This window comes from Procambarus clarkii, chromosome 68 (genome assembly GCF_040958095.1).
Source record: "Procambarus clarkii isolate CNS0578487 chromosome 68, FALCON_Pclarkii_2.0, whole genome shotgun sequence".
Lineage (NCBI taxonomy): Eukaryota > Metazoa > Arthropoda > Malacostraca > Decapoda > Cambaridae > Procambarus > Procambarus clarkii.
In genome coordinates this window covers 6,364,427-6,424,383 of record NC_091217.1, presented here as the reverse complement: position 1 = coordinate 6,424,383, position 59,957 = coordinate 6,364,427, and the positions used below count along the sequence as shown (strand labels likewise).

Genomic DNA, 59,957 nt, shown 5'->3' with positions numbered 1-59,957 from the left:
GAGGACAGAAGAAAATGTATATATGCTGGTTAGCATTGTAAATGTGTGGCCACGTCTGTGGTAGAAAATAATAAAAAAAAAAAAAAAAAAACTTGTTTTGTTACAACAGAAAACGGGTATCTAAATTTTGAGAGGCGAGTCCACCATTGTGGGTCGGGAATCCACAGTTAGCAAAAGTTAACTGCGCCTCGGGGGGGGGGGGGGGGTGTTGAGGTGGTGGTAGTTGTGGTGGCGGCCATGGTCGTGGTTTTTGGTGATAGTAGGGGTGTGTATGGTAGTTAGGGGGGTTGGTAGTGGTAGATTTTGTGTTTATATAATGGGGCGAAGGGGGAAGTTTTTGGTGGTAGTGGTTGTGGAATTAGGTAAGGTGGTAGTGGTAGATACGGTAGTTTTGGTTGCTGTGGTGGTCGTTACATTAGTCGTAATAGCTGTGATGGCAGTTGTGCTGGTGATGACCCAGTACTCACAGTATAAATGCAATGCATAGAGAAGAAGAGACTATAAACAGACATAAACACAACCAAAACAACTCATACACTGAAGGATTCGAACGGGTGAAAAAAGGTGTGGCTGATGGATGCATCACCTTCACAAACACGAGCTCATTTAATTCCCAGTTGGCTCTGATGCCACCTGAACCGCGATCACCCAAATGGCAAAACTGTCAGGGGGGGAACACACAAAAACATGTCTCTTGTATTCAATTTAGGATCATATCTTGTTTTAATGGAAATATCAATGTAACTTTTATAGGGCCTATAGCGACAAGTTTAGGGGATGGCTTTTGAATAGTATGTTCTTGTCTATCTCACTCTGAATCACAATATCCTCATCTTGTTTCATTGTAAATTATTGGTTGTGGACCTCCCATACCCATCCTGTGGGTGGTAGTGGGCTCCATACCCATCCTAAGGGTGGTAGTGGATCCCATACCCATCATGGGAAAGGTTAGCGACCCCAAACCCATCCTGTAGGGGTTAGGGGAAAAGGTTAGTCACATAATGGGCTCAGGAGCTAAACAAATAGCCGATATGATACATATGCAGCCAAACTTGTGTGTGGAGGCCATGTGTGTCGACAGGTGTGGAAACACGAAACATATAGGCCAAGCTAAGTTGCCTAACAAGCCAAGTTTTCCTGATATTACAAATTTCTCCACCTATTTTTCTTATGGTATTATAAGTCTTTCCATTATATTATATACATTTTCTAGTTAAAACTATCATAAAAATGTTATCAAACCTAACCTACCTATCCTATCCTACTGACGCGAATTCCAACTCGCCCATGTTGGGGACGCACCCAGCAGCAATTACTCTGATAAATCTAGTGAAGCTAATCCCAAGTGTCTGGCCTCCAGCCTCGAATAGACACAGACTGACATACAGACAAAAGACATTTCCATTGATATATATAAATGTAACCAAATTATTGGTTGAGAAAACGTTCTGAAACCCCACTAAGGCATAATGAAGCAGCACTCAGACAGGTAAACATTCTTAAGGGACTCCAATCCCTTTAATATTAAGTAGTGTGTGTATCTTTGTATTTATTGGTTTCCTGGTAAGATACTCATTGTAAGATGTTCCTGTATGATATCGAGAAGTGAATGGAATATAGAGGAGGAAAGTTCAAGCGACAAATAACTTGCAAAAAGAGCTGATTACAGTTTTATGCCGAGCTGAGTGCAGGACCGAGTTTGATCTCGCATGGCAATCAAAATTTAACTCGTTAGTAAATGGCACATTAAACATTTGTGAAGGAATCAATAATTGATGCTGGGGGCTAGAGCTGCAGTTGGCACTCACAGCAGCTTGCATTGACTGATCCTGATGATGATACGGCTGCTTCTCATTCTCTTGTTTTATCTCTTACATCTGCTTCTGCTGCTGCGACACCTGTAGGTTTTCTGGCTGCGTCTGCTTTGTCTGCTGCTGTTCTTCAAACTGTGTCACCACCGTGGTTTACTTGGGGTGTTTAGCCTTAAGTGATTAAGTCGTATTCGCACGTATTATATTCTGGTATTTTACATGTTTTAATTTACGAATTTGTAAGTGCAACTTTCTATTGGTCACTGCCACACAAGGGCAAGGATGGGTTCATAAGTGATGCCGCTTAAAAATAAACCAAAAATTGTTCTTCATTCTTTAAAATGGACAAGCAAATTTAGGATAAATTGTTAGGATGTCGTCCAGAACACCTGAGTCAATGAAATAGTTACACACTTGGTGGTACAATAAGCCAGGAGGTCTAAAAAATTTTCCGGTTTCACATTCAACAATATAGTGTTCTAGTGAATGCATTAAAGGTTTATCACAGAGTTTACAAGCTGAATATTCTGGTGGTGGCTCAGCCTCACTGACCTGCCAGATGGGCCTAAAGCCAAGGCGAATTACCACAATGACTACATCACACTGGGACTTGGGACTTGTAGGACTTGTAGAACTTGTAGGACTTGTGGGACTGGGACTTGATGGACTTGTCCGGGACTTGATGTGACAAAACTGAAGCTCAGAGAAGATATGGCCTTGGATACTAAAGGAGGCAGCGACAACGCAATACAGTTCCCTTGCTCTTGTATCTTCTCTCCGGAAAAACGAAAAAGCTTGGAGACTGCTGGAAATAGATCATGTGATGCGAATACGCAAGAAGTTCAGCACAAGAAGTGCTAAACTACACACAAATATCACTAATGATCATCCCCGTGCAAGTTACTAGAGTCATAACCAGAAAAGCAGGTTAGTTGAAGGTAAACACTCGATTACCAGAAAGCATTTTATATTCTCCCAAACAAAAGACTCTTACTCAAGCTTGAGAAGCCGACTGGTGTACTTGTAAGAATGATAAGGTTGTTGAGAGAGTATGCGTGTCTAATGAAGGGTTCAAAAGGTTAGAGCTGAGGTATCAGTGTGGAGAGAGAGATTACGAGTGGATTACGTTAAGGATCAGTGTTAGGGCTCCTTCCTGTTATCTAGTATATAACAGCGCCCTAACACAGGAAATAAACTTGTTTGTGTCATTGTTCGCGAATGGTGTAAAACTAATGCGATCATTCAGGACAGCGGGAGGGGGGAGGGGGGAGATTGTGATAACCTGCAAAAGGATATTGAGACACCTCAAAATAAGTCTTAATAATGGTTACTGGAATTTAACTCAGGCGTCGTGTCCTCTTGATAATCTAATTCCGTAGTGATCTAGTTCACAGCTCTTCTGCTTCCAGTGATGCTAGTGTTTATTTTCTTTCCTTCTCCTCTTCAATGCTTTTTTTTAACAGGCCGGACGCTTAACGACAGACGTGAAGAACACCTTTTGTGTTCTTGGTGTTCTCCTTCATGTCGTGAAGAACACCTTGTGTTCTTGATGTCCTCCTTCATGTCGTGCACTGGAGTCATACGGTGACTCCAAACATCGCATTACTTGATTATTTTGGTCTACAATAATCTGTCCTGCCTCTAATCTCTTGTTAAATCGGATCTCATGGTCAATATGCCCAACATGAACCTTGAACCAGACGTGTTACTGCTCAGTATGACCTTTCACGGTGCATAGTAACTGTTCAGTATGACCTTTCACGGTGCATAGTTACTGTTCAATATGACCTTTCACGGTGCATAGTTACTGTTCAATATGACCTTTCACAGTGCATAGTTACTGTTCTAAACATGTTTAGCATGATAGCGATGTGACTTAGCTCTCTGCTTCTCTGTGCACTCTTGTCTCTTCCTCTTCGTATCTCTTTCTGTTCTCCGTTCCTCTGTTTTATTATATTTACTTTGTTTTATTTTCATCTCATAGGGCCTATATATATATATATATATATATATATATATATATATATATATATATATATATATATATATGTATATATATATATATATATATATATATATATATATATACAAACACCTCTCCACTCACCTAATATCTCCATGTTTACTAGTTCATCATAGCCATCATCTGTTATCATCCCCACGGCTCTGATTCTCGAAAAAAAAAATGCCATTTTAATCTACAATTGTTCCTTGCTGTGCGTCTGGGTGAAGCATGTGAGGGGAACGTAATTTACTCCCAGTGCCAGGCTCCAGCACGCGACCGACTACCAACCTTTATCTATTTGCACCGCCAGGGTAACACACGCTTTAATTATGGAAGCTTTTGTCAGTGTTTCTGTGAATGCTGATTGATGCGAGGCCACTGCTTCCTTTGGTAGGAACAATGATTTTCTTTTTCCATAATAACACAGTATTTATACTAATGGGTGGAATGTTTTATTTTCAACTGTTTGCCTCTGCGATAATTTATTGAGAGTAAACATACATATATATATATATATATATATATATATATATATATATATATATATATATATATATATATATATATATATATATATATATAAACTCGACCACAGTATCGTGGATATAAACATCTCCTTTGTCCTTTGATAAAAGACAAAGGCAAGCAGGAATAGATGCAACAGAACTAGGAACGAATACATAGATATAAAGAGAGTATCGGAAAGAAGTTATGAGAACTATATTGCTATCAAAGAAAAAAAATTAAATTACTACAGTCATACAAGAAGGAAAATGCCGGTGAACGACCAAGTGACAAGACTTAAAAAAACAGAGGGGGGGCATATACAGAAAGTGACAAGGAAATCTGTGAGGCACTGAATGCCAGTTTCCATGGAGTGTTCACAACCGAGCCTGGGCAGCTGCCATTGTTACAATATGAGATGACCCAAGATGAGAGACTAACGGATATGGAAGTGACAGCAGAGGAGGTAATGAAAGAGCTGATAACACTGGATGCAACTAAAGTAGTTGGACCAGACAACGTATCACCGTGGATAATAAAAGAGGCAGCGCAAGCCCTCAGCGTGCCTCTGACAAGGATCTTTAATTACTTACGAAGGTAGAGTTGCCCAGTTCTTGAAAGAAGGCAAATGTGGTAAAAAAAATTCAAGAAAAGAGATAGAGGAGAGGCACTTAACTACAGACCAGTATTACTAACAAGCATCCCCTGAAATGTACTAGATCGGGTCAAGAATAATCAGGTTAAGACTGGTTACACACTCAGAATTAGGTACATAAACACCAACATGGGTTCAGGGAAGGGAAATCATGCCTAACAAACCTGGATATCTGTGGTAAAATAACAAGAATAAGGCAGGACAGGGAAGGATGGGCAGATTGCATATTTCTGGATTGCCCAAAAGCTTTTGATACAGTACCGCACAGGAGATTACTGTACAAGTTTGAGAGGCAGGCGGGAATGAGCAGAAAATCCTTAGCATGGGTAAGGAATTGCCTAACAGGTAATAACAGGTCTAACAGAGAGTAACAGTAAGGTATGAGAAGTCGGACTGGCGAACAGTAACGAGCGGAGTACCTCAAGGATTGGTGCTGGGACCAGTTCTATTTCTAATATTCGTAAACGACATGTAGACAGGAGTCGAGTCATATATGTCGATGTTTACGGAATGACGCGAAACTAATGAGACGAGTTGAACAAGTTGTAGAGTTGGACTTGAACAGGTTGCGAAGATGGATGTAGAATTGGCTACTGGAGTTCAACACAAGCAAGTGTAAAGTTATGGAAATGGGAGTAGGAGACGGCAGCGTCCTCTACGCTAGCAAAAGTTAGAACATCATTCAGAAACCTAAGGAAGGAGGCATTTAGGGCGCTTTACGCTGCCAATGTGAGACCAAATGTTAGAGTATGCGGTCCCATCATGGAGTCCCCACCTGAAGAAACATATAAGGAAACTGGAAAAGGTTCAGACGTTTGCGACGAGGCTCGTCCCAGCGTTACGTGGGATGGGATATGAAGAGGGCCTGAAGGAACTGATCCTGACGAAGCTAGAAAAAAGGAGGGAGAAGGGGAGGGGGGGAATGATAGAAACATAAAATACTTGGGGAATTCACAGAGTGAAAATAGACGAAATGTTCATACGGAATACTAACAGAACTAGGAAACATGGATGGAAGTTGGAAACACAGATGAGTCACAGAGATGTTAGGAAGTTTTAGCGTGATAGTAGATTAAAAATGGAATGAACTAAAGAAGTAGGTTATAGAAGCAAACTTTATCTATAATTTGTAAAGCAGATATGACAGTAGTAGGACAAGAGTCGTTGCTTTAAACAACCGGCGGCTGGAAAGGCGGGATCCAAGAGCCAATGCTCGATTCTGCGGGCACAAATAGGTGGGGTTCGCGTGCTGCTGGACCGAGAAGACAGACGACTGTAAAAGTCTTGAGTTACTGAGCCAGAGACGAAAAATGACATGATTAATTATAAATCCAGTTAGCTTATGCCCAGCTGACGCCAAAACCGGTGCAATATATAATGAAGAATGATGATGGAAGACAATACCGAAGTGATATATTAATTTCACTGAATTATTAGGAATTTCTCATGTTTATAACAATATTAAAATATATATACACACATAAACACATACGTTCCTTTAGGTACATAAAGCAACCCGTACCCGGGCACTGCGGGTACCCTATCGTGTATACGGGTCGACCCGAGCACTGCCGGGTACCCTATCGTGTATACGGGTCGACCTGAGCACTGCCGGGTACCCTATCGTGTATACGGGTCGACCTGAGCACTGCCGGGTACACCATCATGTATATATATATAAATGATTAAGCCACAAGATTAAACAGCAACATTTTAATATATGTAGACGATAAAAAAAAGTAGTTCGGAAAATAAATTTAGAAGCAGACACAAAATCGGCCCAAAAAACTATCTAGATTAACTTAGAAATAAACGAAAGAGTGTTGTATGTAGTCTAATGCTTAACAATGTAGGGATCGCTGGATTGTTTCAAGTGTAGGCTAAACAAATATATGTGAACGAGTTTGGGTGGATATAAATAGGATGTGTTGGTTAATAAGTGTTTCTGCAACTTGGTTTATTATTATTCTCTTATGTTTTTATGAGTGTCATACAGGCACTTTTGAACCCATATATACAATTGGGAACAAGAGGAAAGAATTAGTGATAATGTATAAACCCCCTATGACCCTGCCCGTATGACCGGGCCGCAGGGACACTAAAGCCCCGAAATCATCTCAAGATAACCCTACCTAACAGCAGGAGGTCCAGAGAGGCTTCTTTCAATGATCACAAAAACAGAGGTCTAGATTGATGACAAACTACAGTGAAGAATGTTAAATTGAGTACACACACCACACAAAAGTACTTTCCGCCCAGAAAAAAATGAAGCAAAGAGCACGGAGTTCGATGTCAGCGAGAGAACTCGTTGTTGCTATTGCCTCGTACAAGCTCACTCGCCGCTCAGCCTTGATGAGTAGCGGACACGCTCATCGGCGCTCCCAGGCACCTCTTGACAATTTTGTAATTTTGATAAAACTTCAGCCTAAAGTTTTATAGAACACAAAAGACACCAACCCTTTAACACCCCTTCCTCTGTCTCTCTCTCTCTCTCTCTCTCTCTCTCTCTCTCTCTCTCTCTCTCTCTCTCTCTCTCTCTCTCTCTCTCTCTCTCTCTCTCTCTCTCTCTCTCTCTCTCTCTCTCTCTCTCTCTTTAACTAAGACTAGGGTTCATAAGGGCTGTCAAATAAGAGCTGTTATCCTACCTCAGCTTTTCTGACGCCTGCTCCTCGAGACTCATTATTTCATGAGAATGTACTTTGAAACTATCACATAAGAACTATCATATGTAAGGAACCTGGTGAAACTGCAAGCAAGAGCTGTAATCCTTCCTCAGCTCATCTGAAACCTACTCCTAGAGGCCCATTTGTATCATGAGCCTGTTATATACATCAGTAGGAATAACCTTTATTCATTAACAACATTAGGTAACAATCATATAAGGAAGAGGATGAGCCTGTAGCCAACTGTGTGCCAGAGCCTTCATGTGATCAGTTGACCTGATCTCCCGTGTATCAACCTGTTGAGCGAACCAGTTCCAGATGCCAGTCAGTCTAGGAGTTAATGAACGCTGATGAAGTGATGTTCTTGAGGAAGGCACTTCCAGCATGAGACTATTGAAGGTGCTACGCCTACTGGTAGGAAGTTGGGCCAGGTGCGGAACTTTGACGCTGTTGGCTTTGTACATAACAGTAAGACCACCACCGTCACGACGGTGTTGCAGGCTCCGATGTTCAGACTGTTCCCACCAGACTTGGTCAAGACTAGAGATGAGCCTTCTTGCATGGCTCTCCTCTTCGTCCAACAGTGTGATGAATGATGGGGGGGCAGGCGATCCAGGAAAGGGGTCTAGATGTGAGCTAACTTGTGCTTCATATAAGATTTTGCAGCCCTTGCTGTCAAGAAGATGTGAAATGCGCCGTAGGGTTGTTAAGTTTCCTGGCTGCCTTTTGAGCTAGGTTTAGCACGTGGGTCTTCATTGGCATTGAAAAGTCGAACTTCATTCCCAAGATGTCAATCTCTCTCTCTCTCTCTCTCTCTCTCTCTCTCTCTCTCTCTCTCTCTCTCTCTCTCTCTCTCTCTCTCTCTCTCTCTCTCTCTCTCTCTCTCTCTCTCTGCAGTATGAGCGACTCTGACAGTGACGAGAGAATGGGAGACGCATGTTTCACCGCTCGCTCGAGTCTCCTTTGTTCCGCCAGGATTAATACAGAAATGGATGTGAATTTTCTGTATTTCGCGAATAAACTTGACTACGGAGCGGGGAGTTCTTTATTACGTTTGCCGGCGGTCTCAGGTATGATATTGGAAATATCAAATGGAAACACATATAGACTTTTTAAGGTCTGGGCGAAAAGAAAGCTACGATGTGAATTCAATTTTCCATGAAGGTTTTTAGGCCAATGTTTATATGATTTTGGAGCAGCATTATGGAGCGTTGGAATATTTTAGTTCACGTTTCCGGCCCCACACACGAGCTCACCTCATCTGCATTCACAGGTAGTGGATTGAAAGGTACTTTTGAAGGATTTAAACTTATTATTCCTATTTCAGAGGGCAAGGAAGTGATGGTATGCACCTTAAACAATAGTTCCTGGTACAACACAACTGGAAATGCACAACACTTCCTGATCAGTATGCAACACAGTCTTTCTTTGCAAGCACCCAGCACCGCCTCACCACCACCACCATCACCACCCAGCACTGACTCACCACCACCACCATCACCACCACCACCACCCAGCACTGACTCACCACCACCACCATCACCACCACCACCACCCAGCACTGACTCACCACCACCACCATCACCACCACTACCACTCAGCACTACCTCAATCACCAATAGCTAGTCATTTGCTCCAGTCTCTCCAATTAGCCCGTCCTCCTAAGGTTTCCCAACGTCCAGAAAACGGTCAATTTAAAGTGTCCTCTCCTAACCTACCAGAGGACCCAAAACAGAAAACGGGACAGTACGTCACTTTCGCGAGCCGCTTCCATTTTCTAGTATGACGATGTTTGGCCATTATGTATCGCATACGATCGAAAAGCGACGTTCTTTGTAAGAAGATAGGTTGCTCCAATAGAGCACTCCACCCAATACTTCACTGATCAACTTATATTTTAAGAATCTGAAGCAAGATTAGTTCAAGGTTAGTATCACTGAAATCTGTGTTGGCTTAAAACAATTTTCAGAGTTGGGTAGAGCCTTAGCAAGCTAAGCTTGGAGCCTGATTACATATTATGTCATGAAATTAAACCAATTATTAGCCTTGACATGCGTAGTCGTTGACGATTTCAATTATTCTCGCGTTACCAGTAGTTACTAGTAATTATCTAGTGACCAGAAAACAGGTCTCATTGAATTAAAAAATTTCAGGATACCTATACCCATTACGCCTGCATCCCTCCTGATCTGTCTGCTGCTGCTCTCGTCTGCCAGGTCAGCAGGTATTCCCTCCCCTCCAGCAGACGCCTCCTCCTCGTCCTATCGTCTGCTCAAGCTTTACTAATATCAGTTCCCCTGCTTTATATTTTCCCACACATGTTCCTCACTCATTACCACTTCATTTTTATTCAACACATTCCCCTGAACCTGTGTAACGCCTGCTCCCACACATTCCCTTTTCCTCCCCTCCACCCTACTCCCTGTATATATGCATTGTATACATTGTATACACTCTTTACTGTGTATACAGTGACTGTGTGTGTGTATACACTGATGGCCACGCTTGTGGTGGAAATTAAACTGAAATAAAATAAACCTCCACCCTTATCTCCTACACCCACAATCCCTTTACCCCCCCCCCCATCCCCCTTGGCGCCTCGCCCACCCTTCCTCGACGCCTCGCCCACCCTTCCTCGACGCCTCGCCCACCCTCCCTCGACGCCTCGCCCACCCTTCCTCGACGCTTTGCCCACCCTTCCTCGACCCCTCGCCCACCCTCCCTCGACCCCTCGCCCACCCTCCCTCAACGCCTCGCCCACCCTCCCTCGACGCCTCGCCCACCCTCCCTCCAGGTTACACCATCAGGACAGTGCCAGACTCACCTCGGATTGTGATTTACAGTGTAATAAGCTGGCACCGTCTGATACGTCAGTTATCAGACGGTGCACTTATGCACTCACATTCCACTCACGGGGAAGGTGAGTCCACTGCCAGGCTGGCGTAGTGTCTGGCGTTCCTGTAGTGCTTGCTTAAAGTGCATTGTTGTGTGCCTGAAGGAACGTACAGTGTGGGGCCTAGAGGGATTTGTGCTTTACCTCCTGATTTTGTCTCATAACTTTCGGGTATGCTTGTGTGCGTATTCACCTAGTTGTGCTTTGCGGAGGCTGAGCTCTGGCTCTTTCGACCCGCCTCTCAACTGTCAGTCAACGGATTTTTTTTACCACAGTAACACCACAGCCCCCAGACCAGTAACACCACAACCCCCAGTAACACCACAGCTTCCAGTAACACCATAGCTTCCAGTAACACCACAGCCCCCAGACCACTAACACCACAACCCCCAGTAACACCACAGCCCCCAGTAACACCACAGCCCCCAGACCACTAACACCACAGCCCTCAATAACACCACAGCCTCCAGTAACACCATAGCTTCCAGTAACACCACAGCCCCCAGACCACTAACACCACAACCCCCAGTAACACCACAACCCCCAGTAACACCACAGCCCCCAGACCACTAACACCACAGCCCTCAGTAACACCACAGCCCCCAGACCACTAACACCACAGCCCTCAGTAACACCACAACCTCCAGACCAGTAACACCACAGTCCCCAGTAACACCACAACCCCCAGTAACACCACCCCAACACCGCCCCCCCCCCACAGTCTGCCTCACCAACTCGCCCCATCTCCATCTTCCCTCCCCCCTCCCCTCGGAAACACTGTCATGAAATATTAGTTCCTCTGTTATTTATAGGTCTGCTTGTTGTGACGTCACAACGCAAGGGTCGAGGGGTTTGGGTGGGGAAGGACATTTGGCCCCCACAACAAGGAGGGAAGTGGTGATCCTGGCTATAATAGAGGGAGTGTAGAGGGGGCGGAGACCCCGGCCTCGCTGGAGGGAGGGGGCCAGTGAGATCTGTTTTACTTAACTGTGGTTTATGGCAAAACTTGTGCACCTTTATTATGGGATAAAGGTGGGTTTGGGCCCACCGCTGGCCTGCAGATTTATCGATGATAATTGAGTTTATGAGACTGTGGCGGCCCAGGCATTTGTTAGGGTTACTTCTCCTCCCTCCAGTGTCACTTTCCTTCCTTGTCATTTTCCTCCCTTGACACTTTCCTCCCGTGACACTTTCCTCCCGTGACACTTTCCTCCCTTGACACTTTCCTCCCGTGACACTTTCCTCCCATGTCACTTTCCTCCCTTGTCACTTTCCTCCTTTGACACTTTCCTCCCGTGACACTTTCCTCCCTTGACACTTCTCCCTTGTAAACCTTCTTAAAGGTTCAGAGTGCACAATCCTCTCTTGTGCACTCTCTTGTGAACCCTTCCTTTTGTCTTCATTTTCCTCCTATCTACTCCTCTTCATGATTCGCTGTTAACTCTCTTTCGTTTTGGTCCATCTCCCTGACCCCTGAACCCTTTCCACTTCCTCTTCCCCCTCCCTCTTCCCTTCTCCCTCTTCCCTTCTCCCTCTTCCCTTCTCCCTCTTCCCTTCTCCTCCATTCCACCATGGCGTCTCCTCCGGCATGGAGGGAGGTGCGGCAGTCTGGTGACTAATGGTGGATGTGATTCAATAAGACACAGAGTGTCTATTGGGATTACCTCAATGAACACAAATAGATTACTTCATCTATTTCTATCATATCACTAAAATTTCCAGCAGCAATTGATGGACGACCCTCGCTCAGTCATCCATCTTATCCAGCCGGGATATCCCGGATGTGGTAGTGTTTTGATGGGAGAGAAGGAGATGAATGATGGAAGAATGAGAAAGATGATAATGAGGAGGAAGAATGTAAAGAATAAGAAAAATAAAGGAGTCAATAAAGACTGCTAATTATGTGCTAATTTCATGTGTCTCAGTTGTTCAGATAATCAGTAAGGAGCAGAAGGCCTTATTCTCTATTGTGAATAAGAGTCAACAAAAATCTTTTATGAATTTGGTTATCTTATCTTGAGAGGTTATCTTGAGATAATTTCGGGGCTTTTAGTGTCCCCGCGGCCCGGTCCTCGACCAGGCCTCCACCCCCAGGAAGCAGCCCGTGACAGCTGACTAACACCCAGGTACCTATTTTACTGCTAGGTAACAGGAGCATAGGGTGAAAGAAACTCTGCCCATTGTTTCTCGCCGCCGCCTGGGATCGAACCAAGGACCACAGGATCACAAGTCCAGCGTGCTGTCCGCTCGGCCGACCGGCTCCCTGGTGACTACAGAATAAATACAATATTTAGTACAGGGTCACATAGAGTTCCAAAGTAATTCGAACAGAAAATAAAGCATTTGAAACAAACTATGGTTGTTTGTTTATTAAAATGTTTAAATAATGAAAGGTGAACATTGGCGAGACGTTGTTGTTCAACTGTGTTCACATTTATGCACGGTATTACTTTGGAATATGTTATTTTTAAGCTGTTCCATTAGTTCATTACTCGCTTAATGAAAGAGGCTTTTTCTTCTAAGGAGTAAAATAATTTTCCTATAATTTTTCAAACCATTGTTGTGTGTTTTTCTGGGTCAAGAGTATCATGTCCGTTGATAAGCCTTAATACTTGTATTAAGGCTTATCCACGTATTAAGTATTAAGGCTTAAGGCTTAATACTTGTATTAAATCACCTTTTATGCTTCCCCTTTTGAAACTTAATGAATTCCCTTGGAACGGATTTCATAGGATTTCTTAAAGTCTTGGTATCAGCTTTGTTCTTCGACACTGAATACCAACCAAGTTGTCAGTAGATCGTCTCAAGTATGGCATCTAAAACTGTACAATAGTCCAGAACAGAACGTACTAAAATAAAATTACAAAATGGTTCCTATCTCGAAGCGAAACTCAAATGATCTGCAAAGGAATCCTAGTAAATCCTAGTGTAATCTATCTCAATACACTGCCGACTTAAGACATCTGGCAGCTATCCCTCCCAGGCGTCTTTATTCTTTATTTTTATTAGCTCTTCGTGTTCACCTAATATCTTTCAGTTGAATTCTTTTCAAATTGTTAAGCCATTGTGTTAAACTGGTTTTAAGATTTCAATTTCTCAAAGCAATTAACTAAAGCAATTAGTCGACTTGCAGTCTCTGACGCTCAGTTGAGGAAACTGTGCCACCTATTGCGATGGTATCGGCAAATGTGTATATATATACATTATATATATAATATATGTATATATATATATGTATATATAATAAACACACACACATGGGGCCTCGCGGCTGAGTGGACAGCGCTTGGGGGTCGTAGTTCTATTAGCCCGGATTCGATTCCTGGCGGAGGCAGAAACAATTCGGCAGTTTCTTTCACCCTGATGCACCTGTTCACCTAGCAGTAAATAGGTACCGGGGAACTAGGGATCTGTGTGTGTGTGTTAAAATATATGTAGGAGATATAATAGAGAAAAAATAGATTGTCTAGTAAGGCGGGGTCCAAGAGCTAATAACTCGAGTCTGCCTTCACAAATAGAAAATACACACACACACACACACACACACACACACACACACACACACACACACACACACACACACACACACACACACAGAATGTGAGGTGGAACACTAGTATTTTAAAATATATCTCTGGCTTTTGCGTTTTTCATACAAGATGACTAATGAATGAGACATGTGAGCGGACCAGCGAAATAATCCAGGCTCGGTGGCAGGGCCCGCGGGAACACGCTCACGTGAGAAGGTCTTGTGCAGCACAAGCTGGCTATAGTGAAGCTGTGACTGACTCAAGCTGGCCAGTGAGGCTTCATAAACTCAAGCTGGCCAGTGAGGCCTCATGAACTCAAGCTGGCCAGTGAGGCCTCATGAACTCAAGCTGGCCAGTGAGGCCTCATGAACTCAAGCTGGCCAGTGAGGCCTCATAAACTCAAGCTGGCCAGTGAGGCTTCATAAACTCAAGCTGGCCAGTGAGGCCTCATAAACTCAAGCTGGCCAGTGAGGCCTCATGAACTCAAGCTGGCCAGTGAGGCTTCATAAACTCAAGCTGGCCAGTGAGGCTTCATAAACTCAAGCTGGCCAGTGAGGCCTCATGAACTCAAGCTGGCCAGTGAGGCTTCATAAACTCAAGCTGGCCAGTGAGGCCTCATGAACTCAAGCTGGCCAGTGAGGCTTCATAAACTTAAGCTGGCCAAGCAAATGAGACCTCATGTAACTCAAGCTGACTAAAGAGACTTCACTTAACTCAAGCCGGCTTGTGAGCGGGGCCACTAGCAACTCTGCTTACATTTGTTGGTAATAAAGAAATAAAGATTTTTTTCCAGTCCCGGTAACTCAGTACCAAATAATTTTGTGTGTTATAATAATAATAATAATAATAATAATAATAATAATAATAATAATAATAATAATAATAATAATTTTTATTTAGGCAAAGGTACATACATAAAGAGATTTTACAAAGTTTGTTGGCTTTATAGATAGAGCTAGTACATACAATGCCTAAAGCCACTATTACGCAAGTGGTTTTATGCTCAAAACACTTCTCCATTACCCTGACCACCCTCTGTTGGGGCCTCACAGCTGAATGGACAGCGCTAGGGATTCGTAGTCCTAAGGTTCCGGGTTCGATCCCCGGTGGAGGAGGAAACAAATGGGTAGAGTTTCTTTCACACGGATGCCCCTGTTCACCTAGCAGTAAATAGGTACCTGGGAGCTAGACAGCTGCTACGGGCTGCTTATTCCTGGGGATGTGTAACTAAAAGGGATGGTCAGCCTAACAGGGAAATATTTAGGATAAAGGAAAAGGGGTCAAGGTAATGGAGAAGTGGGCAGAGTAGGAAGAATGTGATCAGAGTTACAGAGAAGTGGTAATGAGTGGGTATCTTATCTTCAGGTTATCTTGAGATGATTTCGGGGCTTAGCGTCCCCGCGGCCCGGTCCTCGACCAGGCCTCCTTTTTGTTACACCCCCCTTCCCCCCAGTAAGCAGCCCGTAGCAGCTGTCTAACTCCCAGGTACTTATTTACTGCTAAGTAACAGGGGCATCAAGGTGAAAGAGACATTTTGCCCATTTGTCTCCGCCTCCACCGGGGATCGAACCCTATGTGTTCAAGCGTTTGGATTATCATCATTATATGTATTTTGACTATTATTATTTCTCGAGGAAACTAAATAAATGTGTCACCCCCGCACACAAATATTCAACATTATCTCTTTCATAACCCTGTCGAAGTTGCTCCTTCTTTCCCCCTGTCACCAACCACCCGGGCTCCAGAAATGGCCTCCCAGTCTGAGCAGTTGGGATTGTACTCAACCGCGAAGAAAGAACGGCTGAATTGACAATCAGATCGGGATTATAAGGGATAAAGTCCATTTCCGGAGCGGTCGCTTCACTGCTTTGCTTTCCACACAAGTCACACAACAATTTTCCAAACGTCGGCAGCTAATCTACTGTTCCCAGAAGCAGTTTGTTCATGGTAATCGGTATGTTTTTTTTAACACTGGCTTCAGCGTTTTTATTATATCATAAACGGAGTTCTTTTTGTTTTAACAAGTTTCCTGGCTTCGTTTTTTTTAATAATATATTAATATTTCGTTAGAATTGTATTTACAAATATATATTGAAAAATATAATTCATACAAGTTTCTTGTCTCGTTTAAGACATTATTTTGAATTTATATTAACATCATGTCTCCAAAGACTCATTAGAGAGAGAGAGAGAGAGAGAGAGAGAGAGAGAGAGAGAGAGAGAGAGAGAGAGAGAGAGAGAGAGAGAGCATAACACTATTGATCAATGAGTTTTATACAGGTATAACTGTATGAATCCCAGGTATAATAAGGTTGATAATAATAATAATAAGGGAAGGGAACTATCAAGGGAAAGCGCCAAGCTATTATGACTATATAGCACTTGGAAAGGGTCAGGATAAGGATTTGGGATGGGACGGGGGAAAGGAATGGTGCCCAACCCCTTGGACGGTCAGAGATTGAACGACGACCTGCACGAAGCGAGACCGTCGCTCTTCTGTCCAGCCCAAGTGGTTGGGAATAATAATAACAATGTGTATTCAGGTAAAAGTACATATATACAAAATAGTTACAAACAGAATGTTGGATTTCTAGATAAAGCTAGTCCATACTATGCCTGAAGCCGCTAGTACGCACAGCGTTTCTGACAAAATAATTAAATCAGTGGAAAATAAACAAAAAAAAGAGGTTGTAGTTCGGAAGTTAGATTAGTCTGTCGAGGAGGACATGAGAGCGGAACTGACGGCTCAGTGCACTCTGCGTTTACCTTGGGGTTATCTTATAGCGATCTGATGGCCTGTCTGTTGGCAGGTCTGTGTATATTGCCAGTCTTAATGGTCTAATATATACAACTCTCGCTGGCTGAGATAAGCTGGCGGCCATATTTCCGTCCACCGAGTGATACCATCCTCCCTCTCACTAGCCGGAAATAAACTCTGGATTTTTTGTTTCTCATTTTTATAAAAAAAATTTTTTTTTAGATTGAAGATCGCTTTTATGTTTTTTGTAATTTATTTATGGTATGTGAATTTAGTATTTGCTGTAGCATTTGGGTGTTGGTTTAGGATGTTGTGCATTGCCTGGGTGTTGTAGATTGTTATACTCATGAATCATCAGATTCATGAGTATATATTCACGAGATTCGTGAACATCTCATATATGCATGAGTATGTATGAGATGTTCAACACTGATGCTGCTGTAGGCTACGGGAAAATATTATCCTATAATGTCGAATGGTGCTGTCAGGCAGCACCATTCGACATGATACCATGATATCACCAGAAGATACCATGGCCAAGATTACCAACAGAATGCCGGCGGGGGGATGGGGAATTAGCCTCGGCTACCATCCTCTTTTGACCGGTCGTGTTTGTCGAGTGGTTAAGGGATCCTGTACATCAGATGCATTGCTTCTGGCAGTATGGGTTCGAGTCACTTCTGGGGTGTGAGTTTTCAGTTATTTATATATATATATATATATATATATATATATATATATATATATATATATATATATATATATATATATTAGTATATTTTGGTAGCAGTCTTTCCTGTAGACATATTTTATTAAATATGACCGAAAAAGTAAGATTAATAATTCTAACACGAATTTTCTCAATCTTTCGTACATTATGCTTCACTGTTGGAGGTAAATCAAAAATCACTTCTCCAAAATTCATTTTTATTTCTAGTCTGACGCGACACGGGCGCGTTTCGTAAAACTTATTACATTTTCAAAGACTTCACAAATACACAACTGATTAGAACTTGCATTTCCCTGATTTTATATCTACATTTGAGTGAGGTGGGAAGGGTGATGTGGCATTACATTTGAGTGAGGTGGGAAGGATGATGTGGCATTAGAGGATATTAATAGGGTATTAAAAGTATCAACACAAGACAGAACACGAAACAATGGATATTGAATAGAAGTGTTTGTAGAAAGCCTATTGGTCCATATTTCTTGATGCTTCTATATTGGAGCGGAGTCTTGAGGTGGGTAGAATATAGTTGTGCAATAATTGGCTGTTGATTGCTGGTGTTGACTTCTTGATGTGTAGTGCCTCGCAAACGTCAAGCCGCCTGCTATCGCTGTATCTATCGATGATTTCTGTGTTGTTTACTAGGATTTCTCTGGCGATGGTTTGGTTATGGGAAGAGATTATATGTTCCTTAATGGAGCCCTGTTGTTTATGCATCGTTAAACGCCTAGAAAGAGATGTTGTTGTCTTGCCTATATACTGGGTTTTTTGGAGCTTACAGTCCCCAAGTGGGCATTTGAAGGCATAGACGACGTTAGTCTCTTTTAAAGCGTTCTGTTTCGTGTCTGGAGAGTTTCTCATGAGTAGGCTGGCCGTTTTTCTGGTTTTATAGTAAATCGTCAGTTGTATCCTCTGATTTTTGTCTGTAGGGATAACGTTTCTATTAACAATATCTTTCAGGACCCTTTCCTCTGTTTTATGAGCTGTGGAAAAGAAGTTCCTGTAAAATAGTCTAATAGGGGGTATAGGTGTTGTGTTAGTTGTCTCTTCGGAGGTTGCATGGCTTTTCACTTTCCTTCTTATGATGTCTTCGATGAAACCATTGGAGAAGCCGTTATTGACTAGAACCTGCCTTACCCTACAGAGTTCTTCGTCGACTTGCTTCCATTCTGAGCTGTGGCTGAGAGCACGGTCGACGTATGCGTTAACAACACTCCTCTTGTACCTGTCAGGGCAGTCGCTGTTGGCATTTAGGCACATTCCTATGTTTGTTTCCTTTGTGTAGACTGCAGTGTGGAAACCTCCGCCCTTTTCCCTGACTGTTACATCTAGAAAAGGCAGCTTCCCATCCTTTTCCGTCTCGTAAGTGAAGGAGGCATTTGAGCAGAGTTCCGTGCTGCGTTTCACTTACGAGACGGAAAAGGATGGGAAGCTGCCTTTTCTAGATGTAACAGTCAGGGAAAAGGGCGGAGGTTTCCACACTGCAGTCTACACAAAGGAAACAAACATAGGAATGTGCCTAAATGCCAACAGCGACTGCCCTGACAGGTACAAGAGGAGTGTTGTTAACGCATACGTCGACCGTGCTCTCAGCCACAGCTCAGAATGGAAGCAAGTCGACGAAGAACTCTGTAGGGTAAGGCAGGTTCTAGTCAATAACGGCTTCTCCAATGGTTTCATCGAAGACATCATAAGAAGGAAAGTGAAAAGCCATGCAACCTCCGAAGAGACAACTAACACAACACCTATACCCCCTATTAGACTATTTTACAGGAACTTCTTTTCCACAGCTCATAAAACAGAGGAAAGGGTCCTGAAAGATATTGTTAATAGAAACGTTATCCCTACAGACAAAAATCAGAGGATACAACTGACGATTTACTATAAAACCAGAAAAACGGCCAGCCTACTCATGAGAAACTCTCCAGACACGAAACAGAACGCTTTAAAAGAGACTAACGTCGTCTATGCCTTCAAATGCCCACTTGGGGACTGTAAGCTCCAAAAAACCCAGTATATAGGCAAGACAACAACATCTCTTTCTAGGCGTTTAACGATGCATAAACAACAGGGCTCCATTAAGGAACATATAATCTCTTCCCATAACCAAACCATCGCCAGAGAAATCCTAGTAAACAACACAGAAATCATCGATAGATACAGCGATAGCAGGCGGCTTGACGTTTGCGAGGCACTACACATCAAGAAGTCAACACCAGCAATCAACAGCCAATTATTGCACAACTATATTCTACCCACCTCAAGACTCCGCTCCAATATAGAAGCATCAAGAAATATGGACCAATAGGCTTTCTACAAACACTTCTATTCAATATCCATTGTTTCGTGTTCTGTCTTGTGTTGATACTTTTAATACCCTATTAATATCCTCTAATGCCACATCATCCTTCCCACCTCACTCAAATGTAATGCCACATCACCCTTCCCACCTCACTCAAATGTAGATATAAAATCAGGGAAATGCAAGTTCTAATCAGTTGTGTATTTGTGAAGTCTTTGAAAATGTAATAAGTTTTACGAAACGCGCCCGTGTCGCGTCAGACTAGAAATAAAAATGAATTTTGGAGAAGTGATTTTTGATTTACCTCCAACAGTGAAGCATAATGTACGAAAGATTGAGAAAATTCGTGTTAGAATTATTAATCTTACTTTTTCGGTCATATTTAATAAAATATATATATATATATATATATATATATATATATATATATATATATATATATATATCGCAAGAATACTCACAAAAACATATGATTAAGTATCCACTAGGAAAATTAAAATTGCGAACGTTTTCGTTTCATTTTCCTAGGGGATACATAAGCATATACGTTATAATATACAGGCTAATATCATTGCGACAGCAAACATATCAAGCTGTGTATATACAAAGCAAAATACTGTATAGTATTCTGCATGACTGTAGAAATTACTGGAGCATATCTATCCACAAGCATAACGCATTATATTGTAGATTACCCACCAATGTGCAGTAGAAATCTGTTAAAATAAATTTAAGTCTTGAATTTATTAAAAAAAAACATGATAAAATTGTTTATTAATTGCAGTTACTAATATAATCAATAATGGCATATTACTACACTATTGTTAAGTACCAAATTATTATATTTGTTAACTTTACATCAGGTGTTACCAGCTCTAAGGTTTCCCGCTAAACATGGCACACTGCGCAGAATGCATTTGAATATATTCAGAAACATTAATTGACGTACTAACAGTTAATAAAGAAATATATTGTTTAAAATAGTTCAGCTTGGGTTTAAACATTTCTTTTCAGTGCATTATGCAATAACATAATTGTTGTTGGGATTGATATTTGATATATTGCCCGAACAAGGCATATATATATTATATCATATATTAGGTAGTTTACTCTTTATTTTCACAAAAATCTACTCTGTTTCTGCTTCTGTTTCTGTTTCTCTACTCTGTTTCAAAAATCTACTCTATTTCACAAAAAATCTACTCAGATCCAACCATGGTTTGGAAGCATTGTACCACATTGAGAGCTGAAGGATTATTTGGTTATTAAACTGCACATGTTTACAGTAACTGACCCAAAAAGAAAAAAGAAAAACGCCATATTCACCAAAATGTAAACAAAAAAATATAGATTCAAAGAGTTCCTAATTCCACTAATACTCATGGAAACAATTTTATACCACAGTAAGTTACGAGCCCACACGTAAATTATTTTTTAATCCCAAAATACTAACCTACACGAACTAACCAACTACCCTATTTGTTGTTGAATTATTGGATTGTAGCGTTTGTGTGGTGGGGGGGTGGTGGTAGTGAGGGAGTGGTGGGGGGGGGGTGGTAGTGAGGGAGTGATGGTGAGGGAGTGGTGATAGTGAAGGGTCTACGGGCTGAAACAATAGCATTTATAATTATACACACAATTCCAATGTTCATACATACTTCATATTGATGTGTTTGCAATGTTGATTGTATGGCATATATTTGTATGGTGTATTGAGCACAGTTTATAACGCTGCTCTTTTTTTTTTTTTAATTGGAAAGTTCACATGCAATATTTCCTTTTAATTTCGTTGCATTCAACATTCATGTGTTTTTGTTTCCAATTTGTTTTTGTTTTTAAACTTATATCGTTCACTTCAAGGAAATTTTATCCAGTTTGAAAGACTTTTAACTTTGTTTTGTGTGTGATCAGGACAAGGTTTTCCACTAGGTATTGAAATAGGTATTTTCCACTAGGTATTTTCCACCTGGAGGCCTCGTCGACGACCGGGCCGCGGGGACCCTAAGCCCCGGAAGCACCCCAAGGTAACCTCAAGGTAGGTATTTTCCACTAGGTATTTAGATATTTTCCGCTAGGTATTTAGGTATTTTTCCACTAGGTATGACCTCGGAATGGGGCAGAAAAGCTGTAGAAAAGGAGAACAGTTTGTCAAACAAATTTCTTAGCATAATCACGAGAACTGTCAATCATCAGCTGATTTGATGAGTGTCCAGCGTCTGAAACAGTATATTAGAATTCAATGAAATAGTAAAGGATAGTCAATATATGTAAAGTTCTGAATGAAGTACAGTGAAATTATGAGGATATAATTAGGGCTGTGGGGGGATATGTGGGCCTGCGGGCCGCTCCAAGCAACAGCCTGTTGGACCAAGCTCTCACAAGTGAAGACTGGCCCCCGGGCCAGGCTGGGGGAGAAGAACAACTCCCGAAACCTCATCCAGGTACAATCCAGGCACAGTACTGCAGTAGGCTTCAACACATGCAATCACTAATCACCCATTCACTGCTCGCTGAACAGAAGCTACAGTTAAAGATTGGGGTCAAGTAAATTCTCCCTGGCCAGGATATGAACCCTGGCCAAAGCTCTCGCTTATCGCCAGGCGTGTGTGTTACCACTTCGCCACGAGGACTGCCGTGGGTCGACATGTTGCATCGACAAGATGTATTGTTTCCAATATATTCTGGAAATGCAAAATGTTATTAAGGGGAGCTTGACGGAGATAAATATGTGAAAAGTATAGCAGGTGAGTATAACAAGGGCTAAATATATCAACACAAATTTGAGCATCAAATAATGAATATAAATATGATAACATTAAATCCAGAGAACTGGAAAATAATTGTTGCTGGGGAACATGTGGAAGATCATTGGTTTGTTTCTAGCTCACGTTGTACGTCTGTGTGTGGGGGAGAGAGTGAGAGAGAGAGAGAGAGAGAGAGAGAGAGAGAGAGAGAGAGAGAGAGAGAGAGAGAGAGAGAGAGAGAGAGAGAGAGAGAGAGAGAGAGAGACGTGAACCGGTAAAGACAAAGAGAAAGAATCCCAGGGTTAGCTACATTGCATTAAAACCCAACGCTACCGATGCTGTAATTTTTATTGAGAAAGTTATGTGTGCTTTGTACACGGTAATTACACCACTGAGGCCACTAAATCCTCTTTACTGCGGCCTAGGTGGCAGCGGCGTGCCGGCAGCCCTTCGTCTTCTGGACCACACGATTGACTCAAGGTGGTTGGGTCTATCAGGTGAGCATTATATCCCACTTTAACCCACATTTACCCCCAAAACAATACATACATGAATACATACATACATACTAACACTGCTACTATAACTACTACTACTCTATATACCTCAACTTTTTTCATAAATGGTTATACATTTATATTGCCTTTTTCTCCTTGAAAATTTAAGTACATTACTCATTTACACCAGAAAATAAAACAGATACAGATCATCATTATTATTAACTATATATCACAAAACGCTAATGACTTAACGCTTTATGATTAATAATTTCAAAAGTAATTTACTTTGGTCTTCCCCCTTGATAATTTTCCCTCAGGCTGCACACACTCATAATATATATATATATATATATATATATATATATATATATATATATATATATATATATATATATATATATATATATATATATATATATATATACGACTATATATATATATATATATATATATATATCAATACGACTATATATATATATATATATATATATATATATATATCATCGATCACCTCGCTGCCATCTCTTTTTGGATATAGTTAGATGATAATAAACTATCAATAACGAGGATCAAAATTAAATTAACATTAAAGATTCAATAAAAATAATAATGTTAATGAGAAAACCCACCAGGTCAGTGAGGTGGGCGCAAATCTACGACCTTTTGATGTAACTTTAATGTGGATTCTGTGTGTTAATGCTAATAATATTAACAATACGACTATAATATGTCATAAAGAGGAGCTGGCAGCAGTGACCAGGGTATGAAGGGCGTGTGTGTGTGGCTTCTAGATAACCTCCCACATTCCAAATCTTACAGGCTTCCCACTTCCCTCGACCGGAAAGAATGGAGAATGGCAGCATCATTATACGCACAAATACGACCCATAAAGCAATATCAAAGGCAATTTACTGTATGATAAGCCCGGACTGATAAAAACAATCGTATGGCATCACCAGGATTTATGTTTAGTAACATATACTCTAATCTCGGAGGCGGAGGTGATGATAGTTTGCTCTGGAGGACCCATGATCTCGTTCCCTTGGTTCGGCCAGCCATAACACCATCTTAGATTGTAGAGAATGTAAGGTTACCTGGGTACCCTTCTCTCTCTCTCTCTCTCTCTCTCTCTCTCTCTCTCTCTCTCTCTCTCTCTCTCTCTCTCTCTCTCTCTCTCTCTCTCTCTCTCTCTTCTCTCTCTCTCTCTCTCTCTCTCTCTCTCTCTCTCTCTCTCTCTCTCTCTCTCTCTCTCTCTCTCTCTCTCTCTCTCTCTCTCTCTCTCTCTCTTCTCTCTCTGTCTCTCTCTCTCTCTCTCTCTCTCTCTCTCTCTCTCTCTCTCTCTCTCTCTCTCTCTCTCTCTCTCTCTCTCTCTCTCTCTCTCTCTCTCTCTTCTCATAACATTGAAGGGGAATGTTATGTTCAGTTTTTGACATCTGCGAAAACAAAATCAAGCGTTACGAGTCATAAAACAGGAGTAAGGTGAGGAGAACGATCACCGGGGTTTCTACAAGCACCCCGAGGACAGTACAACACCATCACGCGAAGAGGGCAACGGGCCCACACCACCAGGTGAAGCGGGATATGTAGAGCTCGAGCAGCAACGGGACCTTATGGAGCACCATGTAAAGAGTGCAGAAAACAAGGAACTCAATGCTGATGGAGGTCAATATTGACCGCTGGAAATTATAACAAATCTAGTGGGCCAGCCATAGGCTTCGGGTCAGTGCAGGAATATCCCTGCAGAAAAAATAAAGTTTTCACTGAAAAAATATTGAAATTGCAAAAGTGAATGTGAAAAGAATCAGGAAGTCAACAGTAATAAGGATCTCGAGGTAGAAATATACAAGCCTTATTTCGAACATTTTTGCAAAGAGAATACTGGAGTTGAGAGCTGAAAGAGTTGGTAATAACGCCCAGAGCTCCTTCCCCCTCCCCTCGCCACATTCCACACAATCAACAGTTAATAATGACACTTCTGATATTATTCTTTAGCTGTAGTTTCCATGTTTTAGGCCATTTTGGTTATGCCGTCCAGTTTTGGGAACCATGTTATAAAATAGACATATTTCATTCGATCGACTGCTAAACATGGTGTCAGAGTTAATCGCATGAATTAGAAACCTCTTATCAAAAGAGGATTAATAAAACTTAACTTACATTCTCTAGAAATACGAAGAGTAATAAGGGATACGATTGAAATATAGAGATTAATGAAAGGGAATACCATGGAGAATATTATGTAAATGCTAAATATGTGAAGATGACGAATAAAGAATTTAAATTTAAGATCCGTTCCGAATCAGCAGAGCTGGTCAGAAAGGTATTTAACGTGTCAAACACCTCAAGAGCACCTTGAGTGCAACAACAACCAACAACAAAAATGACATGTAACACAAAAATGTTAAATCATGCAGTTAAATGACCAAAAAACACTTGACGTCAAATTTAAGTATGAAATTGATCAAAAGAATAACTGGAAATATTACACAAAGTGGTGCCTGGCTGGGGAGGGTTATGTCAAGATGAAGAGGGAATAATTCCTCTCACTCGGTATCAAGATCTCGTCAACAAGATTTTTATGAAGATGCGAGAACGCAGGAACAATAACGACAGTCACTTCTGCGAAGATAAGCCATAAACATAGTCATCTGACGTTAGCATGTAAATTTCTGCAAGATGAGCACTGCACCACTGGGTAACAGCCTCTGCAAGACTATAAAGGGAAGACATTACTAACACTACACCTACCCCAGGCGCTGTGGGTCATGGCTACACCTACCCCAGGCGCTGTGGGTCATGGCTACACCTACCCCAGGCGCTGTGGGTCATGGCTACACCTACCCCAGGCGCTGTGGGTCATGGCTACACCTACCCCAGGCGCTGTGGGTCAGGGCTACACCTACCCCAGGCACTGTGGGTCAGGGCTACACCTACTCCAGGCGCTGTGGGTCATGGCTACACCTACTCCAGGCGCTGTGGGTCATGGCTACACCTACCCCAGGCACTGTGGGTCAGGGCTACACCTACTCCAGGCGCTGTGGGTCATGGCTACACCTACTCCAGGCGCTGTGGGTCATGGCTACACCTACCCCAGGCGCTGTGGGTCATGGCTACACCTACTCCAGGCACTGTGGGTCAGGGCTACACCTACCCAGAGTCTGTGTCCGGGAAATAATCGAGGCCTATGACTGGAGACTGAGACGGGAGACGATAACTCCACCGACCAATTCGTCCTCCCAACAGTACGTCGCATTTTTAACGTAATATCTACCTTAGGCCCAACACTGGCGTACTGGAATATTAGACTGGCTTGCGAAATTGACATAACGTCCCGTTTTCTGTTCGTGGGTTCTCTGGTAGGTTAGGATAAGGCATTTTAGTGCGACAGTTTCTTGACAGTGGAAGTGTGTGGAACAAGAGGGAGATGAAGGAAGGAGTGGGAGAAGAGATAAATGTAAGGAGAGAGGAAGGGGAAGGAGATGAAAAGATGGGGAGGAGGAGGAAATAAAAAGGAAGAAAATAGGGAAGGATGCTTTTTTTCAAAATTACAGCCTCGCTCCTGCGCCAGGTAAGTCCACCACGGGCTCACCATAGCCCGTGCTACATGGAACGTTTTGTTCCCAGTAGCTGGATTTTAAACAACTGAGCATTCAGTGAGTACCTGAAAGTTTAATCGGAAGTCTTGCACAGTCTAATCAATTTAATCATTAACTTAGGCCTATTTCTGTATATTACAGCAAAAGAAAATTATAAATGGAATTATGTCAGGCTAACTATCAAGTTTTGGCCCATTAAACGATTTCTAAGAGCCCTACACCCTTCACTCTGACACATCTTTTCACTTTCGGAATAGATTCTCTGACTCATTCACACTTTCTGCATTTTCCTCTCCAACTGGCGTGATATTATCACTTCTATTAAATCTTCACCAAGTCTATAATTCTTTTTAATAATGCTGCTTCACCCACCACCAGCTCCGCTCCCAGAGCTCTTAACCCTCACCACGAGCACCAACAACACCACCACCACAACCACCTCCTCCAACAACACCACCACAACCACCTCCAACATCACCACCACCACCACAACCACCTCCAACACCAACACCACCACCACAACCACCTCCAACACCACCACCACCACAACCACCTCCAACATCACCACCACCACCACCACCTCCTCCAACACCACCACCACCACAACCACCTCCAACAACAACACCACCACCTCCTCCAACACCACCACCACAACCACCTCCAACACCACCACCACCACAACCACCTCCAACACCACCACCACCACAACCACCTCCAACACCACCACCACCACAACCACCTCCAACACCACCACCATCACAACCACCTCCAACAACACCACCACCACCACCACCACCTCCAACACCACCACCACCACCACAACCATCACTATTAACACCAACAATATCACCATCACCACTGCCCCCACCCCACGTCTCTACCACAATCATCGTTCCACCATTACCACCACTGTAATCACCACAACTCCAGCCTCTCCGGCTTCACTGTCTCTACAATTCTGATCCAAAAGTTCAGAAATGATATTATGATAAAATATTCCATAGTCTTCCTTCCCTTTTGAGCAGAACTCGAAGAAATCTTTTTTTCCCTCAGGACGCTCACTGTTGTCAACCTGTCCTCTCAGCTAATACGGCGTTATATGGTTCACCAACGTGATAAATGCAACATGCTATGAAACGTAGCGGCTCACAAAATCCTCGTTTTCTATGCACCAGTCAGGTTAAGGTCGGTGGCTTGAAGGTGTGCATTTCTGGTTGATTTGTGTGCTGTGGCAACTCCAGAGAATGGACTGCTACTGTAGAGACCCCCTCAATGACTGCTCCGTAGAGTTCTCTACACCAAGAACCCTCACAATAAGGAACTACTCCAGGAACTCTCACTGTTCCTTAAAACATCAGTACTCCAAGGAACTTCGCTACAAGAAGACACACTTCACCAGGAAAAATGAGCATCTTCAAAACAAAAAAGTCACTCCTGACTTTCTTTCTCTTTGATTTTTGGGCAGGACGATAGAGCGACGGTCTCGCTTCATGCAGGTCGGCGTTCAATCCCCGACCGTCCAAGTGTTTGGACACCATTCCTTCCCCCCCGTCACATCCCAAATCGTTATCCTGATCCCTTCCCAGTGCTATATAGTCGTAATAACTTGTCGCTTTCCCCTGATATGTCTCTTCCCTTCACTGCAAAAGCACTGATCGAATAACTCTCACTATTAGAAGAACTTTCGTTCCTTCAAAGAGCCTTGAATTGGACTGCAATACACTGAAGCAAATTATTATATATAATTCTCACACGAAATAGTGATCTCTGTCATAATTTATAAGAGAGAGTATTCTATGTCCGGTCAAATGAAAAAGGGCAGCAGGTACCAACGAAGCAGTGATAGTCACAGATACAGGCAGAACTAAGCTTATTTTGTCAGTCATTAGGCTACATAATGCGATTTCCACGGTTTGGGACATTCATTTAGCGCGAGGTCATTCGTAACTCCGTTAAGGCCAGGCTGGTGTCGTTTGGGTTCAAACGCCAGTGACAATTTGTTTGTAATGATTATACAGTGACGGTTTAAAGCTCCTAAACCAAACAAATCATTAGAATGTTTCGAGCCGTTAATATCTCACTTGGTGATATTATTTTTTTCTTTATATTGGTGTTACGGGCTGCTTCCTGGGAGTGTGGTTATCTTGAGAGGTTATCTTGAGATGATTTCGGGGCTTTTTAGTGTCCCCGCGGCCCGGTCCTCGACCAAGCCTCCACCCCCCAGGAAGCAGCCCGTGACAGCTGACTAACACCAAGGTACCTATTTTACTGCTAGGTAACAGGGGCATAGGGGTGAAAGAAACTCTGCCCATTGTTTCTCGTCGGCGCCTGGGATCGAACCCAGGACCACAGGATCACAAGTCCAGCGTGCTGTCCGCTCGGCCGACCGGCTCAGTACGTGTGTGTGGGGGGGGGGGACAAAATTAGTTAGCAGTTAGTAACAGTTGATTGATTGACAGTTGAGAGGCGGGCCGAGAGAGCAGAGCTCAACCTCTGCAAGCACAACTAAGTGAATACAACTAGGTGAATACACAGGTGCCTGAAGGTTGAGTGGACAGCACTCGGCATTCGTAGTCCTAAGGGTCCCGGTTCGATTTCCGGCGGAGGAGGAAACAAATGGGGGCAGTTTCCTTCACTCTGATGCATCTGTTCACCTAGCAGTAAATAGGTACCTGGGAGTTAGGCAGCTGCTACGGGCTGCTTCCTGGGGATGTGTGTGTGTGTGTGTGTGTGTGTGTGTGTGTGTGTGTGTGTGTGTGTGTGTGTGTGTGTGTGTGTGTGTGTGTGTGTGTGTGTGTGTTAGGGAGAAATATATGTAGTAGATATAATAGAATGAAAATAGTGGTAAGAAAAGCAGGGTCCAAGAGCTAATAGCTCGATTCATGCAGACACAAATGGTAAATACACACACCCACACAAAGGCCTTCAAACACGCAAGAAAGAGAAGCAAACACAAACATGACGCAGAGGACGCACAATAACTCTTCAGATGGCCAATGAAGCACGCAGCATTGCCTCCCCTCGGCCAGTCAGGCAGGTGATGCCATCAAAGCAGATCATGACCTAATCACCAGTAACAATCACACTCCAGTTGGGAAGAACAGCTGCGTGAACTGGGACTCTAGTTTGATATTTTACTCATAATTCTTTAGACCTCAGTAAAGACAGGGGTCTTAATTAATATATATAAATTAACTTGTAACAGATCCTGTACTTCTGATTTTATTTTTGTTCGTGTAATTTTTCACTTACTGTGAATTTAAGTCTAATTCTGGCCAAATTTTGATTTAATATTTCGATTCACGCGCAAAACGTATCCTCCATTATGACATGTTTTTGTCCATATATATTTTAGGTTTCTTTTTGAGGCTAATCTACACATATTCTGACTCAGTTTTTATATGACTCTGGTCTAAACTTTGTACAGAATCATTAATTATTGATTTAGACATGGAGAATGTCTGATTCTGAATTTGTTTTGCACTGAGGCTGACTGTGATTCCCTCTCATGACATAGAGACCAAGTACTCTGACACTTTACTAGGCACCAGTATTCTGACAATTACGCATCACCCCCGTTAATTCAAGGAATAGGACAGCAAATGATTTTATGAGGATCAAGCCAGCTTTGGTTAGCATAGGAAAACAATTTAATTTTGAGATGAAGGGAAACTATCAAACCTTGTTTTGCGTAACTCTTGCCTAATAGAACGTCGTATTTTGACGTATTCTCTACCTAAGACCAAAAATCGTCGCACTAGAAAATGGTGGCGGCTGGCGAAAGTGACGTACTGTCCCGTTTTCTATTTTTTGTCCTCTGGTAGGTTAGGATAAGGGCACACTGGGGCCATACCATTGTTTATTGGCGTGAGGGTCGACCATCATTAGACAACGTGGCGCCAGACTAGCATTGCAACGTATGTGTGTGGTTAGTCCAGCAGAGGCTGGAGTGGAGTTAAGCCATCTTTGGTTGGGTAGGGGCCTGACGCGTATTCGTTGCAATAAAGCAAGGCCAACGTTGGTTGGAATGGAGGGGGGGGGTGTCAGGCCAACGTTAGCTAGAGTGGGGTCAGGCCAACGTTGGCTGTAGTGGGGTCAGGCCAACGTTGGTTGGAGTAGGGGGTCAGGCCAACGTTAGCTAGAGTGGAATCAGGCCAACGTTGGCTGTAGTGGGGTCAGGCCAACGTTGGTTGGAGTAGGGGTCAGGCCAACGTTGGCTGTAGTGGGGTCAGGCCAACGTTGGCTGTAGTGGGGTCAGGCCAACGTTGGCTGTAGTGGGATCAGGCCAACGTTGGCTGTAGTGGGGTCAGGCCAACGTTGGTTGGAGTAGGGGTCAGGCCAACGTTAGCTAGAGTGGGATCAGGCCAACGTTGGCTGTAGTGGAGTCAGGCCAACGTTGGCTGTAGTGGGGTCAGGCCAACGTTGGCTGTAGTGGGATCAGGCCAACGTTGGCTGTAGTGGGGTCAGGCCAACGTTGGCTGTAGTGGGGTCAGGCCAACGTTGGCTGTAGTGGGATCAGGCCAACGTTGGCTGTAGTGGGATCAGGCCAACGTTGGCTGTAGTGGGATCAGGCCAACGTTGGCTGTAGTGGGGTCAGGCCAACGTTGGTTGGAGTAGGGGTCAAACCGGTCCTGCTTCTCCATCGGAATTTTACTCAAACGGAATTTGTTCAGGGGAATTTTTCGCTCTGGTTGGTCGGAGTCATTTGTTTCTGTCAGACTCAGTAAATGGCTGGTTTTACTGCAGTGTTTTCCTTTAAACCTCAGGGCGCGGCGGATGGCTTTACTCGCTTGTTTTACTGCTTGTCTCACCAAGAGTTGACGAACCTTTGTATCGAGTGTTTTAAATACCTGTTTACAAACGTGAATTTTTTTTCAAACTATAATGATTTTATTTAGTTCTCACTTTACTAATAATGTGAGTCCTCGTAAATGATGAGGAGTCTCGTGGCGAAGGGGTAACACCTTCGCCCTGACGTTTCGCGAGCGCTTTGGCCTGGGTTCGTAGCCTGGCCGGGGAGGATTGACTGGGCGCCAATCCTTAACTGCAGCCCCTGTTTACCCAACAGTAAAATGGGTACCTGGTTGTTAAACGATTTGGCGGGTCGTATTCCTGAGAAAATTAGAATTAAGAACCTGCCCGAAACGCTATGCCTGCTAGTGGCTGTACAAGATTGTAAGAACGCTTGAATATTTTTAACAGCAACATAAAGAACCTAACCTAGTCTCTCCTAGAAATCCTAGGCCCAATACACGCTATCTTACGCCTAATATAATTCATATAATGCTATATTAGACCCCCGGGAAAATACAGATAAAACCAGACTTAAGTATTCCAGTGTGACACACGTATAAAAAATATAATTCTTGTGTAGGAGGACAGGAAGCCAGGGTGTATTCATACACGTTAGACGTATGAATAACGCCTATCCTCCCCCCCCCCACCCATGGTGCCACATGTAATCAGCAGTTTGTTGCATCTTGCCACCTGCAAGCGGCCCTTGCAATCCTCGTGCCGTACCACGTGCAGAAATGATAGCACGAGAGCACCACTCCAGTTCTCGAACTTTGTCACGTGCACAAGTGCCAAGAACACAGCCATATACTCCAGTGGTGCAGCGTAGGAGCCAGCTGCCACACCACCTTTGCACAGCTGCCACACCACCTCTGCACAGCTGCCACACAAGTGTATTGGTGTAAGTGTGTGCTCGAGAGGGGCCCAGCCACTGTAAATACAGCACTTTGATATTGGAACTGCCAGTTGTTCATATTTTGTCTCTGCGCACAGATCCCCGTGTAATATCTGTCAGTCAAATCTCGCCCAATCAACACCTGCAGCAGGTGAGGGCCGAGATTCGAAAGACCAGTCTGTGAACACATGACTTAGATCTGTGGTAGTATTGTGGATCAACAGTCACTGTATGTGTATCTACACATACAGTGTATGCATGTATTTACACACGCTACACATTGACCTGCCAACTTCTCTCACCTCTTGACTGTCCCACTGGAAGAGCATTCTGGATTTATTGTGCATGCACATGTGTTAAACTGAGCATGGCACTTGAGCTCCTGTACCATACTTGTGCATATTGCCAGTGATTAGGAAACAGTTAATTGATTGGTTGTCTTGATAAGTGTTAAGTGAGGGTTTTCTTTCCAAGAGAACAATTAACGATCAGTTGGACATTCCAAGTTTCTCTGATGCAATTAGCTCTGACCGACACTGTTATAATTTAGCCCCAAGGGTACTAGCAAGTAAATTATTTAATCAACTTGTATTAGTTGATACTCTCGTGTTACCAGACTGCAAGAAATTGCTGCACACCCTTGCTCTTCAACACCTATGCAAGCCCTTAATTACATTAATTGTATAAATGCTATGCAGATCCTATAGAGACAACTTTTGCTTAGCTTGCATAAAGGGTTAAGAGGACTCTCAACACTAACGTGTATCTTGACTGTGGCAATTCAATTTCTTTCTTATGCACCCCATACCCATCCCGTGGGCGGTGGTGTAAAGGATTACAGAGGCACATAATCGGTTCAGGAACTGAACCCTCGAGTTCGTTTAGCTAAGCAAATAACAATCTTTTGATGCTCGAACAACTGTTTGAGACGGAGTCCCTCAACCCCTCCTCGACGAGTGTACCTAGGTCTTGTACTGTTGCTCTGGTCTTGTACCGTTGCTCTGGCCGTGTACCGTTGCCCAGGTCTTGTACCGTTGCTCAGGTCGTGTACCGTTGCCCAGGTCATGTTCCATTGCCCAGGTAATTGCTGGAGCTTAATAGCTTTTAGCGAGCCGGCTGCCATATGCAAATTGGTGACGATGCACGCAAAAGGCTGCCAGAAAAGAGTGATATCCCAGCCTGCTGGTGGCAACCTCTGTGTCACACTGTCTGCTGGACGCTCTGTGCTGCCGTTATACATGGCCTTCAGATCTAAATAGATCATAGCTTTTTTTTTACACTAGTGCTTTCAGGCCTTTGAGAGTGTGCCATTTCTTTACCAGACCTGAGTATTTGGAGCAATGTAATCTTAACAGATCTGGGGAGACTTGGCTCCCTCAAGAGCTTAATGTTGTCCTTGTTAAGCGAACAAGTTATGTATAATTGAAACTATGAGGTAAAGCACTTCAGATTAAACACTCCATGGGGTGAAGTATTCAGATATGAACATTCTAGCTTCCTGTTGCACAGTTAGTGGTCTTGTGTGTGCCTAGAGTCCTGTGGTACAGTTGTGGTCTGTGTCTGCTACCTCCTCAGAGTACAGTGGTTCGTGTCTCAAGTGCCCCGTGATACAGTGGTGGCTTGTACTCCCAAGGGGTGGCTTGTATCACTGGTGTCCCGAAGTACGGTGATTGTCTGTGCCCCGAAGTACAGTGATTGTCTGTGCCCCTGGTGCCCCGTGTTGTAATGGTCTGTATCCATGGCAACTCGTGGTACAGTGGTGGTTTGTACCCCGTGACACATGGGGTACAGTATTGGTCTGAGTCCCTGGCGCCCGGTGAGACACTGGTGGTCCGTGGCGATCTGGTACAGCGATGGTCTGTGCAACTGGGCCGCCTGATTGGCGACAGTTCTGATTTCCACCCTTGCTTCAAATTATTCATTCACAACGCTGTGAATTTTAGTTTACTGGAGAAGATTAAGAGTTTTCTATACAGTGGTATAGCAGCCGGTCCTCCTAAGCTTTCTGAACGTCAAGAAACTGTCGTAATAACGTGCCCTTATTCTAACCTATCAGAGGACCCAAAACAGAAAACGGGACAGTGCGTCAATTTCGCGAGCCGCTGCCATTTTCTAGTACGACGATTTTTGGGCTTAGGTAGAGTATACAACATGCGCCGTTCTATTGGAAGGACAGGCTGGGTATAGACAGTAGAACATTTGTCAACCAAGTTGTTAGTTCTCCCTGGTGTAGTAAGTGTGGGCACTTTACCATCAGCAACAGTGGGGGCCATGATGTCCCCCAATAATGTCTCTGTATGCTCTCACAAACTTGCCGAGAAGCAAAAAATGCGTCAAGTTGAGTCGCTGCGGTGTAAAGACAATATTTAAACCTTCTTACTGGATCTTGCTCTTGGAATATTAAGCTGGAGGTAAAGATCTGTTTACACTCAGGCTCCACACTTCTTTGATCTCTGGTCATGCACGGGGGAGCGACGCCCCCAAGGATGCCTCCCTCAGATTGCATGAAGATTTGGCAAGTTTGTCTTGCGTCTTATCTTCTCAGTAGTAATGGATCAAATGTCAATAAGACAATATTCAAGGTAGATCAAAGGATGTAAGTGTGCTTGTTAAGTTTTAGATTTTAACGTGTAATTATTTGACTGTATGTTATCCGTGATATGTTCTATGTTAGGTGTGGGTATGTCACTGATTTAACTACGGACTGTGTGTTATAATGTGACTATTGAATTATACAATTCAGTTCACTTTCTTTATTATGTACCCCATACCCATCCCGTGGTGGAATGGGTATGTGGTGGTAGTGGAATGGAAATACATATACATATCAGTGCTCTTTCTATATCACAAGTGATTCAACAAGAGACTCGTAACAGTCACTATACAAGGCACTTTACACCTACGGTGAGTCACACAGTTACTAGTCTTGCTGCACACCCACCCAACTGGGCGGCAGCTTTACAGTCATGTGCAGGCTGCACCTACAGTAAGCACATTTTGGATACTTCGCTAAGATTCCCGGCAATACATCATTATGAATGAAGTGCTTGCACATTTCTTGGACTCCATTGGTGGTGTTATCTCTGAATTCCGCGATTTTTTCACATTCCATTATATAATGACGTAAAGTATGCGAATAGTTCTGCTGAAAGAGTTTACATTTAGTCAAATCTACATCAGCTGATGTTACAAACTCCCAGAGATACTTGTAGCCGAGCCTAAGCCTAGCAATGGTAACATCTAGAAGTCTTCTAACCTTATTGGATGACCCATAGACGTGTGGTTCTTCCTGCATAATAGAATGATAATAGATGGCGCAACTGGTGTGAATTTCACTTTGCCTCAAGTCTACGAAATTTTGTTGATGTTCCCGGAATATTACTGCCCTCAGGCTGCTCAAAGGCAGTCCAAGATGGTAATCAATTCTCTCACTTTATGAGCAAAAGTTTTGGCTAACTCATCAATTCTATCATGCATTCGGAAACCAATATGAGAAGGAATCCACAGGAGACAAACTCTGACTCCACCATTGATTATTTCACCATATCTATGTCTAACCTTAGACACAAGCACGTCACAGTTATGTCTTGAGGAGCTGAGGGCAGTCAAGGATGACAAGGAGTCACTTACAATTAGCGTGTCAACTTTGGATTTATATACGCGCTCGAATGCAAGGATTATGGCAACCAATTCTGTTTGAAGAGTGGAGACCCAGTTATTAATACGCTCTCCACACTCATGGGAGAGAAGAAACCATCTCTCTGTTTACATCTGGTTACATAGTCGAGCAAAGTGCCATCATGTAGCTGCATCTTGCGAACAGGCCCCCCCCCCCTTCCATCTGGGTGGACGTCGGTTCAGGATCTTTGTTTTCTCTACTGAGATGACTTAGCCTAGTTCCCGACATGTGTGCAATACAGAACATTTTGGGTGTTGGTATATACATTGGTGTGGATCAGCATATCATCTGCATAGTTAATGATGTGTTCGCTGGGCCTCCTAGTTGCTGAGTTTAGGGGTGCATTGAACAGAGTAGGACTGAGGACACTTCCCTGTGAAGTGACCAGTTCAAAATCTCTCGTTACACTCCTATGCCCTTGAAACAGTACAGATGACTTCCTGTTGGATAGTATTATGCAACAACCTTTTTGTCAAGATATTTACTTCAAACATTCTTATGTAGGAAAACAATATTCATTCATATCGCTTGACTTGTTAAATACGTCCCTTATGCGCTGACTTATGCTCTTGATCTGAAAATTTGGCAATTTATAACAGTGTTCTGCACATTAATTTTTTTGTCTCTATATTAACTTTCGTTTTATACTCCCAGAATGTAAAATTAATCTGATTTTTCCTTGACAGCTTTTGAGACTAAGGCGCTTCAGATAAACTTGAATTCTTTGTCAAATTTCCCTTCCTTCTCACGCTCTGGGTTCGTCGCCTAACTATGCGTCGAGCTCACGACAGACAAAGAATAAAAGTTTTTAAGTTGAACATACCAAGAATTCTTGACAAAGGTTAAAGTTACGATTCCGGCTCCCGTGAATATCATCACACAAATTCTTGCATATCATACTCAGAGGAATTTACTTGCCTGGCCTGGGACAGGTATGAGGCTCGTCGTCTGCGTAGCCTCTCGTCCTCATAGCCTCTCGCCCACATAGCCTCTCGCCCTCATAGCCTCTCGCCCACATAGCCTCTCGCCCTCATAGCCTCACGCCCACATAGCCTCTCGCCCTCATAGCCTCTCGCCCACATAGCCTCTCGTCCTCATAGCCTCTCACCCACATAGCCTCTCGTCCTCATAGCCTCTCGCCCACATAGCCTCTCGTCCTCATAGCCTCTCGCCCACATAGCCTCTCGTCCTCATAGCCTCTCGCCCACATAGCCTCTCGTCCTCATAGCCTCTCGCCCGAACCCTCAACTTCTTTCATCCATTGTTTTTCTTATCTACGTCGCCTTCACAACACACGAGGAAATTTCGCATAAGAAAACAAAAACAAAATCATTATTTAGATCACTACACATCTAATTATAGACTAGGTCACCTCGTAAGGTACGCGCTATAGCCGACACAATGTGAATCCAACCTGTGACGTCCAGAACCCCATCTTCTAGTCGCTAAAATATACTATTATTGAAGGATACAATAAGCTTTTCGGAAATATTACGTATCCCGCCTATTGGCCAGCCTATTCAGAAATATTTCGTATCCCGACTCGCAAAGCAACACCTCTTTTTTGTTGTTATACTGGTGTTCGATAAAAGGAAGAACAGTATAACAAAATGTATATAATTGTGAAGAAAATTCCCCTTGAGAACGAGTATTGACACTGTGGTTTGGGGAGAGAGTGACGTCACGCGTAGTCCCGGCCAATATTTACCCGCGGATGGACAATACCACCCACTTTCCAGCAGTTTGTCCAATCAAGCAATATTTACTGTTCTCGGCTCATGCTGGCCTCTCACAATATTCAAAAGTCTCATTTTTTTCTGTTACTATGTTTATAGTTGTTTACTGTTATCTGTCCATGATAATTTTTGTAATTTTTTGTAATATTGTAAATGAGCTGCAAAGAGTGCGAATGAAGTTTACGAAGTTTAATGGAGTTCATTATGATTATTTTTAAGCACGATATTAAGTCAAAAGGAAGAATTCATTTTCTTCCTCCGGTTTCGCGGTCCTCTTGCCATCTATTGTTGTGTTTACTATTCTCTTTCACCATTTCTCCCTGCTTACCCTTTTTATGTCCTCTTGCCCTTCATGTCTACCTGCAGCATCATCACTCTCTGTCCCTGCATTACCTCTCCATTGCTCTAAATCCTCCCTCCCTCTCTCTGTATATCATCCTTGCCACTACATCTGTTCACAATCTCTCTCCATCGGAATACCCTCCTTCCGCACACATCTTTTCAGCCTCTCTTCCTTCTTGTACCCACGCAATCTCTTCCTTTCTCTGCGTTATGTCAACTTCCGACAATCTGAATAAGTTTATATAGCGTATATACCTTGCTAGAGCGAACGCAGGCATTTCGTCATAATCAATTCCTAGGCTGGAATTTATTACAAAATCTAAACATATTTCAAAGTGTTTTCTGTATGAAATGATGCCATTATATGCATCTTTTTTTCGATATAACGGACTTATGTTCAATTTACCCTTAAGCAATGTAGAGTCCTTCGCTGTCAAACAACGGTGTCCACTGGGATATGTTGGAGTTATGCCCATATTCTCGATTTATGTTGGTCCTGTTTGCTCTAATACATTTTTACATTTTGAATGTGTTTTATCTTGTTTAAGTATGTCAGTTCCTTTGCCCGTCGTCATTCTTTTTAACTTCCCGTCTCTTATCTTTTTTTTCCTCGTTGAGAATCTATTGTGGTTGCCTGAAGGTGTTCCTTGCCTCTCTCATTTCACCCAGTGCTTTTACTTGCCCTCTCTCTCCTTTAATACCCTCCCCCCGCCCCCTGTGTTAATTTACCAGAATAATGAAAAACAAACATACATTACATAATTGCTTCGCGAGCATGTTGATTCTGCAATATTTTCCCACGAACACAGCAGCGCGTGCCTCTGGATTTTAAATGACCAAGATTACAAGTAAATATATAATAGGTCCGTAAGAATAATATTTCAGTCGATGGTTAACTGTGAGGGGCTTTCCTAGAGCCGGAACGTGTGAATGATGATATTTACATCTGAGAACTTTGATCGCCAAGGGAGTAGGTTTTTGAGTAATAATTCAACGAGTTGTAATCTCAAATAACTAAAATATCTAAGAATTATTAAATATTAGTGATGCCTTCTCAAAGACCGTAATCATCATTGGGCTGTGAGACATAATGACTATACTTCTCAAGAATTGTAATAGTGTTTAATTATCTAAGAGGTCTTATCTCAAAGGGGGTGTTATCTGTATGTGCTAGATTTAAAGTCTGTTTATTTCTTGAGGCTGTTTTTATCAAGTCAAAGGACTGCTAACTCTCGGGTCGTAGTTTAAATAATTAAATCATCCAAAGCTGTCGTGTCAAGAGGGTTCAAGTTGGCAAGAGCTGTTAAGTTTATTGAGCAATTCCATAAATTTACCTGAGGGCCATCAGCTCTCTAGTAGCTTTAACGAAAAAGGAAGCCGGCGGATTGTCAAAGTCCCCCCCCATTTATTCTAATAATTTTATAGAGCTGGATTTTAAATTTGGCACATACAGTTTCAGCGGGTAGGCGAGTATATAAGGGTGAAAAAGCTTTGTTCTGTCTTACATTGTGGCTTGATGAGCTTGAAACCGTTGTTCCTTGTTTGTTTTATATCTGCCCTATTAAAGAAGTGGCCTGGATCAATATTCTCAAGTGTTCAATATTTTCGACGCGATCCGCCCTTTCATGTCTGGTTTGCAAAGCTGTTGCCCTCAACTGTTCCTCTCATGGCATTGTTCCTGGTATGTTCCTCTTGCCAATTTAGTTCAGGACTAAGTTTTGTTCCCCGGTGTTGAGCCTTCTCCAAAGCAGATACATCTTCTGAAGATCGTCTCCATGCTTGGATACAATAATCCAAGCATGGGTGCACTGGAGATTTACCCAGTTGGAACCTTCTTTTCCTTGACGTCAAAGTTTCATTTGACTGTTTCTAGGATTTGGTTTTTTTTTTTTTTTTTTACTGCAATTTCAACTTGTGCACATCCTGTTTATATGAGCTTCTTGGTATTAATGTTAGGATTATTTTTACTCCCAGGTCTTTTTCTCTTAGTGTTTCTTTTAATTGTCTTCTCTTCATGGTGTAGTTATATACAGATTCTCTATCTCCCTTACCCATTTTCATTATTTTACCCTTATTTGGTTTGGATTGTACCTTACCTTGTGGTAGCAGCCATCTGCCTACTCCTGCCGTTCGTCAGTCTGTCTTCTATGGTCCTCACGCCGGCAAGTTCACCTTTCTCAGTAAATCATGGGCCAATCCTACACAGTATGTAGTTTCTTTCTTGCAGGAGACCCTTGCCAGCATGTTGCTGGAGAGTTGAAGTGGTGTTTTGGCACCGTGATGATATTGTGTAGGACTGGCTCATGATTTACTGCGAAATGTGAACTCGCTGGCGTGAGGACCATATTAGATACTCGGGGAGGGAACCTTGGGTGGCGTAAGATAGAAGTGGACTTGCCGAGAAAAAAAATTGCATTAGTTTTATAGTATCCTGTGCAAAAGTGACACCTGCAGTGTTATGCCCTGTACATATATAGTTAAGAAGTACACTTGGTGATGGTTCTGTTTAGTGTTGTTTATCCCCTTTTAGATTGATTATTACTGCAGATCTTAATAACTTGCCTATAAGTCAGAGTGGGATCGAATAAGTAGAGGCACTAAGGCCCCCATATAAAGTTTGATAAGTAAAGAGCCCGGTTACCAACTAAGTGAGGCCGTAACACGCACCATCACAGTGCTCTGGTTTTGTTGTCATTCATTTATTGCAAATAGCTGACAGGCGGACAAACGTTTAACATTCCTTTCAAATTTCTCCGAGCATTTTTCATTTAAATTATGAATATTTTTGAAACGTAACACAGACATTAAATAATATATATCAGGTATGTGTTATGCAGGTTATGCATGATGGGTAAGGTGGCGAGATGATACGAGCTTCCGTCATAACTGCCAACGTATCTTAAGCCATTATTCGCAAGTTTGTGATTACAGACTGTGATAATTCAGATTGTTTACAATTTTTATTATTAATAACACAATTTACTGTAATAATTTGGCTTGTTTTCAATATTTTATTATTAGCAATGATTTTTGTGCCTAGCGAACTTACCCAGTATGCTCATCTGGCTCCCTATGGCACTCGGTCTCACATCCGTAATAAGGTTGCATTAGATGCAGGGCAGTTTTTTGATAAATTTAAAAATAAAAAAAGCGCATCTTATACGCCGACAAATAAGGTAAAGTGTACATTAGTGTAACTGAATATTATTTTTTAAATAATACATTAATTCACTGTTTCCTGGTGTGTTTACTAATTATCACGCTCTTGTGCTCCAAGTGAAATATTAACATCAGATTAAATGTACTTTTCACCAAGATGATTACATGGTAATTTAAAATAGGACACTTGAGAAGGTGGAAAGTTTCTTAAAATACAGTACATGTATATAAGCTATCTCAATTTACAGTAATGTTCTATTTTTAACTTACAGATGAGATTTAGCATATATTATACCAATTGATATAATGATGCATTTATTTATTTAACAGTAATACATGTAAGTTTCTATATAATACATGAATATATTAAAAAAAAAAAAAATTAATAGTTTTCAATTCGAACACAAGTTTGTATTGCTATAAAATTATTTCTTCAAGATGCAAGTTTGACTTTAGTAGATGTTTCTGGTACTTCATATTCCACTTCCAAGCGTGCTTTACCTCGACGTTTGATAACTTTCGGGACTTTGCTCTCCTTTCGTAATCTCTTCTTGTTTTTGAGAGGAGAAGATTCTGATTGGTCTTCACTGTCATCAGCAGGATCAACTTCCTCTTCAGAGCTTAAGGCCAGATTATTAGCTGCTTCCTGAAATTTTATTGAGCCGTCAATAACTAGATACATTAAATGACAAAGATAAATGACTGATAAAAATATTACAAAAAATTATGTAAAAGTAGATTGCCAATTGCTACCTAATGTCACCAATAAATAAAAACAATATTAGTCAAGCTTAGGATCAAACTCAAAACCTCTCTTTTTAACAGCAAAATGCATTAATGTTACATACACCCCACTGCTATCCACCCAAAAAACCTGTCCATTTTTTTTTTTTTACAATTTGTATAGCTGGATACTCAACAATATCTTCTGTTAGGTGCCATTATAATTAAGTGAAATTAAAAGTTGTACCATTTAGAGATCAAACCTAACAGCAGCACGTAATTTGGGAAAGTCATCGCCTAACAAAAAACCTCCATGATCTTGATTCAAAACACTCAATAACTAATTAAACACATTAAGTACAATAAAAAGTAATATGAACAATAAGAAATATAACTTGCAAAAGTCACTTTATTATGAAATTGGATATGGCTCAATTGTATCAGGGCACTTGAAGACGATATATTTGACATCCAACCACAGCATCTCTCATAATGCTCACTCATGGCCTTATGCCAAGTGCAAGTTTGTATATGTCAATGTTTGCAAAGTTCAAAACTAAGGAGTATAAATTGAGGAAGAGTGTAAAATGCTCCTGGTGGCAGCAACCAGGAGGCCTGATCAGAGACAGGGCTGTGGAGGACACTGATTCCTGAAACCTTCAACAGGTAGGTAGTAAATCAAAATCTTTGCAAACTGCAAAATATTTGAAACGTCTCGTTTCCAAACAGTAATAGATGGTTGGAACGAGGTAAGTGAGGTGGTGGTGGATGCCAAAAACTTCAGTAGTTTCAAAGCTACTCTCATTAATAAATACACATGTATTTATTAATGACAGAGTACTGGGAAGATAAGACACAACAAGTGTAGCTCTCACCCGATAATTACACTCTGGTAATTACGAGTATCTTGTGCCCGAAAGCACAAGGTACCAAATGAAAGATGAACAACTAGGCGATGACCCAGTCACAATGCACGAGACAAAACAAATTTACCTAGGCTGCCACCAGGAAAGACATGGCAGCAAGCCCACAAAAAAGGTGAATCTGAAGAGAGAGATATCAAAGAAATGGACACCACTTCAAGTGACAACATTGTCCCCAAACAACTGGAAGATGGGATGGAGAGCCAGTGGGAATAACGGGTTCAACTTTTTCTGCCCTGAACTCGGACAGAGCAAAACCCTAAAAACCCCACAAAACTCCAAAGCACAGAAAAACAGCCCTGAAGAAACAAAACACCACAGAACCCACATCAAAAGGAGCACAAAGGCCAAGCCCACCACCAATGGAGAAGGGATGGGAAGGGTTCAGCCATAAAAACAGAACAAAGGAGTGCTGCTGGTACACAAAAGATGCAGCAGCCAACACCACACCACTATGCAATGACTACAGGGCACTAGAGCTCAAGGAATGCTACCTAAACACAAGCACAGGCAAGCCCAACAAACAAGTAGTGCTAAAATTTGGATGGCACACATAACAGGAAGGCCAAAATGCATGCAAATCAAGTTTGAAAATGCAACAAACACAACCCCCCCCCACCCCTGCACTGGAAGTGTGTCTGAAGAAAGGTCAACACTTAGCTGAGGACTGAGCCCAAAGAGCAGTGCACAACTGGTGGCATGAGTGTGTTAACTAGCAATTGCTTGCCGCTTATGAATGAGTGCATGTTTATGTCCAGCTTGCTTATCGTGTTAATGCAGCTGCTTGTTTTGTTGTGTCCTACTTTTCTAGTGGTTTTTTCCCATCAGACTACTGTAGTAGTCTAGTAACCCTTCCCTTTGCCTCTACTGAAAGGCCTAGATTCTGGTAATGACTTCCATTAGGCACTTGTGAATATTAAGAACCTGGTGTGGTGATTTTGATGCAGCTATGCTTGTTTGTTTTCAAGATATTGCTCAAGGTCTTCTTGCTGAAGAGTTTAAATTGATTTTAAAACTGGCCATCTGGGGGTTACATGGCCCATTTATTAAAGGAACAGTCCTTTCACAGTCACACTAAATGCATAAAATTTCAAGCAATATGCAAAGACATTATCAGGATGTAACATAGAAAACTATAAGATGCTGACTACAGGGGGAAGTTTTAACTCTTTATACACAGCTTTCTAATCATTTACACCTTTGAAATCCTTTGATTTGAAACACTGGTAAGAAAATAATAATAACTAAGGATTATGATTAGTAAAAGACAAGAAATAATATATCACTCGAATTTATTACCTCTAGATCAATATCTTCTTCTTCACTTTCGTCAAAGTCCCCAATAAACTCCCTCTCTTCCTCACTCTCATCTTCCTCCTCCTCATCACTATCCATCTGAAATTGAATAAATGTGAGATGATTTATGAATATTTCAAATGACAATCCTCTTAATTATTTTAGTAAACTTTCATACTATTCTGAAAAATGGAATAGAACAGATGTACTGCTACCCAAATTTTGACCAACACTGACTAAGTTCCAGATATATTGCAGTACTGTACTGTAAAAAGGTCAATACTGATAATGTTTCTTAGAACTTATCAATAAATATCAATGCTTCTTGCAGTCTTAGGGTTTATAAATGACAATATAAAAAATAATATCGTACCACCAATTAATCATAATAATAACCATAGCACAATTATTCCTGCAAAGTCCACAAAAAATATTAAAAACACATACACAGCAGTGATTACCGATTAGCTATACAGTACTTAAATTACACTAATCAAGGCCCCTTCCCAGGCAATCCTGAAGTCAAGTGTACTTCCCAGACACAGACGAGCAAGAGCCCAAATTCTGGGCAGGCAAGGGAGGAGGAGCATCAGAAGCAGAGACATTATGACACCCACAAGGAATGCACAAGAGACGATCCCCACATAATGAATGTAGGAACAGCTATGTTCGTTGATAGTGCCATAGAAGAGAAACAAATATACAGCCAAAGTGAAACCAAACCAAGAAAAAGGGGGGGGGGGGGGGAGGGGGTTCAGTTTTAATGTTGAAGTTTCTTCACAATTTCACGAGTTGTCCAAGACATTTTTTCACCTTCTTGGCCTCTGGTTTGGATTCTTTTCTTTCAAACATTTGTCCAAACTAATGCAGGACCCAATAAAACTATTCAATCACATTAACATACCTGTCATTTTTATGGCAGACCTCAACACTCAACATCTTACATTTCAACACAACAGCATAAATCTCCATGATCAACAACTACACCAACTAAATCTAGAAAAGACTTTTTCGTTGGACCTAATTCCCCTACAGCTTTTATAGCTAGTGGATCCAGTAGTCCTAATCTTATCTTTATTAACAGACTAGGAACACATCAACACAACATAACACCTGAACCTCTCACAGGGTCTGATCACATTCCCATGTCAGTAGACCTCTCCATCAACCCACATACTCAATCACACTACTCACTTTTCATACAAAAGACCTAACTTAAAGGACCTGATAATGGTCTAGGATGGACCAAAACACTGTAAATTCTTTTATTTTTAGATGTATGGGTTGGACATCTTATTTTCAGCCATGTTATTTTAACTTTCTTTTAAATGCATCCCAGTTGCAGACAATAAGACAATACTGATCAAACATATGCATCCAGTGGAAAAAAAAGCATTGAATGAAATGAAATGCCAGTTTCTGAGAGAGCCCCAAAGGCTCCCTGAAGCTATCACACTAATTAAGTGCCGTACTACAAGGTGTCATCAGTCATGGGGTTCTATTAACCTACCAGAGACCACAAGCCAGAACCTGCCCTCTCCCCCCCCCTCAGAGAGGTGCAGGTAGTAATAGCCTATGAACACTTTACATTTAAAGTTTATCATCATTGCCACCATCTAAGGGAAGGCCCCCAGAAAGATAGACAAATCAAAACAGACTACTGCATAATTAAAAATAAAACCGTAACCTCAAAATTGCCAAAAAAGAACTCCCCAACAATGAAAACAAACCACCAAAATTTTGTGAACCGGCCCCCCCGTTAGTTTGTCCCCACTTCCTGATGGGGCACAACCACCTCCCGATGCTCGGGCTAGGCAATGACTTGGATGAACAATCCTCAATTAATCAAACATTTAAATGTGCCACTGAACAATTTGTACACACACACACATGTATGAATCATGCACACAGGTGCAGTTGTGAAAATGTTGACAGAAACAGATCAATATCTGTAAGTTTGGTAATAGACTAAATCAAAACAGTATAAATGATAAATGTATGGAAAAACATAAGATAGTAAATGTTAATCTTTTCTTACCCCTTCTCGTCTTTCTTCGTCCATAACTTCTTTTTCTAGTTGTTGCTCAACATCCTCATCAGTCTCAATTTCTTCCTCATTCTCATTCACTACTTCCTCCTCAATATCACTTTCTTCTTCTTCTTCCTCTTCAACTCGAACATCAAACGCTTCTTGAGGAAAGTTGTAAATGCGCTCATACTGTCAAAGATAATTTCTTAAGCACACAAGCAATAATGGTAGCAATGTTAAATATAACAGATTCTAAAATCAAAGTCACTTCTCTAATCTATAGCATTCAACTCTCGTATAATAAATGAGGTTCGTCCTACAAAAAGTACCCACTATTACAATTCATGAGTATATTTAATTATATAAAAAGTATTATAATAAACTATATCTTCCACAAAGTTAGTGCTTCTTGGCAAAATTTGCTATCACCAAGCACATGTATTTATTAAATAAAGTCTGACTTAAATGACTAGCACATCCTCACACAAACTGCATATGCTGCACTACGTAAAATGGTAACATTTCTAGTAATCTATTCTACAATCTATTTTATCATCTTCCTCAACACTATCATGAGAATGTGTACACATTCCAAGCTTAAATACAAATTTTTTCTATTCATATTTTAAATAATATCCTCACTCCATATGGCATAGTTATGTCTTCATCATAACCTTTTCTGTGGGGAGCCCCATCAGCTCCCTGAAGCTATCTTACTGATCAAGTGCCATACTACTTGAGTGTCATCAGTCACAGAGTCCTTTGTAAGCCTACCGGGGACCACGAGCCAGAACCTGGCCCCCTCAGAGGCGAAGGGAGCAATGGCCATGAACACTTTACATTTAAAGTACCATGTCATCTTGCCATCGACCTGGGAAGGACCCAGAAAGGGTAGGCAAATCAAAGCAAGACCACTGTCTGGTTGAAAATTGCAAGCAACATCCTCACAAGTGCAAAAGAACTCCCCCAGAGAGCAAACAAACAAGCACTTTGTCCAAGTAACCCCCTGCTCGTTAGCTCCACCCTCCCACAGGGGAAAGGGGGAGCCAGCCTAGGTAAGTCATGCTGTCACCATTCAGTGCTTTGACTGATGCCGTGCCTAGTGGTCGCTCTGGCTCCATGTTCCCGTTTTTCTTTGGTGTTTCGCCCTTGTGACAGTATTATGAAATGGATGTGTGCTTGTTGCAAGAGTTTCGAGTACTGGAGCAGCATGCACGTAGGGTCGCCCTTCCCTAGGTGCTCCGCAAATACTGCCTTTGTGTCTCCGAGTTATCTTCCCTGGGGTATTCAGGAAACACTTGCCGTTAGAGGGCGTCCTCGCTTGAGTTGAGTCAGGGGTCTTGGGCGTTCCGCCTTGCCCTGGATAGGGGCGAGTTTGTTTGCTGGTGGGGCACACTGCAGCTAACACAGCCTGCTTTTACTATCAAATGCTGTGAAATGTGAATGTGAACAATGTGAATCACACCCGCAGGAAGGAAGGAAGGAGGTGCGGACTTAGTCCAGGTGGAATACACCATCACCTCCAAATCCACGTCACTAAATCACACAGGGTTCAACTCTGGGAGTCCAATCGTGAACCATGTCATGAACCACATATATGGGAAGCCTATAAAGTAGCAGCTGCCTGATATGTATCCTATCTTGAGGCAGACTCTGATTATAGAGACACCCAACATGCACATATGGGATAAGACTCCAGGTCAAACGTGTCACCGACTCAACAGGCAGCATGGCAGAGGCAGACAGAATGAACATCACTGGGTTCATGGACACACTGATGCAGCATTTGCTGACTGCTCATACAGGGGTGAGGGTTTTGATGTTCAAGTTAGAGAGTTTTTATGTTGGCTGTTTCACCTTAGTTTGCACAATTTACACGCTTTGTGGAATAACTCATTTAAGTACAGTACACTTAATTGACTGAAATATTAATTAGTACTGTAAATAGGCTTACACTGTAATAAGTACACCTATATTGCATGTTAATCTGTTCTTGGCAGAGCTAAGCAAGTGTCTTGCAACCCACTCCTTTGCTGCTATTCAGTCTAGTAATGTCCTCAAGAAACAAATACTGTGGGAAAGACTAAATTGTGAATAAATTGTAATGTATAAAAACATTTTCACGTTTTTATACTGTACTTACGGTTCCATCTTTCAACCTTTGTAGAAGCTGCTTTTCAATTGCATTGTCAATCCTAGCAGCAATAAGAGCTTTCTCTTCACGTCTTTTGATACGTAAGTCAATTTTACGCTTTATTGGGACCAACTTCTTCCTGTAAATAAAAATATATTGAATGGTATTGCTGTTATTATGCCATCTAGTTCCCATTATAAATTATTTTCAAGACAAACTGCCAATAAAATATTATTACAAAATTAGATTTAATATTACAAAATACAATAAAATATTACAAAATACAGATTTAAAATTGTTATAAAACAAAATCAGATTCATAATTTTGAAGAAACTACAATGCCATAGTGCTTGAATGAAGTTGAAGGAAAGACCTGATATATGTGTAAGTGTATTAAAACCAAAATTTTAGATGTAACCCTTTAAGAAACAATGTAGGTTGCATCCGAAAATTTGATTTTAATACACTTAACACACATTTTGGATCGTTCCTTCACCTTAATTTCATAATTTTATTATAAAACGGTATTATATTTCAAAAAAATCTTGCCATAATGAATAGATAGAATTATATGATTAGTTTGCCAAATGACAAACATATTTCAGTATAACTTTGTGCTGATATTACAACTTACTGTCTTCCTAGTTTAAGTTTTCTCATACGAGTCAGGTATTGTGTGATTTTGAGCAGGCGCTGACGGCATTTTTGACGAAAGTATTTCTTCCAAAAGACCAGATTTTCATCTATCTGCTGCAATGCTTTCACAAAGTTCCGTGACAACTTTACCTTTTCCCATTGTTTAGCTGGGAAAAAGGCCCTGAAGAATAAAAATGCATTCATATAAATTTTATGTCTTAAATTGTAGACTTATGATTGCTGACAATCACTAGACAATAATTGCTGGAGTGTACAGTTGCTGATTGAAGTTGACTTTTTGCTTCTGTTGTAATGTCATTTTCAAACTCTCTCTGTTGCCCCTCCTTAATCCTGGTGTGCTCATTCCTGGCCCTCTTAAAAATTCTGCAGACCAGAATCTACCAGAAGGCCAGCCTGATGTGGCTGTGAAAAAGTTATAGCAAGCAAGGTAGCAGGCAAGGTAGACCTGAAATTAGCTACAGGAATGATAATGTTTATTTTGAGGTATAATAATAGTGATGTACGAGGAATTTTTTTAGTATATATTGTAAAGCTTGATTAAGATATTATTACTCCTTACCTTGACACCCTTGGGAAGAGGTTTGTTAACCTAAAGTCTGGAACTCTAACTAGCTTACATTGCCAGTATTGATTTGACAAGAATTGTGGGAGTGAGAGGATGGGGAATGGAGACACTGATAAACTACAAGGAACTGTGAAAAACAGCAGGGCGAAGCCAACCGACAGTGTGTGTGTTCCAGAGTTCAGGCCATTGGCGAATGTTCCTCCCACATCCTGACTATAGTAGCTACCCTGGAACTATCCTGCAAGAGAACAGAAAGCTGTTGCTCTCCCACAGGTGTTTAAAAAAAATGTTAGGCAAGGGTTCTGTTCATGATAAGAACAGATTAGTATCTGACATTTGGGGCCCTGTCCAACCAGGAATAGAGACCCTGCTGCTTGATACCTGCTTGATGGGGTTCTGGGAGTTCTTCTTCTCCCCAAGCCTGGCCCGAGGCCAGGCTTTACTTGCGAGAGCTTGGTCCACTAGGCTGTTACTTGGAGCGGTTCGCAGGTGCACATATCCACCACAGCCTGGTTGGTCCGGCACTCCTTGGAGAAAATGATCTAGTTTTCTCTTGAAGATGTCCACGGTTGTTCTGGCAATATTTCTTATACTCACTGGGAGGATGTTGAACAACCGTGGACCTCTAATGTTTATACAGTGTTCTGACTGTGCCTATGGCACCCTATACCTTACATTTGGGGGCCTGTCCAACTGGGAATAGACCCTATACCTTACAGTAGTTATCACACTTGTTTACCCAACCTTATATCAGGTCAGGTCCCTTCCCTGAACCTTGCCCAGTGTCATTAGTCACTATGTGCTACTATATTATTTCTTACAAAAACACTATTTCTGCTCTGTTTCTTTAACTTTTTTGGTTTCTATCAGTTTGCCCGACATTGACTTGTATGCACTTTTTCAATACAATATCTCTTGTTTATCCCTCCCAAGTTACAAAAACACTGTAGAGCTCCCCAGCCCCCAACACTTCTTGCTGCCTGCCTGGCTGACTGTAAAACCCTGACTGACTGACTGTGACCAACTGTGATAGCCTGACTGTGACTGCCTCACTGAGGCTGCATAACAACAGTATGCAGCCTCAGTGAGGCTGCCTACACAACAATGACAGGGAAATAGGTGCAGGGATGAATCCCTGACGGGGGAATATGTGCATAAGAATTATAGAGGGAAGAACTAATGGCTAGGGATCATAGGCATCAAGGAAAATAATACCAGAACTAGTCTGGTACAGACACTAATTGCATAAATGATACATATGAAATTACCTTGCTTTATTAGAACTTTGAAAGGAAGGAAGGATTAGCACTCTATACGAGGATCACAGTACTGCTGATTCAGGCAATGTGGGTCACAGAGTAACATTAGTGGATCATGTGGACATTTTGATTTGCATGTATAGTGGACCGAGATGCAAAAAACAGGGACTTGGAAGGCGATTCGTATTGGTGGGCATTTGTAAAGTGAATATTCATATAATGGGGGACTCCCTATAAAGCCTATAAAGTGAAAGGCTCAGGGAACAGGATGTCACCACACTGGAAGACAAGATGCATGACAGTAACACGCATATCTACAGGAAATCAACAAAGCAATTAGGCTAAGGTAAGGTATATGCAGGAAGTCACAATATTAATCAACTGATTGTTGGGAAAGCAGAGCTTAGCAGTTCGAGCTCAACAATGCAAGAACATCTAGGTGAATACATTTAGGTAGCCGAGTGGATATGGGTTAGTCTCGAACTAAATGCTTCACTGAAAATGACAGTGGCACTATAAAACAAAAAACAATTTCACACACCTTTCAGCAGTACGCATGTATAGATAAATAATGCCTTTCTCTTCTCTGACAGTAGCATACTGTGTGTTTGCAAGAGGACAAGAGCTACGACTGCATAATCCTGTTAGGTTGTATTCATTTCTACAAAATCTTTGGCTTTTTGTTCTGGAAAAAATTTATAAAATATTTTAGAATTTTAGTAATTGTTGATGTGTATCATTACTATAATTTAATTCAAATCCAAATAATTATAAATGTTACCAATTCATGAATAGTTAGCTGGTAGTTGAAAATTTGTCAATACATTATTTACATAAGAAAATACTAGGCAATATAATCATGAACACTGTACAGTATTTTGCTGACTCTGGGCTAATGTCACATATACTGTACAATACAATATTGAAAAGTAAAGCATTTGGAATAAACTGTCTATGGTACTTACTGAATTTTAAATGAGCAAAAAGTTTTGTTTATGATACTCCATGTTATCTGAAACAAAAAAAATATTCAAAAATTAAAGGAGAAAAGAGATTTACAATTGGTTTAGCATGTAAAATTATTAAATATTGTCTACAGTGATACAAGTTATTGCAGGCTGCACTAATGTATATTGGGAAAAGTTAAATTATATCTAGAAAACCATGCCAGAAACAAAATTGGAACATGAAAACTGTCAAAAAGGGGCCAAAAACATAAGGTAATCTAAACAGGAGATTTTTTATCACACAAGGATGATAGAGAAAGGTCTAGCCTAGATCAGCTTATCTCTGGATATGAAAGTTTGATGTAATGAGTACAGGGGGTGCAATGATTACAAAATGCTATACAGTAATGACATCAAGAATATTAAAAAGTAGATTGGTGTAGTGTGTACAAGCTGGTGTAAAGAGCAAAGGCTTGTGTAAAAAGTAAACTGTAATGAACTTTAGATGTTGGTGGTCATCTTGGTGGTAATTAACTATTTCACTGATATGCAGCTACAGCTGAATGATGATAAATCAATAGCCCCTAGGTGCATTGGCTCTGGTACCAGAAATTAAATCCACAAAATGACCAAGCCTCAAGACTTGAGCAGGAATGCCAAATACCAGGACCATAATCTGGTGTACTCATTTGGTAAAAATATTTCCAAATTCCACCTGTTCAAAGACTAAAAACCAGTCTCCCATGTTCTGAGACTCATTCCTTGGTAACCAATGACCATAAATGTTTGATATTAACATGTAAGGTAGATTGGTGTTGACCATGTGTTGGTAGGCAACACATGGCCGACATGTGGGGCCAATGGGTCTCCCCATGGTTGTGGGGAGACCCATTGGCTCCCTGAAGCTATCACACTGAATAAATTTATAATACTAGGTGTCATTAGTTGCAGTTATATTAGCCTATCGAGGACCACAAGCCAGAACCTAGCCCCATCAGAGAGGCACATGGAGCGATGGCCTACGAATACTTTACACTTAAAGTTTATCATCTTTGCCATCATCCAAGGAAAGGCACCCAGAAAGACAGGCAAATCAAAACAGACTACTGCATGGTTACAACAAAACTGCAGCCTCAAAATTGTCAAAAGAACTCTCCCTGCAACATAAACCACCAAAATTTTGTGCACCAGCTCCCCCATAGTTTGCCCTCTCCTCCCCGACATGCCTGGGGGGAGGGGGAAGGAACCGGCCTGAGCCGCACACAGTTCAGTTTTAATACCGATGTCCGTGCTTGATAATCAACGTCGCTCTGGCTCCGGGTTTCCATTTTCTTTGGAGTTTTTTGCCCTCGAGGCCATTTTCTTACATGGAGGCGTGCAAGCCAGGAGTTTATGGAGCTGCATGTACTCAGGGTTTCCTTCCCTGTGCACTCTGTAATTACTACCTTTATGTGGTCAGGGTTAAGAAATTAACCCTGTTTGGTTAGGAAAAGTTATGAAATCACTAGTTGTCAAAAATATATACTTAATTTTTAAAAGATTCCCCATTTTGCACCTACGAGATAACGTAAATTTTAGGGGTTGTAAATGTTAAACCTGTTTGATAAGCTGTTCACTCGAGACAGTTAAGCAAATCCCAGTTGAGTCTGGGTAGAAGTGACAGGATGAAGAACCTAGCGGGTTTTCTTCCTATTGAGGGTGCTGTACATGTTGCTAAGGATAAGTGGTGCTGCCTAATAAATTCGCCCTTCAGGACAAAATTTAAATTTGCTTAATTTTATTTATTTCTATACAAGGTACAATAGGTTTGCGAGAGTACGTAACATTGGTTTTCTTATATTCTTGCAATCCACTAACATGGATAGCATTTCAGGGTAGGTTTTTTTTTTTTTATACAATATATACAAGAGTTCTTACATTCTTGTATAGCCAATAGCACGCATAGTGTTTCGGGAAAGTTCTTAATCCTAATTTTCCCCTGGAATATGACGTGCCAAATAGTTTAACCAGGTACCCATTCACTGTGGGGTGCACAGAGGCTACAGTTAAGTATTGACACCCAGTCAATCCTCCCCAGCCAGGATACTGAGGATTAAGGACGTGCCTGCAAGGCTATGCCTGCTAGTGGCTATACAGGAATGTAAGAACTCTTGTATTTATAAAATAAGACATAGGTTGGACAATTTTTTAATTCATTAGGGAGCAAGTTACATAGACTGTGTTCATTTATTTGCATGGAGTGTTTGCACAAATTTAGTTTGACTGGGGGTATCAAAGATATTTCTGGTGTTACAGAAACAGATGTACTTACATCATCACTCTGCATTTTGCTTTGTTTTTATAAAATAACGACCGGGTGTGATAATTTGGACAACTTCTTATTATGATTGATGTCCTTCTAAGCACTTCTCCTCTTCTTTATGTTACATGCAGTATGTATAAAGGAGTTAGTGGAGCCGACGACTGCTCGAGTGGTCGCTAATGGCAGCGTGTCGACCAACGTGTTTACATGTGCTGAGTTGTGCATTACGAGTATATTTACTTTTGATGCAGTCATACATTTTTAATTAAATATTCACATTGTAAATTCATCTAAAATAATTACAGAATCATCTGATTAGGATTATGAAGTGTATGCTAAAGATTTTTGTTTGGTTTTAAGCTCGTGTTTTTCCTCTGACGTATATGGTCGTTATTGTGTATATACGCTTGTTAATAAGAAAAACAAAATTAGTAAACCTTGGGTATAGTATGATAATATCTGCGAATGAATGAAATAGATACAAAACTCTAATTAAGATATATCTTATGCCCCTTAAGCTAAATAAAATCATAGATAATATGAAGGCCACTATGCGTACTAGAGGCTTTACAAAAATGTAAACACATCATACTATGTACTCTCATAAACCCAATGTAATTTCTTGTATAAATAACTAAATAAATAAATAAATAAATAAATAAATAAAGGCGAAAGAAGCAAGTTTCAGGGTTGCCAGACTGAGCTACAAGTAGCGAATTGGGCTACTTTTGAGAGCCCCGCGGTCCCAAATTTTTAATTTCGCTACTTGCTACTTTTGTGCCTAATTTAAAAGCAAGATGGTCTAATTTGGGCTATTAATGTTAAGAAACGCAATGATGATTATTTATGGTCAGATGCAACACAAACAAGGATCCCGCGATAGCAGCCACAGACTGACGATTTAAATGCGAGCACAGCACGCAGTATATCCTTTCACGACCAAAGATCACATTCACTCCAAAAATATATCTTCCACTTACGGGGTATTCATGCCCGTGCCACCTCTATTGGGTGGCTTAATCTTCATCAATCAATCACAAATAAACGGTTACAGCCCCGCGCCTATGCCAAGTCCGCTACGGTTCACAATTAATAGCTCGTGCTGCTTGGAACTTTTTCTTCAGTGTAGTTGAATCTAAAGGAATAAGGACCTGCTCGAAACGCTATGCAAGCTAGTGGCTTTACAAGAATTTAATTTTTTTTTATATATCAATAAAAAAATATAAAAAAAAATACGCTGACGAATCTCCTTGTGTGCGATGATACTTGTATCTGGCATAATTAAAATATTAATTTAAATAATTCGTTTGTGAGACAATATATGATATTTAGATCTATTAATTACTTTGGAAAGGCCTATAATGCCTATATAAATATTAATTTACACACTCCTGGCGCTATGCGTTAGGCATTTCAATATGGCGTTCCAATAATTTTAGGCAGAGGGTCTCTGCAGGGTCGGTGGGTCGCTTCCGGCTCATCGTTGACCCCGCCAGTCGTCAGGAAGCAGCGGCGTGAGCTAGGTTGTTCCCGTGTAGGTAAGGCTGATAAATTTATTTTGCTATCTGAGCAGTTGGGAGGTACGCCTGAATATATAGTCTACCTACAATGCTTAATGCATTATACATTTGTTCGCTATTATAATATTAAGGGTTTTTGTAATATCTCCGAGGGTTATTGTTTCCGTATTTTTTTTTTCATCCGGGTTCTGTGGTATTCAAATGTTTGTATTCCACTAATGCTAAATAGTCTGTCCTCTCTCGGATATTGTGGAAGATTTTGAGGATCATGATTTGCCAACATTATATGGATAGGATATTATGTAGACTACACTTCCCCATAGTGTCAAACTACCACGTCGTCAGGCTAGGCTCGTTAACGCGGCGGTCGACCCTCCACCCCTCACCACCACCTTCCAAGACGCATTTATTATCGACTTTCATGTACTGCGTATCAAAAATAGTTTTTATCGTGTATAAATTAATTTTATATTCTACGTTTAATTAGGCGTATAGTAGGTTGGGTATTTAGGTTCTGTTGCCAATTTTCACTTGAAGGGTGAAGCATTTACAGTTGCCTGTCCTCATGCTAGGCTCGCTTATGCGGCCGCCCAACCTAAAGTCGCATTCTTCAATTTTATTGCACTGCGTATTCAGAATTATTCTCGCGAATAAGGTAATATTCAAGCTAATAGTTTTATAAACTAAGTTTAGTGACAAGCGACAGTCCAGTGTACAAATACTGGAATATATGAACAACTTCCTAACGGGAAGGAGCGGGGACACCCCTCCAGGAACTGAATTTACCCGAGGGCCACTATACACTAGTGGCCTCGATGAGGACAATAAGCCGGCGGCTTGTCAAAGGTCCCCCATTTGCCTTGATTATCTTTTCCAGCTGTATTTTAAAACCCAGCAGAGGTTTGGCGTTTACGGCTTCGGCGGGTAGGCGGTTCCACGGGTTTACAACCCTATGGGTGAAAATGCATCTGCTATTTCCTGGCCAACATTCTGGCTTGAGTTTGAACCCGTTGCTCCTTGTTCGTGTAACATCTGACCTTTTGAAGACATTGTCCTGATCGACATCCTCCAAATTGTTTAGTATTTTAAAGGTTTCTATGAAGTCCGCCCTGTCATGCCTGGTTTGTGGTGTTGTTAGCCCCGTGGCCTTCAACCGTTCCTGATACGAGAGATGATTAAGCTCTGGTATGATTTTTGTCGTAAGACATGGCTCCATAGCTCTGGTAAGACATGTCTGTAGAGCAGCTATGTTTTTCTTAAGATGAGGTCTCCATGCCTGGATGCAATAATACATGTGGGGGCGCACCTGGAAACTTATACAATTGAAGGTCTACTTTCTTTTCCTTGAAGGTAAAAGTACGCATGATTATTCCCAGGGTTTGGTTTGCATTTTTACTGCCGCTCCCACTTGTTGTACAACTGTCAGTGAATGGTGGATTCTGACTCCAAGATGTTGATGATTTGATAGTTGCGTTATGCCTCATGTGATGGACTCTGACTCCAAGCTCCTTTTTTTCATCTATGTTGACAGGTAGTGCTGTCAGTTTGGTAGTTGTGACGTGGATTGTTATGCCCCCACATGCAAGGTCTTGCATTTATCGACATTTAAGTCATCTGACCATTTGTGAAGTTGTAGATCTCTTTGTAAGGTTTCAATATGGCTTTCACTTCCCACTTTACCACAGATCTTAGTGTCATGTGCAAATATGATGTGGTTTGTAATATTCTCGTCTGTCATTGATGTATATGACAAAAAGGGTTGGCCCCAAAATGGACCTCCTGTGGCAACCCACTTAGCACATTCTTGGGGGGTTGGATGAGATATTTGCTTGCTAGGCTTGCGATTGCACGGGCTCCGGGGGTGTGATTTGTTGGGCTTCTAGTTGTTCATGGTTGGGCTCCGGTTCGTGCATGGTTGTGCACCAATGGTTGATTGTGTATTGGTGCTCCAGGTTTGTTTGCTAGGCCTCCATGGTTGTATATTTCTTAGAAATCCGGATTTCTTTTTTTCGTCGGAGCTCAATTTTTGTTTGCTATAGCTCCATAGTTGGTTTCTAGGGCAAGTGGAGGATTTTAGTTAGGGCTAAGGAGATTTTTGTTTGGCCGAGCTAGGAATGGAGTTTGGTTGGGCTCTGGGGCTATTTAGTTTAGTGGGGCTTGGATGAGATGTATACTTGCTAGGCTTGCGGTTACACAACTGGTCGGGGTCCGGTTACACAACTGGTCGGGCTCTGGTTACACAACTGGTCGGGCTCCGGTTAAATAACTGGTCGGGCTCCGGGTGTGTCACTTGGGCTTCGGGTTGTGCATGGTCGGGCTTTGGTTCATGCATGGTTGTGCTCCAGAAGTTGTTTATTTGGTTCGTTCATGCTAGGCTTGCAGTTACACAACTGGTCGGGGTCCGGTTACACAACTGGTCGGGCTTCGGTTACACAACTGGTCGGGCTCCGGTTAAATAACTGGTCGGGCTCCGGGTGTGTCACTTGGGCTTCGGGTTGTGCATGGTCGGGCTTTGGCTCATGCATGGTTGTGATCCAGAGGTTGTTTGTTTGGTTTGTTCATGCTAGGCTTGCAGTTACACAACTGGTCGGGGTCTGGTTACACAACTGCTCGGGCTCCGGTTACACAACTGGTCGGGCTCCGGATAAATAACTGGTCAGGCTCCGGTTGCTCAACTGGTCGGGCTCCGGGGGTGTCATTTGGGCTTCAGGTTGTGCATGGTCGGGCTTCGGTTCGTGCATGGTTGTGCTTCAGATGTTTGTTTTCAATTGTTTTTGTTTGTTCATGCTAGACTTGTGGTTACACAACTGGTCAGGGTCTGGTTACACAACTGCTTCGAGCTCTGGTTGCATAACTCTGGGGGTGTAACAGGTTGGGCTTTGGTTCATGCTTGGTTGTGCTCCAGAGGTTGTTTCTTCGATTTGTACATGCTAGGCTTGTGGTTACACAACTGGTCGGGGTCCAGTTACTCAACTGGTCGGGGTAAAGTTACTCAACTGGTCAGGCTTCGGTTACTCAACTGGCCAGGCTCCAGTTAAATAACTGGTCGGGCTCTGGGGGTGTCACTTGGGATTTGGGTTGTGCATGGTCGGGCTTTGGTTCATTCATGGTTGTGCTCCAGAAGTTGTTTGTTTGGTTCGTTCATGCTAGGCTTGCGGTACACAACTGGTCGGGGTCTGGTTACACAACTGGTCAGGGTCTGGTTACACAACTGGTCAGGCTCCGGTTACACAACTGGTCGGGCTCCGGTTAAATAACTGGTCGGGCTCCGGTTACTCAACTGGTCGGGCTCCGGTTAAATAACTGGTCGGGCTCCGGGGGTGTCACTTGGGCTATGGGTTGTGCATGGTCAGGCTTCAGTTCGTGCATGGTTGTGCTTCACATGTTGCTTGTTTTGAATTGTTTGTTTGGTTTGTTCATGCAAGGCTTGCGGTTACACAACTGGCCGGGGTCCAGTTACACAACTAGTTCGGGCTCCGGTTACATAACTCTGGGGGTGTGACTGGTTGGGCTTTGGGTTGTGCATGGTCAAGCTCCGGTTCATGCATGGTTTTGCTCCAGGGGTTATTTGTGTACTAGAGCTCTAGGTTTCTTTGCTAGGGCTCTATGGTTATATCTTTGCTAGAAATTCAGGTTTCTTTTTTTCGTACATAGCTCAATTTTTTGTTTGCTATGGCTCCATAGTTGGTTTCTAGGGCAAGTGGAGGGTTTTAGGTAGTGCTAATTAGATTTTTGTTTAGTCGAGCTAGGAATGGAGTTTGGTTCGGATCTGGGGCTGTTTAGCTTAGTGGGGGGTAGGATTAGATATATATATATATATATACTTGCTAGGCTTGCGGTTACACAACTGGTCGGGGTCCGGTTACACAACTGGTCGGGCTTCGGTTACACAACTGGTCGGGCTCCGGTTAAATAACTGGTCGGGCTCCGGGGGTGTCACTTGGGCTTCGGGTTGTGCATGGTCTGGCTTTGGTTCATGCATGGTTGTGCTCCAGAGGTTGTTTATTTGGTTCGTTCATGCTAGGCTTGCAGTTACACAACTGGTCGGGGTCCGGTTACACAACTGGTCGGGCTTCGGTTACACAACTGGTCGGGCTCCGGTTAAATAACTGGTCGGGCTCCGGGTGTGTCACTTGGGCTTCGGGTTGTGCATGGTCGGGCTTTGGTTCATGCATGGTTGTGCTCCAGAGGTTGTTTATTTGGTTCGTTCATGCTAGGCTTGCAGTTACACAACTGGTCGGGGTCCGGTTACACAACTGGTCGGGCTTCGGTTACACAACTGGTCGGGCTCCGGTTAAATAACTGGTC

The 59,957-nt window shown here is 42.0% G+C and overlaps 1 protein-coding gene across 1 annotated transcript; it reads right to left on the bottom strand.

The window, feature by feature from the left end:
- Positions 1 to 41,479: 41,479 nt before the first annotated feature.
- On the bottom strand, positions 41,480 to 54,328 carry Rbm13 (RNA-binding motif protein 13). The gene is made up of 8 exons (XM_045769368.2): positions 54,139 to 54,328; positions 51,846 to 51,892; positions 51,422 to 51,565; positions 49,034 to 49,216; positions 48,408 to 48,537; positions 46,274 to 46,453; positions 44,239 to 44,334; positions 41,480 to 41,939 (listed from the first exon to the last, which is right to left on the bottom strand). The coding sequence occupies exons 1-8, from the start codon at positions 54,151 to 54,153 to the stop codon at positions 41,727 to 41,729; spliced, it is 1,008 nt and encodes a 335-aa protein (XP_045625324.1). The 5' UTR covers positions 54,154 to 54,328; the 3' UTR covers positions 41,480 to 41,726.
- Positions 54,329 to 59,957: the final 5,629 nt, after the last annotated feature.

Bases quoted from the DNA above. Each gene is read 5' to 3' on its own strand.
- Rbm13 (XM_045769368.2), bottom strand. The intron at 51,566-51,845 runs GTAAGTACCATA...AATTTTTTCCAG, and splicing joins TTTTGCTCATTTAAAATTCA to AACAAAAAGCCAAAGATTTT. The intron at 49,217-51,421 runs GTGTGTGAAATT...TTTATTCTTCAG, and splicing joins TACATGCGTACTGCTGAAAG to GGCCTTTTTCCCAGCTAAAC.